At 42.7% G+C, this 72,089-nt stretch overlaps 1 protein-coding gene and 1 pseudogene across 1 annotated transcript; both read left to right on the top strand.

Annotated features, from left to right (window-relative positions):
- Positions 1–26,813: 26,813 nt before the first annotated feature.
- Positions 26,814–26,931, top strand: LOC124614127 (annotated as a pseudogene).
- A 23,205-nt stretch (positions 26,932–50,136) lies between these two features.
- On the top strand, positions 50,137–53,066 carry LOC124613771 (protein DEK-like). The gene is given in 3 exon segments (XM_047142488.1): positions 50,137–50,500; positions 52,394–52,609; positions 52,612–53,066. Coding segments are annotated over 3 exon segments (1,035 nt in total).
- Positions 53,067–72,089: the final 19,023 nt, after the last annotated feature.

Below are 72,089 nucleotides of genomic sequence, written 5' to 3'. Positions count from 1 at the left end.
TTTGCCACACTACCTTTCACCTGCACCCATATGTTCTTAATAAGATTTAAATGTACGTAATATGGGGGAAGCCTGATTACATTATGCCCTTTATCATTAGCCAGTTTGTCGACCTGATAGTGTGGAGTTTTTGGCTTGTAAAGTGCTACAAGTTCCATTAACTCTGCCTTATTCACGCCAGGTTCAACTTTATCCAATGGATCATTTCTTTGCACTGCATTGTTGAAGCCTTATCTACCATTATAGAGTGGTATGGCGTCTTGTCCATTACTGTTGTCATATTTGGATTAATACTCTGTAGCAGAACATCAGAAAACCAGCCAACGAAAACTTTGGTATTGATTCCCTCTTGATATTTGCCTTGCTTCCTGGAACAGAGCAGCATGAAACCATGAGCAGAGCCAGCATGGAGGATGATTATTCTGCCACCCTTACCTATTGGTTCTTTCATCGTTCATTGTGTTGTGCGATCCGTCTACTCCTTTGTCAGTCTATGACACGCATTAACCCACGTCTCATCCAATCACACTATGTCTTCCAATGAAACATTCCTCACTGCACCCAGATATTTGCCTCTCCATGCCGCTATGTCGCTTCCCTCGACGTTAAGTGTACGAGACGAAAACTTTTCATGCTGGAAATCAAGTTCATGTAAACAGTTTCGAAGTGATGAGCTACTCCCACTGTACAGCTATGCTTCTTTGAAGCTGCAACGAAATTTATTTGAGGTAGGATATTCCTTGTGCTGATAACGAGCGTACACATGTCTCCGAGTTGCATTGTGCTGGAATGCGTCCATCTTTGTTACCCGTATGTCATTACATCTTTTCTGGCCTGGAGTTTCTAATAAAGAATGACCTGGTGTTGCTTCTTCACTCGCGCTTTCCTTTATTTCCTTCTCCTTGCCAATTCTCTGCACCATTGATAGATGAATGTTAAGTACAGCAGGTGTTCTGTTCATCACCCTTGTAACATCTAAAATCGGACCGCCATTATTGCACTCGTGTTCAAACAACTGCACACAGTGTACACAAATTCACGACCTTGGCCATGGATCAGAATTCCCTTTCCACAGCTCGTTATCTTCGCAGCTGGTGAATGCCTTCCGGGATGACCTCTTTTATTGGGAATCTCGTATTCAGACATGCTGCACTGTTATTATCAATGCAACACCAACAAAAAAACACTCATTCACAACACCTGAGCACAGCAGAACACTCCAAGGACAAAAAATAACACTTCACAGACAGAGGCAATGAATGCACAAACAAATGAAGCGTGGTACCATGTGGTATCCCCCCCCCCCCCCATTAACCATGGATCTTGCCATAGGTGGGGAGGCTTGCGTGCCTCAGCGATACAGATGGCCGTACCGTAGGTGCAACCACAACAGAGGGGTATCTGTTGAGAGGCCAGACAAACGTGTGGTTCCTGAGGAGGGGTGGCAGCATTTTCAGTAGTTGCAGGGGCAACAGTCTTGATGATTGATTTGGCCTTGTAACACTATCCAAATCGGCCTTGCTGTGCTGGTACTGCGAATGGCTGAAAGCAAAGGGAAACTACACCCGTAACTTTTCCCGAGGGCATGCAGCTTTACTGTATGGTTAAATGATGATGGCGTCCTCTTGGGTAAAATATTTCGTAGGTAAAATAGTCCCCCATTCGGATCTCCGGGCAGGGACGACTCAAGAGGACGTCGCTTTTAGGAGAAAGAAAACTGGCGTTCTACGGATCGGAGCGTGGAATGTCAGATCCCTTAATCGGGCAGGTAGGTTAGAGAGTTTAAATAGCGAAATAGATAGGTTAAAGTTAGATGTAGTGGGAATTAGTGAAGTTCGGTGGCAGCAGGAACAAGACTTTTGGTAAGGTGAATACAGGGTTATAAATACAATATCAAATAGGAGTAATGCAGGAGTAGGTTTAATAATGAATAAATAAATACGAGAGCGGGTAAGCTACTGCATACAGCGTAATGAACGCATTATTGAGGCCAAGATAGACACGAAGCCCATGCCTACTACAGTAGTACAAGTATATATTGCAACTAGCTCTGCAGATGATGAAGAAATTGATGAAATGTATGATGAGATAAAAGAAATTATTCAGGTAGTGAAGGGAGACGAAAATTTGATAGTCATGGGCGACTGGAATTCGAGAGTAGGAAAAGGGAGAGAAGGAAACATAGTAGGTGTATATGGATTGGGAGTAAGAAGTGAAAGAGGAAGCCGTCTGATAGAATTTTGCAGAGAGCATAACTTAATCATAGCTAACACTTGGTTCAAGAATCATAAAAGAAAGTTGTATACATGGAAGAAGCTTGGAATACTAGAAGGTATCAGATATAATGGTAAGACAGAGATTTAGGAAACAGATTTTAAAGTGTAAGACATTTCCAGGGGCAGGTTGGACTCTGACAACAATCTATTGGTTATGAACTGTAGATTAAAACTGAAGAAACTCCAAAAAGGTGGGAATTTAAGAAGATGGGACCTGGATAAACTGAAAGAACGAGAGGTTGTAAATAGTATCTGGGAGAGAATGAGGAAACAATTGACAGGAATGGGGGAAAGACATACAATAGAAGAAGAATGGGTAGCTCTGAGGGATGAAGTAGTGAAGGCAGCAGAGGATAAAGTAGGTAAAAAGACGAGGTCTAGTAGAAATCCTTGGGTAACAGAAGAAATATTGAATTTAATTGATGAAAGAAGAAAATATAAAATTGCAGTAAATGAAGCAGGCAAAAAGGAATACAAACGTCTCAAAAATGAGATCGACAGTAAGTGCAAAATGGCTAAGCATGGATTGCTAGAGGACAAATGTAAGGATGTAGAGGCTTATCTCACTAGGGGTAAAACAGATATTGCCTACAGGAAAATTAAAGAGACCTTTGGAGAAAAGAGAGACAGTTGCATGAATATCAAGAGCTCAGATGGAAACCCAGTGCTTAGCAAAGAAGGGAAAGCAGAAAGGTGGAAGGGGCATATAGAGGGTCTACACAAGGACGATGTACTTGAGGACAGTATTATGGAAATGGAAGAGGATGTAGATGAAGATGAAATGGGAAATACGAGACAGCGTGAAGAGTTTGGCAGAGCACTGAAAGAACTGAGTCGAGACAAGGCACCGGGAGTAGACAACATTCCATTAGAACTACTGACGGCCTGTGGAGAGCCAGTCCTGACCAAACACTACCTTCTGGTCAGCTAGATGTATGAGACAGGAGAAATACCCTCAGACTTCAAGAAGAACATAATATTTCCAATTCCAATTCCAATCCAATTAGATTAGGAAATGAGACACTTAAAGTAGTAAAGGCGTTTTACAATTTGGGGAGCAAAATAACTGACGATGGTCGAAGTAGAGAGGATATAAAACGTAGACTGGCAATGGCAAGGAAAGCGTTTCTGAAGAAGAGAAATTTGTTAACATCGAGTATAGATTTAAGTGTCAGGAAGTCGTTTCTGAAAGTATTTGTATGGAGTGTAGCCATGTATAGAAGTGAAAAGTGGACGATAAATAGTTTAGACAAGAAGAGAATAGAAGCTTTCGGAACGTGGTCTTATAGAAGAATGCTGAAGATGAGATGGGTAGATCACATAACTAATGATGAGGTATTGAATAGAATTGCCGAGAAGGTGAGTTTGTGGCACAACTTGAGTAGAAGAAGGGACCGGTTGGTAGGACATGTTCTGAAGCATCAGGGGATCACAAATTTAGCATTGGAGGGCAGCGTGGAGGGTAAAAATCGTAGAGGGAGACCAAGAGATGAATACACTAAGCAGATTGAGATGGGCGTAGGTTGCAGTAAGTACTGGGAGTTGAAGAAGCTTGCACAGGATAGAGTAGCATGGAGTGCTGCGTCAAACCAGTCTCAGCACTGTAGACCACAACAGCAATGACATAATGGTATAATAATCAAGCTTACGGAAAGTGACAGGTAATCATAATACCACTAAAGCTTAAAAATGAAAGTGGTGCCGTTAAATCAAATCTCTCTGTACATCTAGCACAATAGATTAAAATATGTGTGCATATTTGTTAGTGGCGTTAAACCAAATCTCTGTGTACATGTAGCACAATAGACTAAAACATGAGAATATATTTGTTAATCATAAAACAATTTAACACGACAGATTTACAAGAGAACCTATAAATACATTAAAAAGATCAGAACTAGACAGTATACAACCAAGAGCTCCGTTGAAACAAAGCTAGTCCTTTTTTTTTTAATAAAATCCTATAAAATAATTGTAGATGAGGAAACGCCTAGTGTATATGAGGACCAACCATAATTTAAAGTAAAATGTCACACAGTAAGATATGAAGTACAATAGTATGCATACTTACGGCCTAGGCACTATCGCGGACAATGATACGAATAGTTATCACAGCATCAAAAAACAGCTTGATGCAAAACCCAACAGCAGTCGACATATTAAAAGAAATGAGCTTGCAATGCGAACGCTAAGAATATTCACAATTACCTTGTGTCCTAGGTTATACGTCAAACCGAAATAAAAAGATATGATCTGGTTTCTTTTATATCACTTAACAGATTGCCATTACCACAGTGAAACATAACAACAAGGATCTCAAATCCTGTCCAAACAAAGTGGTTCGCCTAAGTTCTCAGCTGACATTGTCACAAAATTTCACTGGGAACGTAAGGCACAACCTTAACGACATGTCTATAGATGACAAGCCATCTGAACAGTAAGACATAGCAAGTTGAGTCGCGATATGGAACATGACTATGGGAAAAGTAAAAGGTAAATGAGTTTGCGAAGACGACCATATCATCAATGTTGAAACCCAGAAAGAGAGTAACTCCATGAACACCAAAACTAGTCTCTAGTAAGACCATAACATTCCCCCTGAGCTGTATGAAGAAGTAAGGACAACGCTGACAATCTGATAAACTAACCACCATCCTAATTATACTCATAAGGTGTAGTCAAGTCGTCCCGAACTGCTACAAGTGAACTAGGGAATATGTCAACTAACTGACAATAGATAACACTGTTTCCCATTATAAAGAGGCAGTGACGCACTTCATTGTTCTAAGTATAAAAGCGGCGTATAAGGTAACAAGAAACCGAAAACGTGGTCACTAACGAAAACATGCTGCCTACCAAGGAAGTAGGTCGCTATAAAGCGGAATACAAAAAGCTGTAGAAAAAAAACGAGATCTACAAACTCATTAATGTTCAAATGTGTGTGTATTTCTAAGGTACCAAACTGCTGAGGTCATCGATCCCTAGACTTACACACTACTACAACAAACTTATGCTAAGAAAACATACACACCGATGCCCGATGGAGTACATGAACCTCCGGCGGGAGGGGCCGCCCGCTCAGTGACTTGGTGCCTCTAACCGCGCGGTCACTCCGCGCTGCATACGAACTCACATGAAGGTGACAGATTTAATGCCTCAGCTGAATAATCAATGCGTTATATGTGTTATAGTAAGGTTTAAAAAGTACATTCGTACAACATTGTTAGACATGTCACTGTAATCGTAAAGAAGAGGAGGGGCATTAGGACCCTGATCAGTTTTGTTTGTGAGCTCATGGACCTTCATCATTTTTAACTGCTGACTCGTTCCTTCATCCTTTATTTGCTAGAAGACTGCGATCTTTTTAGCCAAGCTTAAAGAGACTAGCATTCCGTCTGAATTAAGCTGTCTAAAACCTACTTTTATGCTTGCGGGACCTCAGCTGTTCAATATAAAATGTCGAATTATAACTCCTTCAGCCAGCTGAAGGTGTTTTGTTTTGACATTTCGCCTCACTACAATATTTTGCACTGTTTTCCCCAAATCAATAAAACTACGATAGAGGAACGGTTATTTCCCCCTATAGTTCATCTGCAAGGGAAGCACTGGATTCTGCGGTGTGTAAAGGTAAATATCTATAAAGCTACAGCACTACAAGTTGGTATCGTGTCGCTTCAGAAATACGATGCCCGTGATAAACAGTTATCCGGTCGCTACGGCCTCGTCCCGGGCAGCAACGCTGGAGAATTTAATGCCACTTCAGACACAGCTCGGTCAGCAGTGCACCATCGGTTGAGGTTATGGCGCGTTGGTGGAGAGGCGGGAGGGGCAGGAGGCGGAGAGGGGTGGGACACGGAAGCCGTGCGGCTCGCAACGGCACGCCAGACCACGCACGGAGCCGCCATTGGCCACCGAGATGCGTCCTCCAGATAAATACGACTGCGGCTGCGTTTATAGCCTGTCGTGACTGCGCCTTGTTCGCGGCGGCTGCCGGCGTATGAATAGGCTTCTAAAAGCAGACCGTGTTTTATGGCGTATCTCTTACAAAATTACACGGCTCGCGCCTGCAGCGGACCTGCCAAAGGACTTTGTTACCCTCGTGCCATGCTGGAAAAGTGTAAATGGGTACAGTCGGCGAACACACAGAATCCACCAAAGACTACCTGACTCCGAGCTCGCACTAATTGGCTAGTAGATGGTGCTACTGACCACTACCACGCACAACCCCTATGACGTCCTACGCCTTTTTTCTGCCGTTTACCACAGTCCTCACATCTGCCAATGATTCGTTGATGTATAAAGCTTTAGGCTGAATGTTGATTCAGAGTTCACATTATACCATAGGACGCCCCATAACGGTCTCAGTAACACACTTCAAGAGCAAAGCAAGACTAAGACTTACAACCTCCAATGAGACCACGTCTTGTAAGGCACTGAAAAATAGTACAAATTGATGGTCTGAAACAAATTTAAGATTAAACCACAATTTTTTCTTTATTTACTATTAAAACAGTCTTGATCACAATTTCTTTATTACGGTGGCCGGTTTCGACCACTACTGTGGTCATCTGCCGACCAACGAGAAAGAACCTCCTTCTGCTGCAAAAGTAGTGATTCTCCAGCAGAAGGAGGTTCTTACTCATTGTTCTGAAGATAACCACAGTAGTGCCCTAAACCAGTCACCGTAATAAATAAATTGTGATCAAGACTGATTTTAATAGTAAATATTTGCAACACCTTGATCACTGTTACTCCTATAATGTATTCAGAAGTAATCACAATTTTTTCGTTTCGACGTCAATAAACCTTTCAACGTGTCTAATCGATACTCGACTTTACGCCGTAAGTCTGACAACACTGCTTGTATAATAACATTGCTTGCATAACTCCAGCAACAGCATCTATTATTCTTGTTCCTAATGTATCCAAATCAGGTACTTACGTAGCGTAAGCCTTGTCCATTACGTACCCCACAAAAAAGAAATCTAGAGGCGTTATTCCTAGTTTACAAATGATGGATTACAGCAATCAGTCGTCCTTCTTTGCAGGTTTTATTCGGCAAATCTAGATTTCTGCTAGTGCCTAACCATTATCAGTGCTAAAAAATACAAGACGTACATGTACTTCCTGAATTTTTTAGCATTTATAATGGCGAGGCACTAGCCGAAATCTAGATTTGCCGAGTAAAATCTGCAAAGAAGGACGACTGATTGCTGTGGTTTATCAATTGTAAATCGTGTCACAGTCGCTGATTGCACCCACCTTCCGAATGAAAGGTAACTTGGTCACGTCTAGTGATCTTTCATCCTAGGCAGTGGGTCTATCACGCTGAATCCACCTTTCAGGAAATATTTCATTAAAAGAACTCTGACATGCAATCTCCAATGTGGTGGTGCACCATCTTGTAAAATGACATGACGCCACAAGTCTCTAAGTTGTTCACCATTTTGTTGCAAAATCACAAAAAGTCACGAGTCTGTAAGCCGCACTTCCGCAATCTATTGTGGTATATCCAGACAAATCCAGATTTTTACCGATTTTTCGACGAAAAAGTGAAGTCCAATGCCTCCTACAATTGCGTAGGCTTCCGCGTGCAGAGTCAGTCGACATAAAAGTTTTCTGGGTATGGTACCGCGTCGTATTGTATAAAACTACTGAAACCGTGTCCGAAACGTTGGTTTTCTGCAGCAGTAGTTTTATACAATATGACGTGGTACCATACCCAGGAAACTTTTATGTCGTCCAGTGACTCTGTTGTACATTAAACAGTACCACACATTCATTTTAGGGAAATCTCTAACTTGACCTAAGGCAATAGAGCTTCCGAACCTCACATCCTCACATTGTGCTCCTTGGTTGTACATGATATGTGGAAAGTGGCCTCAACTTGAAAAAGAATTCGTTGAAGATACTCGCTGTTGGTGTCGATTCGTGTCTTTATCTCAGTCGCAAAAGTTGGTCACCTAGTTCCGTCACCTGGCTATAATGTGATTTGTTTGGTCCATACAAATATGCAGGTACAATCTGTTGTGGAGAATTTTTCGACTGCAGTCCAACAAATCTCTAATTCATGTGATACGCGTCGAATATATTTGAAAGGGCTCCCTAAGAACTTCTGTTGCACAGCTACATCACCCTTGGTCACTGACCGAAGACTGCCCTGTTCCCAGACGAACCAACGTACTGCGGGTCCCTACTTCATGCACCATGCTGCAATGCTCTATCTATAAGGACTTGTCTTCTAAAATTTCGCGGCACAGGAATTTGGGAATTTGTCCCATGATACAACAGAGCACACTGCGCCTTCTCCTCGCAAGACGCCATTTTACAACAGCGACTGCAGTGATCTTTACTCAGTTTCTAACTGCAACAAAGATGACTTGGTTATTTATTCTTTAATTTCTCACAAACCACAAATTCGTAGCGTCTATAGTTTTTCTAAATTAACTACTTGTAATCGGACAAAGACTTCAGGTCCAGCATGTACGTACTGGGTAATTCAGCTCAACTGCTCACCTGAGATATTCTGTAAATCGTTTTTGTCGTCGCAATTCAGCTTTTACAACAAATGAGTTACAGAGAACTCATCACTAAATGATGTAAGTCTCTTTTCTTAACTGTGCTTTTATAAGAACTGTTGGATTCAACATTTTTTTCCCAATTCAACCATTTATTCCTATTTTCGGAGCAGTGGCTATATTCAAAATTGTAGAATTATCAACTGAAGATCAACTGAGTGCTATATTATGCGGAATTTCGTGTTGTTATGCTGAACTGCTGCTTCAGGCTGCTGTGGCGCTCCAGCTTGCACTTACAAAAGCGGAATTAAAGAGGAATGTTAAACTTCTAACTGATTCTAATGGCACTGGGCTACATGTGCTTAGAACGACACACCATGTGGAAGCCAAAGGATATGGTATATGAGGATGATTCATAATAAAATTAGAACAATTCTGTTCTACTTTCGGACTTACCTTTGAAAGAAACGTGCACGTAAGAAATTGGTCTGTAAAACAAGGAACTGAGGTACAAAGATTATCGGACAATAACTTCTCTTCATGAGTTTCTTGTGAAGATACAAGCTAGAACTACAGAATTACTAAAGCAACTACAGCAAAAGGGGAACCACGAAAGCATGCAGTCATAATTCCATCCGAATAGTCCACGAAAGGTCCAAAGCTGCCTACCATTGCCGTATCATCCTCAGCTGACTGGCGTCATCAGATGCGCTCTCAAATGCTCAAATATGTGTGAAATCTTATGGTACTTAACTGCTAAGGTCATCAGTCCCTAAGCTTACACACTACTTAACCTAAATTATCCTAAGGACAAACACACACACACCCATATCCTAGGGAAGACTCGAACCTCCGCCGGGACCAGGCAAACAGTCCATGACTGCTGCGCCTAAGACCGCTCGGCTAATACCGCGCGGCCCAGCGCTCTCCCGACATTTTTCAGTTTTCATTAGTAATAGTCGCTACTACTCAGTCAAGTATCACCTAAGTTGACACCAGGAGGCTAAGTGCTCTCGTCTGAGTAAGACAGTTCAGACACAAAGCATGGCGGCCCGGATAATCATCCTGGTGCCAACTACGCTCGACTTTGCTTAGCTTCGGTGATCCGCGGCTGGAAGTAGTCATAAACACTTCTTCAAAATTCCGTTTACATTATCAAGTGTTCGAAATGCCCACCGTACGTTTACAGTCACCAGTGCAAAGACTTCCAGACAGAGTGGGGGGGTGATTGGATATCATTGCGCATGCTGCAGGAATATTAAATTTAAAATCCTCTTTGGGAGTCTAACTTTTAGACAGACTTCATTTTTGAGTCCAGTAGCAGCATCAAATCAAGCGATAGTGGAGACCAATTGATAACGCCCTCACGCCCTCTCCAACGACACTGAAAGAGATGAGTGAGTGCCGTCCTACCCACCAGCGGGTAGGGAGTCATGCACCAGCCGTGCCTGTATCACAAATACTTATCAGCCAGAACACTATGACAACCGACCTACTATCGATAAACGACCAGGAGATAACAGCGTGACCTGGCGACGAATGAATGCTCATCAGATACACACACGGTGCATGCAGTATTAGTGGGCGTGTTATCTTTGTATAATGGAGAAGGCAAGCGATCTGTTTGAGTTTGACCGAAGATAATGATGTGTGTGAGGAGTGCTATCGTGAAACCACATCGAGATATCGTGGGGTTGGGCGGCTACCGCTCCCTATAGATGTCTGATGCCGTAGGCTGGACAGAATGGTAAAACAAGACAGGCGGCGAACTGTGGCGAAAATAGCATCACACTTTAAGGCTGGGCAGAGTACAAGTGTATCCGAGAATGCAGTGCACCGAACACTCCTGACGATGGGCCTCCACAGCCGACGACCCATGTATGTACCATTGTTAACACCACGACTGAACAGCTGAGGTCCCGCAACCATAAAAGTAGGTTTTAGACAGCTTAATACAGAGGGAATGCAAGTCTCTTCACGCTTGGCTAAAAAGATCACAGTCTTCTAGTACACAAAGGAGAAAGTCACGAGTTAGCAGTTAAAAGTGATGAAGGTCCACGCGCTGACTAGCAAAACTGATCAGGGTCCAAATGTACCTCCTCTTCTTTACGATTACAGTGACATGTCTAAGAATCTTGGTATGAATGTACTTTTTAAGCTTACTAAAACGCACTGATTATTTAGCTGAGGCATAAAGTAAGCCACCTTCATGTGAACTTGTAGATCTTGTTGTATTCTACAACTCTTTGTATCCCGCTTTATAGCAATCTACGTCCTTGGTAGGCAGCATGCTTTCATTAGTGACCACATTTCCGGTGTCTTCTTACCTTATACGCTGCTTTTATACTTAGAACAATGAAGCGCTTCACTGCCTCTTTATAATGGGAAATGGTGTTATCTATTGTCAGCTAGTTGACACATTCCCCAGTTCACTTGTGGCAGTTCGGCACGACTTGACTACACCGAACGAGTATCATTAGGATGCGGTTAGTTTACCAGCATGTCAGCGTTGTCATTACTTCTCCATACAGCTCCGGAGGAATGTTACGATGATATTACTAGAGACGAGTTTCGATGTTCATGGAGTTAGAAGATGTTACTCACTTTGTGGGTTTCACCAATGATGAAAGGGTCGTCATAGCACACTCATTTACCCTTTATTTTTTCCATACCCACATTCCTTATCGCGACTCTACTTGCTATGTCTTACTCGTCAGATGGATTGTTATCTATAGATAGGTCGTTAAGGTGGTGCCTTACCCTCCCAGTGAAACTACACTCCTGGAAATGGAAAAAAGAACACATTGACACCGGTGTGTCAGACCCACCATACTTGCTCCGGACACAGCGAGAGGGCTGTACAAGCAATGATCACACGCACGGTACAGCGGACACACCAGGAACCGCGATGTTGGCCGTCGAATGGCGCTAGCTGCGCAGCATTTGTGCACCGCCGCCGTCAGTGTCAGCCAGTTTGCCGTGGCATACGGAGCTCCATCGCAGTCTTTAACACTGGTAGCATGCCACGACAGCGTGGACGTGAACCGTATGTGCAGTTGACGGACTTTGAGCGAGGGCGTATAGTGGGCATGCGGGAGGCCAGGTGGACGTACCGCCGAATTGCTCAACACGTGGGGCGTGAGGTCTCCACAGTACATCGATGTTGTCGCCAGTGGTCGGCGGAAGGTGCACGTGCCCGTCGACCTGGGACCGGACCGCAGCGACGCACGGATGCACGCCAAGACCGTAGGATCCTACGCAGTGCCGTAGGGGACCGCACCGCCACTTCCCAGCACATTAGGGACACTGTTGCTCCTGGGGTATCGGCGAGGACCATTCGCAACCGTCTCCATGAAGCTGGGCTACGGTCCCGCACACCGTTAGGCCGTCTTCCGCTCACGCCCCAACATCGTGCAGCCCGCCTCCAGTGGTGTCGCGACAGGCGTGAATGGAGGGACGGATGGAGACGTGTCGTCTTCAGCGATGAGAGTCGCTTCTGCCTTGGTGCCAATGATGGTCGTATGCGTGTTTGGCGCCGTGCAGGTGAGCGCCACAATCAGGACTGCATACGACCGAGGCACACAGGGCCAACACCCGACATCATGGTGTGGGGAGCGATCTCCTACACTGGCCGTACACCACTGGTGATCGTCGAGGGGACACTGAATAGTGCACGGTACATCCAAACCGTCATCGAACCCATCGTTCTACCATTCCTAGACCGGCAAGGGAACTTGCTGTTCCAACAGGACAATGCACGTCCGCATGTATCCCGTGCCACCCAACGTGCTCTAGAAGGTGTAAGTCAACTACCCTGGCCAGCAAGATCTCCGGATCTGTCCCCCATTGAGCATGTTTGGGACTGGATGAAGCGTCGTCTCACGCGGTCTGCACGTCCAGCACGAACGCTGGTCCAACTGAGGCGCCAGGTGGAAATGGCATGGCTAGCCGTTCCACAGGACTACATCCAGCATCTCTACGATCGTCTCCATGGGAGAATAGCAGCCTGCATTGCTGCGAAAGGTGGATATACACTGTACTAGTGCCGACATTGTGCATGCTCTGTTGCCTGGGCCTATGTGCCTGTGGTTCTGTCAGTGTGATCATGTGATGTATCTGACCCCAGGAATGTGTCAATAAAGTTTCCCCTTCCTGGGACAATGAATTCAAGGTGTTCTTATTTCAATTTCCAGGAGTGTATATGACATTGTCGGCTGAGAGCTTAGAGGACTCACCTTGTTCAAACAGGATTTGAGATCCCTGTTGGTTTGTTCTGTGGTAATGCCGAACTGTTAAGTGATATATAGGAAACCAGATCATATCTTTTTATTTCGATTTGCTGTATATCCTACGTCATAAGGTAATTGTGAATATTCTTCGCGTTCGCTTTGCATGCTATTTCCTCTTAATATGTCGACTGCTGTTGGGTTTTGCACCAATCTGTATTTTGATGCTGGTATATCACTCTCCGTGATTGTGCCTAGGCTGTAAATATGCATACTATGGTACTTCATAGCTTACTGTGTGACATTTTACTTTAAATGAAAATTGATCCTCATATACACTAGGCGTTTCCTCATCTATAATAATTTCATACGATTTTATTAAGAAAAAGGACAAGCTTTGTTTCAACGGAGCTCTTGATTCGTAGTTTCTACGACTGACCATCGGCCCTGGACATTGGTGCAGCGATAGAGCGTTTCGTGGTCTGATGAACCCCAATACCTTCATCATGCCGAAGGGAGGGTGCGAAACCGTCGCCATCCAGGGATACAGCTCCTTGACACCTATACTGCGCGACAGAGACATGCTGGCGGCGTCTCCGTTACGCTCTGGGGAACATTCAAGTGGGCATCCGTGGATCCAGTGGGGCTCGAGTAAGGTACCATGATGACCAAGCAGTATCGTACATAGGTTGCAAGCCGCGAATACCGCTTCAAGACGTTCACGTTTCCCGACGACAACAGCATTTATCCGCAAGACACTATCCTGTCTCATAAATCCAGAAGAGTGATAGATTTGTTGGAGCAACACAGTGGCAAGTTGTCCCCGCAGGTCCCAAGATCTGAACCCTATCGAACACATCTGGGACGTGGTTAAACGAGGTGTCAGAGCTCATTGTCACCTTCCCCGGAGATTAAGAGAATTAGGTGACCTGCGTGTGCAGACGTGGTGCCAACTCCCTCCAGCGACCTACCTAGGCCTCATTGAACCCTGTCACGACGTATCGTCTCTATTATCAGTGCCAAAGGTGGAGACACCGGATATTACGTAGGTGGTCGTAATTTTCTGGCTGTTCAGTGTACAACTACATCAGTGTTATTCATAACGATGTAGACACTTTCAAAAGATTGTAAAAAATATTTGCATTAAGGTAAGGTAATATTTGATTATATGTATGGATACAGCTACCCAAGACGTTTTTGTTACACTAATCTCAATCAACATGACCGTGAGAAAGCAATTTTGCTTCGTTCATGGTGCAGTAGCAAGAGGGCAGAGGGCAGTGATATTTATATTAAGAAGATGGTGCTCTACTGCACTTCCACAATTATGTTCGTGAGTTCTTGGATACTGAGCTATTATGTTGACTGTTCGATCGTGCATCAGCTGGCAAACTCCATAGCTTGCATGGCCCCCACGCTCTCCGGAGTTAACACCACGTGATTTTTACATTCGGTATTCCATCAAAGACACTGTTTATACACCTCCGTTTCTCCACAATATCTCTGACATAGGAGGACGTATCGGAACAGCTGCGACTGACATTGATGGGGATACTCCATGGTGAGTGTGGGCCGAATTTGACTATGGAGTGGACCGTGCTGTCTGACTAACGGTTCACACAACTAACATTTGTTAACCTGGCAAGAAAAGTCTTGAGTTGCTTCTTCTTCAGTAGCGCTGAAGCACCTTAGCTTCTTCAATGACCTTCCTCCAAACTTCTCGGCTATCTGTAGCTCTTTTCCACCTCCGGACTCCCATATTGGTGAGACCCACTATTACGTCGTCAAACCATCTTCTAGGTCCGCCTTTACGCCTAGCTGAATGTATCACACCTTTCATCATTTCCTTTGGAATTCTATTCTCTGCCATTCTCTCCAAGTATCCTATCCACCGTATTCTCTGTGATTTTGCAACTTTTACTATGTCCCTACCTTGTTTTAACTCTTGTAATTTGGCATTGTAGCGTATTCTCCGGCGTTCTTCCTCCCTCTTTGGCCCATAGATTTTCCGAAGTATTTTCCGCTCAAAGATTCTTAGTGCATTTTTATCATGTTCTGTCAACGTCCATATCTCTGACCAGTATGTGATAACCGGTTTTTTTTGTTTTTTTTTCTTTATTGTCATTTTGAAACCTGTATACAGGCAGGCCTGCAGCAGCATACTACGCTGCTCTTTGGCCGCAGAGAAACAACATGATACAATGAAGACAATTAGAGAAAAAAAGATGGTGCTCCCTGCCGCCGTTGGATAAGCAGCTGAGCAGCAAGTCGTATACTCCTAGCTCACTCATTTGTTACATAGTTTAAATCTTAATTTCTTTGCGTGTTTTTGGTACTTGCATTGTTTAATTCATAAATTTCGGGCGTATTATAGTATTTGAGAGCTGTAGCATCGCGTTTTAGTACCTGAATAGTGTAAATTCGCGTAGTCGTTTGTCTACTGTTTTTGTTTTGAACGGCCAGTGTTGGTTGGTCACAGTCAGTGTGCTCCCTGCCGCCGTTGGATAAGCAGCTGAGCAGCAAGTCGTATACTCCTAGCTCACTCATTTGTTACGTAGTTTAGTTCTTAATTTCTTTGCGTGTTTTTGGTACATGCATAGTTTAATTTATAAATTTCGGGCGTATTATAGTATTTGAGAGTGTAGCATCGCGTTTTAGTACCTGAATAGTGTAATTTCGCTTAGTCTCCTTCCTCCGCCGAGCAGTGTCAGCAGTGCGCAAGTAGCAGCATTACTGCATTTACTAGGCAATCTTGTATTTTAATAACCGTTTAAATATTGTCGATTTGTTTGCGCTCTCTGTAGATTAGTTCAGACGTTCTTTGCAAAACAGTTTTTAGCATGGATAGGGACTGCAACTGCTGTGTTCGGATGCAGGCTGAGTTGGCATCCCTTCGCTCCCAGCTTCAGGCAGTGTTGGCTTCGGTCACACAGCTTGAGGCTGTTGCCAATGGGCATCACTGTGGGGGTCCGGATGGGGGTTTGTCGGGGACGGCCAGCTCGTCCCACGCATCCCCTGATCGGACTACGACTGTGGTTGCCCGGGATACTGCCCGCATTGAGGCTGATCCCTCACCTGTGGTAGAGTGGGAGGTCGTTTCAAGGTGTGGCAGGGGGCGAAAGACATTCCGGAGGGCTGAACGGAAAGCCTCTCCAGTTTGTCTGAGGAACCGGTTTCAGGCCCTGTCTGAGGCTGATACTGATCTTCGGCCTGACACGGCTGCTTGTCCTGTTCCAGAGGTTGCCCCTCAGTCTGCAAGATCCGGGCAGTTGCAGAGGGTGGGCTTGCTGGTAGTTGGGAGCTCCAACGTCAGGCGCGTAATGGGGCCCCTTAGGGAAATGGCAGCAAGAGAGGGGAAGAAAACCAATGTGCACTCCGTGTGCATACCGGGGGGAGTCATTCCAGATGTGGAAAGGGTCCTTCCGGATGCCATGAAGGGTACAGGGTGCACCCATCTGCAGGTGGTCGCTCATGTCGGCACCTATGATGTGTGTCACTATGGATCGGAGGAAATCCTCTCTGGCTTCCGGCGGCTATCTGATTTGGTGAAGACAGCCAGTCTCGCTAGCGGGATGAAAGCAGAGCTCACCATCTGCAGCATCGTCGACAGGACTGACTGCGGACCTTTGGTACAGAGCCGAGTTGAGGGTCTGAATCAGAGGCTGAGACGGTTCTGCGACCGTGTGGGCTGCAGATTCCTCGACTTGCGCCATAGGGTGGTGGGGTTTCGGGTTCCGCTGGATAGGTCAGGAGTCCACTACACGCAACAAGCGGCTACACGGGTAGCAGGGGTTGTGTGGCGTGGGCTGGGCGGTTTTTTAGGTTAGATGGCCTTGGGCAAGTACAGAAAGGGCAACAGCCTCAACGGGTGCGGGGCAAAGTCAGGACATGCGGGGACCAAGCAGCAATCGGTATTGTAATCGTCAACTGTCGAAGCTGCTTTGGTAAAGTACCGGAACTTCAAGCGCTGATAGAAAGCACCGAAGCTGAAATCGTTATAGGTACAGAAAGCTGGCTTAAGCCAGAGATAAATTCTGCCGAAATTTTTACAAATGTACAGACGGTGTTTAGAAAGTATAGATTGCATGCAACCGGTGGTGGAGTGTTCGTCGCTGTTAGTAGTAGTTTATCCTGTAGTGAAGTAGAAGTGGATAGTTCCTGTGAATTATTATGGGTGGAGGTTACACTAAACAACCGAACTAGGTTAATAATTGTCTCCTTTTACCGACCTCCCGACTCAGCAGCGTTAGTGGCAGAACAACTGAGAGAAAATTTGGAATACATTTCACATAAATTTTCTCAGCATGTTATAGTCTTAGGTGGAGATTTCAATTTACCAGATATAGACTGGGACACTCAGATGTTTAGGACGGGTGGTAGAGACAGAGCATCGAGTGACATTATACTGAGTGCACTATCCGAAAATTACCTCGAGCAATTAAACAGAGAACCGACTCGTGGAGATAACATCTGGGACCTACTGATAACAAACAGACCCGAACTTTTCGACTCTGTATGTACAGAACAGGGAATCAATGATCATAAGGCCGTTGCAGCATCCCTGAATATGGAAGTTAATAGGAATATAGAAAAAGGAAGGAAGGTTTATCTGTTTAGCAAGAGTAATAGAAGGCAGATTTCAGACTACCTAACAGATCAAAACGAAAATTTCTGTTCCGACACTGACAGTGTTGAGTGTTTATGGAAAAAGTTCAAGGCAATCGTTAAATGCGTTTTAGACAGGTACGTGCCGAGTAAAACTGTGAGGGACGGGAAAAACCCACCGTGGTACAACAACAAAGTTAGGAAACTACTGCGAAAGTGAAGAGAGCTCCACTCCAAGTTTAAACGCAGCCAAAACCTCTCAGACAAACAGAAGCTAAACGATGTCAAAGTTAGCGTAAGGAGGGCTATGCGTGAAGCGTTCATTGAATTCGAAAGTAAAATTCTATGTACCGACTTGACAGAAAATCCTAGGAAGTTCTGGTCTTACGTTAAATCAGTAAATGGCTCGAAACAGCATATCCAGACACTACGGAATGATGATGGCATTGAAACAGAGGATGACACGCGTAAAGCTGAAATACTAAACACCTTTTTCCAAAGCTGTTTCACAGAGGAAGACCGCACTGCAGTTCCTTCTCTAAATCCTCGCACAAACGAAAAAATGGCTGACATCGAAATAAGTGTCCAAGGAATAGAAAAGCAACTGGAATCACTCAATAAAGTCCACTGGACCTGACGGGATACCAATTCGATTCTACACAGAGTACGCGAAAGAACTTGCCCCCCTTCTAACAGCCGTGTACCGCAAGTCTCTAGAGGAACGGAAGGTTCCAAATGATTGGAAAAGAGCACAGATAGTCCCAGTCTTCAAGAAGGGTCGTCGAGCAGATGCGCAAAACTATAGACCTATATCTCTTACGTCGATCTCTTGTAGAATTTTAGAACATGTTTTTTGCTCGCGTATCATGTCATTTCTGGAAACCCAGAATCTACTATGTAGGAATCAACATGGATTCCGGAAACAGCGATCGTGTGAGACCCGACTCGCCTTATTTGTTCATGAGACCCAGAAAATATTAGATACAGGCTCCCAGATAGATGCTATTTTTCTTGACTTCCGGAAGGCGTTCGATACAGTTCCGCACTGTCGCCTGATAAACAAAAGAAGAGCCTACGGAATATCAGACCAGCTGTGTGGCTGGATTGAAGAGTTTTTAGCAAACAGAACACAGCATGTTGTTATCAATGGAGAGACGTCTACAGACGTTAAAGTAACCTCTGGCGTGCCACAGGGGAGTGTTATGGGACCATTGCTTTTCACAATATATATAAATGACTTAGTAGATAGTGTCGGAAGTTCCATGCGGCTTTTCGCGGATGATGCTGTAGTATACAGAGAAGTTGCAGCATTAGAAAATTGTAGCGAAATGCAGGAAGATCTGCAGCGGATAGGCACTTGGTGCAGGGAGTGGCAACTGACCCTTAACATAGACAAATGTAATGTACTGCGAATACATAGAAAGAAGGATCCTTTATTGTATGATTATATGATAGCGGAACAAACACTGGTAGCAGTTACTTCTGTAAAATATCTGGGAGTATGCGTGCAGAACGATTTGAAGTGGAATGATCATATAAAATTAATTGTTGGTAAGGCGGATACCAGGTTGAGATTCATTGGGAGAGTGCTTAGAAAATGTAGTCCATCAACAAAGGAGGTGGCTTACAAAACACTCGTTCGACCTATACTTGAGTATTGCTCATCAGTGTGGGATCCGTACCAGATCGGTCTGACGGAGGAGATAGAGAAGATCCAAAGAAGAGCGGCGCGTTTCGTCACAGGGTTATTTGGTAACCGTGATAGCGTTACGGAGATGTTTAATAAACTCAAGTGGCAGACTCTGCAAGAGAGGCGCTCTGCATCGCGGTGTAGCTTGCTCGCCAGGTTTCGAGAGGGTGCGTTTCTGGATGAGGTATCGAATATATTGCTTCCCCCTACTTATACCTCCCGAGGAGATCACGAATGTAAAATTAGAGAGATTAGAGCGCGCACAGAGGCTTTCAGACAGTCGTTCTTCCCGCGAACCATACGCGACTGGAATAGGAAAGGGAGGTAATGACAGTGGCACGTAAAGTGCCCTCCGCCACACACCTTTGGGTGGCTTGCGGAGTATCAATGTAGATGTAGATGTAGATAAACGGAGACAAACACTTTTTAAAATGCAAGGTGCTGTTCACGGGCGTAGGGTCCAAGATAAAATTGTTCAGACACTTGGACACAGACAGAAACGAAAATTGTCACACGTGAACGTAGGTGCAGAAAACGAATAACACTGAACCACTTAAACGATGGCACACACAGAACATGAGGGGTTGATCTCCGGCGCGCGAATGTTCACTAACCGTGTACGAGTCTGGGGACCTGCCAAAAGAGGAGGAGGGGGATGGGAGAGGGGAGAGCAGAGGCCATAGGCAGGGGAGACAGGGGGAAGGGAGGAAGGAGGAGGGGAAGCCCGGGGGAAGAGGGATGGAGGGAGGGGATGGGGGAAAGGGAAAGGGAAGAGAGGGGGGATGCCTAAAGGAAAGGATGCAGGAAGTGGTGGGGGGAGGATCAAAGCTGATAGGAGGGGTAGATGGAGGGGAGGAGGACATCATCAGGGAGGGGGAGCCGGCGGAAGCCACCTTGGGAGAGGGTAAGGAGGGTGGAGTGATGGAGACAGGGTGGGACGCGGGAACACAGGCGCGGCAGTGGGCGGGGGTGGGAGAAGATGGGTGAGACATGCGGATGAGGAGGATCGAGTTTGTGGGAGGTGTGCAGGATCCGTATCCTTTCAAGGATAAGGAGGAGGTGGGGGAAGGGGATGAGATCGTACAGGATCCGCGTGGGGGAGAGGAGACGGATGCAACAGGCAACGCGGAGAGCATGGCGTTCAAGGACTTGGAGGGATTTATAAAAGGTAGGGGCGGCGGAGATCCAGGCCGGATGGGCGTAACAAAGCATAGGGCGGATGAGGGATTTATAGGTGTGGAGGATGGTGGAGGGGTCCAGACCCCACGTACGGCCAGAAAGGAGCTTGAGGAGACGGAGTCGGGAGCGTGCCTTGGCTTGGATTGTCTGGAGATGGGGAGTCCAGGAGAGGCGACGGTCGAGGGTGACGCCAAGGTACTTAAGGGTGGGAGTGAGGGCGATAGGACGGCCATAGATGGTGAGATAGAAATCAAGGAGGCGGAAGGAAGGGGTGGTTTTGGCTACAATCATCGCCTGGGTGTTGGAGGGATTGACCTTGAGCAACCACTGGTTGCACCAAGCGGTGAACTGGTGAAGATGGGATTGGAGAAAGTGTTGGGAGCGCTGCAGGGTGGGGGCAAGGGCAAGGAAGGCGGTGTCATCGGAAAACTGGAGAAGGTGGGCGGGGGGTGACGGTGGCGGCATGTCCGCCGTGTACAAAAGGTACAGAAGGGGGGAGAGGATGGAGCCTTGGGGCACACCGGCGGAGGGGAAAAAGGTGTAGGAATCTGTGTTATGGATGGTGACATAGGAAGGACGGCGGGAGAGAAAGGAGCCGGTCAGACGGACGTAGTTACTGGGAAGGGCGAAGGTTTGGAGCTTGAAGAGGAGGCCGGAATGCCATATGCGGTCATAGGCTCGTTCGAGGTCCAGGGAGAGGGAGATTGTGGAGCGACGGGAATTAAGCTGGTCGGATAGGAAGTGAGTGACGTGAAGGAGAAGGTCGTTGGAAGAGAAGGACGGCCGAAAGCCACTCTGGGTAACGGGAAGGAGGTGGTGTTGGCGGAGATGCTGGTGGATGCGTCGGGTGAGGATAAATTCCAGGACCTTGCTGAAGACCGAGGTAAGGCTGATGGGACGGTAGGAGGAGACGGTGGACGGCGGTTTGCCAGGCTTAAGGAACATTAGGATACGGGAGGTTTTCCACAGGTCGGGGTAGTAACCGGTGGACAGGACTACATTGTAGAGCCTGGCCAGGGTGGAGAGGAAAGAGACAGGAGCTTCACGAAGGTGACGGTAGGTGACACGATCGTGACCAGGAGCAGTGTTGCGTTTTGTGCGGAGTGTAGCAATGAGATCCTGTGTAGTGATAGGGGCATTGAGTTCCGTGTGTGCAATGTTGTCCAAGTACTGGAAACCAGGTGCGAGGGGAGGGACGGAGGTGTCAGTTCGATCGCGGATATCTGGGAAGAGGGAGTAATAGAACTGGGGATCGTCGGGGATGGAAAATACATCGGAGAGGTAGGAGGCAAAGTGATTGGCCTTACTAAGGGTGTCAGGGAAGGGGTGATCATTATGGAGAAGAGGATTGTAGGGGGAGGTTTTAGTTCCGGTAAGGCGACGGAAGGCTGACCAGAACTTGGACGAGTTGATAGGTAGGGTAGCATTTAAATGGGTGCATGTCTATCGCCAGTCCCGGCGTTTCTTAGCCGCGAGCAAATTACGAATGTGTCGCTGGAGTTGCCGGTGGCGTCGTAGTGTGTCCAGGTTACGCGTGCAGAGGAAGGCATGGTAGAGACGGCGGGATTCACGGAGGAGGACGGCCTGTGGGGGTAAGGGAGGACGGTGGGGGTGGATGGCGACAGTAGGGACGTGGGCCTCCACGGCCTCAGGCAAGGTCTGCTGGAGAAAGGAAGCGGCATGGGTGACATCGTCAGGGTGGTGGTAGGTGAAGGAGTGACTATCGACCTGGGTGGAGAGGGTATCCCGGTAGGCATTCCAGTTGGCACGGGAATAGTCATGGACGTACTTAGGGGGAGGGTCATTATGAGAATCGGGGCGGGGGCGACGACCGTCTGAAACAGTGAGGAGGACAGGGAGATGGTCGCTACCAATAGGCTCCAGGACATCCACCGTTATGCGGCGAAGGAGGTTGGGGGAGGAGAGGATAACATCGGGAGTGGAGTTGGACTCGGGACGGGTGTGCTGGGGGATGGGGATGAGGTCGCCTTGAAGGGAGGAGAGGAACCGATGCCACCGCTGTAACTGGGCGGCGGAACGACTATGGATGTTTGTGATAAACGGGCGGACTAGGGATTTATATATTAGCTGTTCTGTTATTCTTGTACCGAGTATATTTCTGAAAAGTTGCATATTTGCGAAGTAAGCTCTGTTTCCTGCTTGTATTCTTCCCCTTATAGCCTTTCCAGTATAGTTATCGTTTGTTATGAGGCCTACCAAGTAGTTAAAACAGGACACTCCTTTGAAGTATTTCCCAGTGATGTTTAAGTTTTTTGGGGTTCTTCTGTCTTCAGATTGTGTCTTTACCATATATTTTGTTGTAATTTACTATGAGCCCAATTTTTACGGCTTCTGTTTTCATTGCCCCATTTGTTTCTTGGAGTGTATTGATATTTCTTCCTACTATAGCAATGTCATCAGCGTGTCACGTATCTGGCTAGTTTTCATAAATATGGTGCGTCAATTGTTTATTTTATTTACCACATTAGGGAGGGCTGTATTGAATAGGACAGTGGAGAGACTGTCACTTTGCTGCGCGCTTTTATTAAACTCACAGCTTTCACTTGTTCTGCTAAGGACCTTTAGTTTTGCTCTTGTCTCTCTCATTGCCATTCTGCTTAGTTTTATCGGTTTAGCTCATATACCAACTTCTTCCAGTACTCTGCGTAGTTCTTTACGGTTTGTGCTGTCAAAGACTGTTTTGAAGTCGATGAATAGGAAATGCAGACCTATATCATATTCATAGAACGTTTCCATAGTTTGTCTCATCACAAAAATTTGATCAGTTGTTCCTATGTCTGGTTGAAAGCTACGCTGATATTCCCATAGTATACCTTCTGCGCACCTCTGTATCCTTTTGTTTAATGTACTTGCCAAGATCTTATAAGCTGTGCTTAGGAGTGTTACACCTCTATAGTTTTCACATGATGTTCTGTCCCCTTCCTTATAAATGATAATATTTATTCCAGTTTTCCAATTATCTTGCATAGCTTCTGTTTCCCATACATCTGATATTAATGTGCACAGTTCCTTTATTACAGCCTTACCCCCAGTTTTTATTAATTCAGCAATTATGCTGTCTTCCACAGGGGCTCGATTGTTTTTTGACTTCTGCACAGCCTGGGAAAACTGTTATAGTGTTGGCTTTCTTGCTTCATTGGTGTAGTTGTTTTCTTCCGGCTCCACTATTTCCTCCTGTGCAGCTGTCTCTTCATCTTATAGGAGTGTGCTTAGTGTATCTTTGAAATACTCTGCCCATCATCCCACTATCTGTTCTTCCTCTTGGTGTTTCCTTAAATATAACCATAGAGTGCCTAACCTCAATACAAACATTTTATACTGTAACATGCAAGTGCCTAGATCATTTTGAATATCTATTTAATTCAAGTTATATTTCCTCTAGTAGAGACGGAAGCACTTCAGTAAGAAATTCTGCCTCTTACACGTTAAAGTGACCTCAGTGAAGTAAGTCCGACCACGTAGTCTCCAATAACCAAAAAATGGTTCAAATGGCTATGAGCATTATGGGACTTAACATCTGAGGTCATCAGTCCCCTAGAACTTAGAACTACTTCAACCCAACGAACCTAAGGACATCACACACATCCATGCACGAGGCAGGATTCGGACGTGCGACCGTAGCGGTCACGAGGTTCCAGGCTGAAGCGCCTAGAGCCGTTCAGCCACAGTGGCTGGCCTCCAATAACCCCTAGCTAACATTCACACTATAATGTCTCTGATGTTCAGTCTGCCTGATTCAATCGGTAGTAATGCATATTTTTTAGATTCAACAGTCTATTTTTTGTAAAGGGAGCTCCTTCGATAAGGAGAATTCTTGAAGAGAGAACACGCTGTCATAATGTCGCATCAGAAGGGAGTGACAGAATTCCTTTCGACTTCTGCAGTCCCGTTTGTTCATGTATTGCGGAAGTGACACGTTCTACTGACAGAAGGTACTTGAGCACAAAACACGAAAAACACTGAACTTACGTATTCTAGGTGCAATCCATATTTCCTGGAGCTAATATGTGGATTATGAGCAACACCTGCCATATCTCATTCGTTAGCTCCGCACTTTGCAGACCTTCTCTTCATCCCCAGTGTCCTCATTGCTCTCCTAATAAGAATTTATTACCTTCGCTGTACTGCCCTGGTGGTAATTGTTTGTCGGTAAATGTTTATGCATGAAACTCAGTCGTTCTCCTCGTATTCCTTTGGATACTTCGTAATGAAGTGCATATCTAGTTTATTCGGATTTAAGACGGACATTTATTTTTCAAACAAGGCACGACTCGACTCATATAACCACACAGGTGGAATGAATGCCAGATTACCTCTACGGTAGGCAGGCGGGCGCAATACACTTTCTCCTGCTTATCCGACGAGATCTACTTGGATTTTGTCATGTGGGTTGAAATTACGGATTTCTTTGTTAGACAGCGGTCTGTTTGATGTTAAAAACAGATAAATTCTATATTGTAAATATTGTAATTTTTCCAAAACTGAAATCGACTTTTTAAGACTGAAGCGTCCTTGAATTCGTCTCTTTTATAATTAAGATACTAGCAGCAGACATTACCACCGTTACATTTGATAAAGTGAAAATAATACCAATGCCTCAGTTCTTAATATAGCTAATGAAGGAACTCTGTACCATTTAGAGAGGATTTTCTCACAATAAGTTATTCAATTACGAAATATTTGAAGTCAAAAGTTGACATACCATAACAAAGTCACCAAATCTGTTAATAAGAAACGCCACTGGGACGTATGGCCAAGACCGGCAGCTGGATGCTATTGTCGAATGCCAGGCGCTACAGACCCCAAACCACCGCCACTGAAGTGGCGTCAAGAGCGAGCTCATTGGAGAACAGAGTGGAGGGCTGTTGAGTTTACTGATGAAAGTTGAGAAGCTGGTCCTACCTCGTTGGCAGTGAGGACCGTGTGTTCCTTAGAAGGAGGCCAGTTACCGCAACCAGCCTGCCTGTGTGCTGATTGCATTGGTCCTAAACCAGGAGTTATGTACTGGGGGTGCGATTTCGTACGTCAGCAGAACTCTAATGGTTATTCCACGAATCCTGACTACTAAATTGTATCTCAAGCTGGTGATTTGGCCTGTCGTGCTGCTTTTCATGAACAGCATTCCATGGGGGGGGGGGTTTCCAACAGGATAACGCTCACACACACGCCGCTGTTGCAACCCAACATGCTCTATAGAGTGTCGACATAATACCTTGGCTTCCTCGATCACCAGATCTGTCTCCAGTCGAGTACATCCAAGACTCAGAGCAATCCTTGAGGTAACCTATTTGTAACAGTTTGTTTGTGTCACTGGGTACCAACCGCTTCTCAAATTGCTACTACAGATACAGTACAATGCGCTAGAGCCATCCACTGAACACCTCTCGGTAGTGCCACATGGCCGTTAGGAGCCCGGTCTTCTTGCAACCGTGCATCCTCGTTACCACCTCTGCAAGGAGTCACGTACAGTGGCTACATTTCTGCCAAGTCTTTCTGCAATATCACAGCTTCTCGTAGACCTACTACGCGGCTTCGTTCATACTCAGTGAGGTGTCGATAATGGTATCCTTCTCAACCTAAAGGTATTTTTGACAGACATCAGCTCATCACGTCCAATGTCACAGGTAATTATCGGTCACGAGCGTGGCAGCGTGTGCTTAAAGCAAACCTGATTTGCATCCTCATAGCCGGCCGAAGTGGCCGTGCGGTTAAAGGCGCTGCAGTCTGGAACCGCAAGACCGCTACGGTCGCAGGTTCGAATCCTGCCTCGGGCATGGATGTTTGTGATGTCCTTAGGTTAGTTAGGTTTAACTAGTTCTAAGTTCTAGGGGACTAATGACCTCAGCAGTTGAGTCCCATAGTGCTCAGAGCCATTTTTTTGCATCCTCATAGTGCCCATACTAGCGATTGGCGTGAAATTTAAATAGGCGTCACCGTTCAGATGTAAAAGCACGCTTTCGTTTATGCTGCACAGTTCCTTCTTGGCGCAGCTATTTTCTTCCTTCAGTGTAGTTCCTTTATTACCGGAAGATACACAGTCTAGTCATGCCTTGTATTGACTGATGACTTTGGAGCGATTATTTGCCTCCATTTTAACCATTGCTCTTGGAGCGTGTTACAATTTTAACCATTTTATAGCTCACTCTGTAATTTCATGTTACTCATGTTATACTACTGGACGTTCTAGTTCCCTTCCACAGCCCACCCACGTTTGTATTCATACTACTTACGTCTAATATTGTTTTATGACTACGGAACGGTTACTTGTCTCCATTTAATATGTCGGCTTAATGGATTTGTCAACGGCCTTGCCACAGTGGTAACACCAGTTCCCGTCAAATCACCGAAGATAAGCGCTGTCGGGCTGGGCTAGCACTTGGATGGGTGACCATCCGGTCTGTCCAGCGCTGTTGGCAAGCGAGGTGCACTCAGCCCTTGTGAGGCAAACTGAAGAGCTAGTTGATTGAGAAGTATCGGCTCCGGTCTCGAAAACTGACAACAGCTGGGAGGTCGGTGTGCTGACCACATGCCCCTCCGGATCCGCATGCAGTGATGCCTGCGGGCCGAGGATGACACGGCGGCCCGTCGGTACCGTTGGGCCCTCATAGTCTATTCGGACGGAGTTTTAGTTTTTCTTAATGGACTTTGTTGCAACTGCAACCCTTTTATAAGTCACTCTTCATATTACTAAGGTTTTATCGCAGGAAGTTTTTGAGTGGTACTTTTAATTTTACCTGAACGGCTCTGGCTGCGCTGCCTGTAATTGCTCTCTACGTACTTGTTATATTATTCACTGTCTTCTTCCTCCTTCAAGTTGTAACAGTCCCAAGACTTTGTCGTGTTTCTTCCCTCTCCATCCTTGCACCATCTAGCGGCATATTTCCATACTTCTGGTTGTTCTCTCGGGCACACCGCGCATCGGCAGTTACAGTGACAGCTTGTTAACTTGGCTCTTATATCACACATATTAACGTCTCCACAATGTAGTTTTTGCCAGCAGCTGTTGAATTTCATCAATAGTGCATCTTTATATTTTTCTATCCCAACACGTGTTTATTCCGTAGAATTTTCCTCAGGAGACTTCCTTCAAATTCTATTTTAGGTCAACACCCACGGCTGGCAGTGCTCATGTACGTATACTGTCTGTGCCTGCTACCCAGTCGAAATTTTGATGTCCATCCCGTACCCATTCAATTTCGACCGTTCTGTCAATTCGAACGCCGTCTGAACGTTTGATTCAGTGTATTATTAACGAACAAATAAAGTTAGGTATGTCAGTATTTGTTCCCCTGTCTTTCAGGTTAATTGGCTTGTTTTACCATTATTATAACTTTTGATTAATATTACACTTTCTCATGGAAGTGTACACCTGAGGATGAGATTAAATCATCGCGAAATATCTTTTATCTGATACTGTAATGTAGGAACTACAAACAGATAACGCGGCTACAAAAAGGTTTCTAGAATATTCCAAATTTAAAAGTTTTTAAATATTTCTGTCATGTAACGAAGCTGTGGATGCCAAACCGTAAGACCATAAATTAATAAGACATGGAACAAATTCCCTATTGTACACAAAACAGGTCGGGATACTTGCCGAAGCAATTAAACAATTGAGACGCATGTCAAACTTAGAACAACTCTAATCCTCCAAGATTTGCGATGATTTACAGTAGCTCGAAATTTTGCGCAAACTTCAGAGCGAGATGCTGCTAATAGTTCCCACAATGAAACTCTAACAGAAAATCCTAAGACATCCTAGCCGTAAGTATAGCGTATCAGAGGCAAGACCCTATCAATACCTTCACTGCACAGTAGCAATGGTAATGTTATAAATGACAATGCTACTAAAGCTGAGTTACAAACATCATTTACCTACATTTCTTCACCAAAGAAATAAATATTTCAGAATTCAAATCTAGAACACCTGCCAGGACAAGTAACTTAGAACTGTTCACCATCATTGTAGTGAAGGAGCTCAACTCACTTAGTTAAGGAAAGTCTTTCGGTCAACACTGCATAGCAGTTAGGTTCCTTTTAGAGTATGCTGGTACTTTGTATTATAGCTCCACACGTAGCAATCATATGCAAACAACTGCTAGACGAAAGATCCGTTTCTGAAGACTGGAAAGTAGTACAGGACACACCAGAACTTGAGTACTGTTGGAAAGGAAACAGAAATAACCCAGTAAACGACAGACCAATGTCACCGACGTCTACTTACACTAGGCGTTTGGAACATATACTATATTCGAACATTATGAATTACATACGTTTGAGTAGGCTTCCGCAGCCAGAGTCAGTTGACATACAAGTTTTCTCGGTATGGTACCGCGTCATATTGACGTTCGTTTCTCCCAGCAGTAGTTTTATACAATATGACGCAGTACCATATCCACAAAACGTTTATGTCGATTATGAATTACATCGAAGAAACCGATCTATTGATACATAGTAAGGATTTCGAAAATATCGTCAAATAAAACTAGCTCTTTATTCACACCAAGCAATGAACGCCATCCACAGGGGATGTCAATCTGATTCCATATTTCTAGATTCCAGAAGGCGTTTAACACTGTTCCTCAAAAGCGACTTCCAATCAGATTGCATGCCTGTGGAATATCGTCTCTGTTGTACAATTGGATTCATGATTTCCTTTTGATAGGCCACAGTCCGTAGTAACTGACAGAAAGTCGTTGAGTAAAATGGAAGAGACATTTGGCGTGCCCCAGGGAATTGTACACCATTTGCCGTTACAAATATATATAAACGATTTTGGAGACAATCTTAGCAGCCCTCTTAGAGTGTTTGCAGATGATGCTGACATTTACTATCTAGTGAAGTCATTCTAAAGTCAAATCCAGTAGCAAAATGATTTAGACAAGGTATCTATATGACAGAAAATTGGAATTTAGCTCTAAATTTTGAAAAGAGAGATGTCATACACATGACCACTAAAAGGAAGCCGTTAAGTCGTACAAATGTAAAGGCTATCAATTCAGCTAAATACCTAGCAATTACAATAATGAATTTAAATCAGAACGATCACACAGTAAATGTTGTTGGGAAGGTGAACCGAAGACTGCGTTTTATTGGCAAAACACTTTGATTATGCAACAGGCCCACTAGAGAGACTACCTGGACCGAAATATCTGCTAACCATTACCAGGACAATGGTAAAATGAAAACCATTTTGCTGTAACAGGAGTTATCACACAGGATGTTGGAATATAATCCAGAACCAAAATATGGGAACCTAATTACGCCAAAAGCGTGTTTCAGGAGAAATTCTGTAGTCCTATACTTCAACAGGGGTCAGATTAATCTCATGGCATGAACAACAAATATCCATGGGAACTTTAAGAAACATCTGCATGCGATGGATATCAAGTAGGAGGCCCCTAAGTGTAACCTTTGTGGTGAGGGAGGTGAAACCGCACCACGCTTAATCTTCTAATGCGAAGCGTCAGAGGTCTAATGACATAGATTATTCTTGTAATTAACTAACGAACTGGTAAATGGTGCCCTACTGCTCTTTAATGATAGTGGTTAGATTGAGTACAACTACAGGGAGTGATATCGCCCAATAAACTCAATTTCGGTGACGGAGAAAGTGAGCCAACATCACTGCTGCTGTCCCTCTAGTAACTTCCTCGTTACTAGAGGGAGAAAACCATCATAACGACCAGGACAGCGGTGTACTGACCACACGCCAATCGTATCCACATCCTCATCTGAGGATGACGTGGCGGCAGGATGGTCCCGATGGGCCACTTGTGGCCTGAAGACATAGTCCTTTCGTAGAGGGAGCTGTAGAGGGTGAAACCTGGAGGAGAAGACAGAGACTGGAATACATCCAGCAAATAATTCAGGACTCAATAAGCGCTACCCAGAGATGAAGAGGTTGGCAAAGGAAAGAAATTACATCGCGTCCTACAACTACGGAATGAATTCGTGCAATTGAATTTCTGACAGCGTTCAGTTTTAACGTCTGCGGAAGAAATTTTTCGCCAGAGTGAAACACTGATACTTCTAGGGACTTGACGGTTTGTTTCCTTTTACGTTGATCAAGAAATGATGTAGCTGGTCGCACGTGTAACTAAATTCTCATGAATTCTTCAATAGGAAGCAGAGATTCAGCTGAGATCTGGATTTCCCTGTCACTAGATTTCGTATATTTCTCCTCAAGACGATGGGCCTGTCAAAGTCTTCAGCTAACTAGAGAGCATGTCTGAGTTTTGCATTTCTCATATGACTGACTAACTCGGTTGCGTAGTCGCTTGTTGGCGAGATAATTATTAACAGGTCGGCTGCCGTTATATTGCTTTGTGCTGCAAACCTGATGCCCATAATGTGTTTCAGTTGATCGGAAAACCACGACGCAGGTTCTCTATAAGTTATTGAACCTCTCAGTGAATTTACATACTTCGTAATTTATGTCAGAGTTCTTAAGAGAGGCATCAGGCATTACGAAGTGGTTTACTGTCAAAATTCTTAGAGGATAACTTCTAAGAAGAATCAAGCAATATCCTGATTCCTCGTAAATATATTCTAAGAAGAATCTCAGATCTCAGCTGAATCTCTGCTTCCTATTGAAGAATTCATGAGAATTTAGTTACACGTGCAACCAGCTACATCATTTCTTGATCAACGTAAAAGGAAACAAACCGTCAAGTCCCTTGAAGTATCAGTGTTTCACTCTGGCGAAAATATATTCTAAGAAGAATCAAGCAATATCCTGATTCCTCGTAAATATATTCCGCGAAAATATCATTGGCTTAATAGCAGAGAGCTTCAGCCTCGAGCGGAGGATTTCCAACAATTGTTCCGTAGCTTTTTTTGCGACTGAAACAGAGAATGGTGAAATTAACAGTGCTACAGAAAGAACTCTACGCCACGCACCATAAGATCGTTTGCAGATTGTGGATGGAGACGTTTAAAGGTCCTGGATGGTAATATGATTTCCGAATGTCTTGAACTGTGGTTTAAGGTGACTGGTTCATTTCCATTGCATAAAGGAATGTGTATGGCAAGGACAAGCTAACTGGACATTGATGTGCGCTATCTTGCAGTGCAGTGGGAGAAAGAGTTTTGACTCTTTTCTGTGTTGTTTGGGTGCAATGTGCTGGGGGCAAAGAATCAATCTCGTCGCAGTCTGAGAAGTCATCGATTCGGTTGTATAGTTACGCTCATAATTCAGCCATCAATACGTTTTACTACATAAAGCGTTACCTTGCTTAGAGAGCATGTTATATCGCATCTTATAAGACTAATACTTCAGGTACTATAATGTATATTACATGGTTCAAATGCATACATCTCACGTGCGTTACGGTAAACCTCAATAGCGATCTGTTGGACGACCCCGGTTGTGAACGTAAATTTGGGTAGCTACAAATATATAATTTTATATTACCTCTCCAGTTCCCATCTACTCCCTGCTATTATAGCTAGGTACACGTGGTGGCCAGTGTCCAAGGCCCGTGCTAAGCGACACCACGGTGTAGCATTTTTTAATAAATTAGGAGATGTGGGAGACTGGCCAAGTAATTGCTTGCCGCGTCTGTCTGTAGAGAGATGCTCGTAAGTCGCCCTCTCCGTGTTTTGCTTCCGCTCTAGGGTTAACCAACTTAGACTGCCGCCTGAGTCTTTCTTGTAATTAGCATCGACCACAGAGCAGAAGTCTTTTAGGCCGTCTGCCTCTTCCTGTCTCTATTATTGCGTACTCGTCCCACAAATATCACTGTTCCTTCCAAAAACCTTTTAACTTTTACCTGTAGCCCAGTAGCCAGTTATTCGGTATAATTTCGTCTTACTTGAAGGTTCCCACTTTAAAATGGTATCTCCACAATAAGAACATCCTTCTCTGGTCGTTTGTCGCAGTTGAAGAAGCTGTACAGGGGAAAACTCTACGTGAAGACAGTACAGGGTGTTTGTAAATTAGTTATACAGAAGAAATCTTTAATTGTTAAAATGGTAAGTTACTAAACTATTTGGAGAAGACAGATTGGGAATTGTCATCAAGATAACGCTTACATACTGATGAGTCAAAACGTAATGATCACCTGCTGAAGAGCTTGTTTGTCCGTCATTGGAACGAAATACATTAATGATAATGCGTGTCAGGTGTCCGACAGTTTGTTGGTAGGTTTGTGGAGGTCTGTGGCGTTAGATCTCTACGCACAGGTCATGTAATTCGCGTAAATAACGGGTCGCTTATTTGCGTACACAGTGGTGGCGCGTTGAAGCGACCCACACGGGTAGCATAGGGTTTACATCAGGCGAATTTGGTAGCTGAGACAGCAACCTGTGCTCACTATTATGCTCGTCAAACCACGGTAGCACGGTTCTGGCTCCGAGACACGGACAGCAGTACTGCTGGAACATGTCAGGTAAGACAAGAAGCATGAAGAGATGTAAGTGGTTCGCACGTGTCAGCGTTTCTTTGATTACTATCAAAGGTCCAAGGCAAACGCAAAAGGATGTCTCCGATAACATAGTACTGCTCACCTCAGGCTGCGTCTATGGCATGGTGCACGTTTCGTGCCGCACGTTTCGATGACGGCGTTTGTGGTGATAACCACTGTGGTGTCACCTCCAGACACCACACTTGCTAGGTGGTAGCCTTCAAATCGGCCGCGGTCCGGTAGTATACGTCGGACCCGCGTGTCGCCACTATCAGTGATTGCAGACCGAGCGCCGCCACACGGCAGGTCTAGAGAGACTTCCTAGCTCTCGCCCAGTTGTACAGCCGACTTTGCTAGCGATGGTTCACTGCCTACTTACGTTCTCATTTGCCGAGACGATAGTTTAGCATAGCCTTCAGCTACGTCATTTGCTACGACCTAGCAAGGCGCCATTATCAGTTAGTATTGGTATTGTGAATCATGTTCCGTCAAAACCGACGTTCATCATTAATGGATTAAAGTTAAGTATTCCACCAGCTACGTCCGTTTTCCTAAATTCTAATTTCCTTGTCCTGTTCCAAACCTCACACCAGCCTGCGTTAGCTAAAACGCGTGCATTTCGGTCTCCTTTAGTAAAACGGTGTTGGCTCTCTTGCCAACGACGACAACAACCACTATCTAGTATAGGCGACACGTATCAATCGATCGACGATCGAATCTCGATGGTTCGATGCACAGTTGAAAAAACTCCAGAAATTCAATTAATAAATCAGTTTGGCTTGCTGTCTAAAGTGGAGGAAGGGCCTCATCCAGATGTAGTTGAAAGTAGGTTGAAGTAGAATGTTAGCTTAAAGAAAAAAAGACAGGTCGGGATCAAACCAGAATAGGAAAAGAAGAATTCTGTTTATAGGCAGCAGTCATGGGAGGGGTGAGGGCCAGCAGCTTCAGGAGAAATCAGGTGCAGGTTACCAGATTTGTGAAACCGAGTGCTAGCCTTAGCCAGGTGACAGGAAACGTAGGTCAGCTATGTAGGGATTTTGAGAAGGAAGATCAGGTAATTACAGTTGATGGATCAGGAAAAGCCTGGCTATGTATCCAAGATACAGTATTAGGAGAGACCTGGATAAAATAGGAGCAGAAACTCAGCACACAAATGTGGGGTTTGTGGAGGCGTTTCAGCGCCATGATCAGCCCTGGTTAAACACTGCTGTAAGGCATGTTAACACTGAGCTGAACAGGATGCTCCAGACACCGGCAAAATCTCACGTAAGTTTTGTTCCAGCAAATGCTATTCGAAGGTGGGGATACACTACACATGGCCTGCACGTGAATAGGATGGGGAAATGTAAGTTAGCTTCTCTGTTAGCAGGAACTGTGAGGGGGTCCACAGTCACACAAGGGGTGATCCCTGTGGTTAATGGGTCCAGGCAGACAGGGTTCTTAGGTTAAAGCCAAAGTCCAGACAGAAGACAATCAAGATAAATAGAGTAAAATAAACTTCACGTACAGTTAATTGGGGTAAAGTTAAGGTCAGTATCAACATACTTCATCAAAATATCAGGGGAATAAAAAATAAAGTAGATGAGCTATCAATATGTTTAAATGATCTCAAAAATATGAGTGAGATTGATATAATCTGTCTTTCTGAACACCATGTAACTGTGGGCATGGATAGTGTCAGTATAAGTGGGTATAATTTAGCATCTTACACTTGTAGATCTAGGATGGATAAAGGAGTTGCCATTTTCATTAAACAAGGGTATAAGTGGAAAACTCTAGAAGTAAGCAAATATTTTGTTGATCAGCACTTTGCTCAACCTATCTTTGGCACAGAAAGGGATAAAATATGCTGCTCTAAATATTTTAGACATATTACCTGATGAAATAAGGTGTCTGACAGCAGTAATAGAATCAAAAATAAATTGATATCATATCTCCTTGACAACTCCTTCTATACCACCGATGAATTCTTGAATAGGAATAAATAATCTATAAATATAGTATATGCATTTTGTGCCATTTAAGAGAATGGGATAAATAATAGAAATATTTATCTCTAACTCTGTATTGTAATTCAAAATTTTTGTTTCATATGTGCATTTCTTGTGTACTTGACACTTCCACATCATAACGGCTACCATACCGTGCGACTGATCAGTGGAACATGCAACCAACTAACTAACTAACTGACACAGCAGTCGCGTGATTGACGATGCCGTTAGTGTCAACGAGTGAATACCTAGCTGCTGTGGAGCTCCATGTTCAACTACGAACTATGAACGGTATACTCTGAAACACTTGTGCCTGCAACAGCATTGTGCTCTATCGGCAGAGATATCACACGTGACCATCTGCCCAACTCTACAGATCTTTTCCGTATTCTAGATACTCGCTCACAGACCTTGCGTAATAATAACATGCCCATTGTCAAAGGTACTTTTGTCAATGGATTTCCCCATTTGCAGCCCATTTCATAGCTAGGGTGATTCCAAGTCTGTATGCTCCACTTGCATTCTTTCTTTACCGCATCACACGCCCGCAACGGCACCAGGCGGCATCCAGTGTCGCTGTGGACAGTGATCCTGTTGTGGCTGATTAGTGTACATCAGCTTTCACCCACAGACTTTGCCAGGAAAACAAAGAGAAACTCACACACATTTCATCACAGAAGCAAGAACACATATCTCACACACATCACCGCCATCTGTAGCAAACGAAAGAAGAAGGCAACTGTCACAAGGAATGGAAGCAGCAATCTAGAGTGGGAGAGAAAGGGGAAGGTATAGGAGTATATGGGTGGAGAGAGAGAGGTGCACAGTATGGTGGAGTGTTCAGGGACTAGACTGGCGACAGGTGCAGTCTTGGGAGGCTGTGCAGCAGGGAAATGAAGATCAGGGCAAGATGAGTGGGTGTGTTTGCAGATTACAGCACACAAACAGGTTGAGAGACGAGGATAGGGATGAGGTGACGGACAGAGGGGGTGGGAACGGTTTGGTGGACACTATGTTATATAGACTCAGGCCCGGATAGGGTGGAGCCCCTCCACACCCACACTGACATGATGACCTAGAGAAAAGGTCTACTGCCATCTCTGCTTATTGGTTAGTTTTCACTAAGTGAGGTCTCGCAGTATGTTGGTGATGTCATGTTTGCTTATGTGTGGTTGTGATTAACCATTAATAAGCGCTCACCTCTAGCTGGAATGGGTAGAAAGTTGAAGGAACTATAGCGGAGTGAAGGGCAGAGGGAAAAAAATTACAAGGCAATAGCCAAGAGAAAAGAAATCTCTGCAAATTTTGGGTCGCGTTGTAAGCGCAGTGGCGGATTTCTTGCTGCCTGCGACAGGTCATGCTACGGTAGGTTTTAGTAGTGCGTCTAATGCAGGCAGATTCCTTTGGCGTTGTGAAGTGTTGTTACTCGGCGACTGTAGATGGGTACCGGCTTTGGCTTCTTTACCAGCATTAACATGCCTGTAACAATTCGGTCCATCATTAGTTCGTGTACGATAGGTCAAATATCGGATTCAGAGTGTGGGGTGGTGTTGGCGGTTTGTTTGTGAGTTTGTTTGCATGCTCGTCGGCTTCCCTGCTGTAGCCTGTTGGTTTGCTGTGATGTCAGCTGGCATATCTAGTCAGTACTGTTGATGTGCAGTCGCTTACCAATGTTGTCACTTGTGAGTGTGTGATACCTCGTCATAGGTGGTTCTGCCCCAGACAGCAATGTCTTTGGCTGCTTATGCTTCCACATATAGTTGTGATCATTGTTTCACAGAGTAAGGATGAAAGGATTGTTCGAATGTCTCAAGTCCAAATATAGTTGTGTGGCGAGTATTCTGAATACTTCCTTGAGGTTTTCAATGAGGCATTCATTTTGAAGATCCGTGGTGCGAGTGCAGCGTGGAGTGTTGCTATTCATGTGCAGCATTTCGTTCTGTACGACCTGCAGGCGGCGCAGGCATGTAGGAGCTGAATATCCCCATACGGAAGCTGTGTCCATTTTCAGGGCCCTAATCAGTGTCATGTATATGGACTTCGACACACTCCTGTCTAGTATGCTTTCCTGTTTAACATAGAATAGAGTTATTTGGGCCTCGTCTGTTCTCCTGGAAACACGTTCTGTGCGGTCCCCCAATGTAAGTTTCCGGTCCAGCCAGACACCGAAGTATCTGACTTTCTCTTGGAAACATATTGAGCATGCACGTAGTGTTACTTGTCTACAGTGTTGATGTTTGTTCAGTTGCTTTGGTCTACGTGTGAACACAACCGCTTCACACGTTATAACACTTACTGCCCAACACATAGTACTGTATCGTGAAAAACCAAATACAGCATTATACTGCGCTGTTTGTTATACCGGCATAATGTGTATTACCAAATATGGTATTACGATGCAGCAAATGCAACCCTCTGGGAGGATTTGAGTAAATTGACCGTGAGTTGCCTAATGAGTTTGGATTAGCCAACCTAAATTTAATATAACAGTAGAAACCAGAAAGCTAAAGATCGAAACTGGGAAAATACCGTAAGTAACCAAGTTTACTTAAATGAAATTTAATATTGTCGCCAGCCTAATTAGGCATAGTAATATGAAGATTATTTTTAAAGAATCTGTATTGAATTTAGGTAAAGGAAAGCTACCATTACTTCCTTCCCAGTGAAGTGCAATGAAACTCTACTACAATCAGATAAGTGGTACAGTGTGCAAGCTCTCACAGGAACACTTGACACTTTATCTCTTCTCAGCAGTAATGATTTGTCATATATAAGTTGTTGCGTCATCAAATGTTGTGAAAGACACTACTAAACCAAAATTGGACATAGTCCTGTTTCAATAGTTACTTTCCATATACTATGAAGATATAATAAGTCACTTGCAATAGGATTTTACACTCTCTATGAAGCAATCTCATTTCTATTTTTATGAATAAAAGCAGTTACAGTAACTTTATCTTTCATACGCAAAGACTTAGGTGGGGCCCTCAAACAGCCTTTCCAAATTTTACTACACAAAGCACACAAAACCTTAGAAGTGCTTCATAACGCAGTTCGTAAATTCATTGTTCAAGAATGTTTCTTCTTATTTAGCAACACTCAAGTGTGGATTCTCAACTGACCATTACACTAAAGTAAACTAAACACACTTTTCTGAGTTGATTTGTAAGATGCAAATTTAGGTATTACTCTTCCTAAAATTTCACTCACCTTGCAGGACTTTTAAAACAGTTAATGGCCGTGATCTTTTATACAGGTTCTTAAGTACGACTTTAAATGCATCTTATTCTAACTAACCTCAAAATAACGTGCTTGCTTTTATCATTAGCACAACTAGTAATTTTCACTGACATAATTAAATACAGTTAATGTTTGAAGCACAAATACTTTGAATTAAAACAAATCAAACATTATGAAGGTTTTCATAAATGCAATACTAACAACCTCCCTAGATTTTAATTAAACCCACAGTATTTCTATATATCTTGTTGCATTCAGAATTAAGCAACACCGTCGATCACTTATTTTCAATCGTTTCTCACATAGAGGATACACAGATGTTAGTGATTAAGTGGAATGGATTCAAAGAAGTATGATGAGAGGAGCCAATTCAAGGGTCAGATTCACAATTTAACATAATTTCCCTTGTTATCGCAAATTAAACAACTCTTAGATGATCTGGTTCATACTTTGACATAAATCTGACCTCTTACAAATGCCGAAGTGATTGTGCAGTATCGGTGGTGACTTCATAACGGCTGCTATTCTCTTCTCTGGAAGTAATTGGCTCTATTATATCCTTCTTGGCGACGATACTTCCAACATTTGACACTTTTCCATTAATAGAGCACCATTTTATAGCTGTACACATCGGAGGCCTTTCCATATTAATCCAGGTACTGGATGCCACCCTCGGCACTTGCGCTGTTCACTCGCTTGCTGCTCAGGCCAGATCAGACTCTCTAGTAGCTAGCTGCAGACTGACTGTGCTCTCTCACTTGGCCCCCAGACTGAACGCCACATCCACCTTTTAGCCCGCACCAACCACATTTGGCGAGCACCAACCCACCTCCATTGCAAAGGGGAAATACTGTGGCTTTTCATTTTATACACTGCAAGTTCCTAGGTATGAACCGGCTTGTACATAGTTGTAAACAAATATTTTTTTAAAAATCTCAATATGTAGATACATAAAGATGACAACACAAAAGCCACATATTTATATAACATTTTCCTCCAATGAATACAAAGAATTTATTTTAGTAAAGAGAAAACATTTTACACAACTTTGCACTTCATTACAATAGGTCAAAGACATTATACAGTGAAAAATACTTACTTGATATCGACCAGAATTAATCAAAACCAATTTTTTACAGTGTAACCACGTTATTGCAACGTGTCAACTTTTACTTTAAGGCCATCATTCCCACCAAGGCTCGGCAGTCTTGAGTGCCAACTGTAATCACGAATTTATGTTTGATAGATTAGATGGGTAGATCACATAACTAATGAGGAGGTATTGAAAAGATTTGGGGAGAAGCGTAGTTTGTGGCACAACTTGACTAGAAGAAGGGATCGGTTTGTAGGACATGTTCTTCCCTGGGGTACTATAATATTGATACCTCGCTGTGGCAGTTGTTTGCAATGCACTTCAATGTTGAAACATCTGTCCACGAGATATGTATGTGAGACGTACCAGTTGTCAGGGTAAACAGCATAGCATTGTTTGTGTATGAGGTTCTAACATTCTGCGTGGTGTCCGTTTGTTCTAAGGGGTGTCTCCCTACCACTTTCGCGCAACGACGCTCTGAGTGTGTTTTTTAAGGAATTGACTAGTTTGAACCTGGGACCTGTTGCTGGTAAGGAGACGCCATACCACACATGACATCTAGAGTTCAGTAGAGTTCAGTGAGGCTAGCGATGATATAATCAAATACTTGATGATTTCAGTGACAGCTCCACTGCACTCCCTGTAAAAGGATCTTAATACTAACTAAATTTAGTGGAAGGGGTTCAAGGCTTTCCTATTTTTAGTTGGCTGGTAAAATAACGTCGAAAAAGCAGTCAAGTTTGCCATTGGAAATTTTATTCTACTCACAAAACTTTGTTTATAAATTGCACTATTGATAAAAGGAAATATTTTATTACAGGATGATAAAAACCATTTGCGTTCAACAAAAATGTGAACGAATATTCCCTGAATGGGTTTCCAAGTTCTACAATGGATCGAAAGATGACCTATGCCATATCACATCTACAATCTAAATTTAAGTTAAGTTTCATAAAAGAGAATACTATCAAAAATGGTCTACAGTGACCCTCAATTATCTTTAATCTCTTATTTAACTTGTCGTAAATTACAGTGGCTGATGTGGCTTCTCAATAATTATATAACAGAAAAATCATCGTGTTTCAGGTTTGTAACTTCTAATAGCAAACGTGAATACGACGAAGTTTAATTGACGATCGACACTAGTATTACGTAAAAAGGGGGTGTAACAGATGAGACTTCTGCAGTTCTGAGTGATGCCTTATGCGCTCTTATGCGGCATCATGTGCGTTAATTACTTTGGCGTTGATTAGGAAGCATAAGGGGGCGGCGGGCGGCGCATCTCCACACACCTCGCCGTCTTGGAAGCAACTCTTTCTAACTTCTCCTTACTACAATTTACCGAAGTTGGTTTAAGAAAAGCTATCTGGCTGCGTTTTCAACTGACCAATCAGGGTCTCAATGTTAACTTTCAGCTCCGTCTACAAAAATTCTTCCTATCCAATGAGAAACGTTATACTTTTCGTGGTGGGGCATTTTAATGTTCGCTACGTAACAGAGACGCATATAGTCTCACGCTAAAGCTTGCAGCTGGTGTGGCCCTTTTAGTGTTATCGTAAGATCCATACTATTCTTCTCGAGGGCTCTATCTTTTAACATGGGCTGGGGGTGGTCTTGGTGGTCGGCTGGCGACGTGGATGTCCGTCCCTTATCGTAGGGCCTCCTTGCCTACACGACTCTGCTCTCGGCTTCTGTTCTCGTTTCTCCACTCGGAAGAACTGGTAAGGTATGACATGCATTTAGGTGTTCTTGTGTTAGTGTGTGGTATTCCATTTGCTCAATCGTTGATCGCATTACTTTCGTTAATTTAATGTCAGGATTTATTCATGGCTATGTGACATACTGCCAGATTTGCTATCACGTCAGGGTTTTCATGGAAGGTGTTGGATTTGCCTGACACCTTACATATCACCACCCCTCGATCTTAATTTTTGCACTGAAGTTAGGCAATGATTGAATCGTCTAAGTCAGTCAAAAATTAATCCTTTATCTAAATTTTGTTGCCTACTGTTTAACCATGGTATCTTAGTTCTATGGTAGTTTGTATTACTAATTTATATTTTTATATTCTTCTACAATATTCTCAAAAATATGATTATATTGTCAAGAGAAGACTATTGTTATGTTATTATCACTACTAATTTTTTATTATTTTCTTTCTTTATTTAAGTGTGAAGTTTGTTTTTATGAAGTTTGTTATCGAAAGTGAGGAGTCTTTCACATAGATTACCTTAGAAATATTTATTTTATAAATGTAGTAACTATGTAAAACCTATTCCTAACACATCTTCTAAATATTATGTACAAGTATAATGTTTTTGTTTCTAGACACTCATTTCAACATTTTTACACTAACAAATAAGAGTTATTTCCAAGAATTGCTTTGACAAAGAAATATACATACATAAGTGTTGAGATATTATCCTAACACATGGTACAAATGTTAATAAGGGAAAACACCCAACAAGATAATTTTCTATTCTTTGTTTTTATAAGGAGAAAATAAGTAAAATATAGTTATTCTTTTATTTTTGTGAGGAGAAAATAAGTAGCACATAGTTTTAGTGTTTATTATGCCTTACTTTTGTTCTTTATACACTGTCCATTTCAGAACTAATTACTTATTTATATCGATAGTCTATTTTTACTTAAGCCCATTGTTTATTTTATAGTTTATTAGCTGTCTGGTGTGCTTTACTTATTTAGTTTTTCACTCTTGTCTTTTGCACAATTCCTACATCACACGATTTCACACATTTTCATTATCCTATGAATGTTTATGCATGAGGTTGAGGAATATTTTTGCACGAAGTTGATGGACTTGGGCGAGATGGATGTGGGTAAGTATTTGATTTACAGCTTCGTTCGTCGTTCCTTGTTGGCTTTGCAATGGTGTATTGCAGTTGTGGAGGTCCCATAATGGAATGGAGCTGTGAGTGTGGAATCTCGTGGTTTACTGGCTTTGTATGCGTGAAAGTCATCGTTATATGTTGCTAAAAGCGGTTGTCTTTCGTTGTAATACTTAACAGACGACTAATTTACAATAGGATAGGGATTTGGGAAGGTATGTCGTCTATTCTTCACCCATCTTTTTTCTTGGTCTCAATCTTGCGAATCTTCTGTTCTTCCTGCTTTTTCTCTGATTCTTACTTGATTCTTGGTTCTTCTCTGGGCAGGATATGGGAATATTGATCGATAACTCGTCGCTTTGAAGTTCTCCTCCCAGTAACAAATTGTTTGGACGTGTCATTTCTACTTTGTGGAACTTTTCTTCAGTTTCGTGCATCAGTGTGCTGTTTAATAGCAGTAGTGTGACTTTTACACATATTTTTTGCCCAAGCGGTCTTCTCGTCAGGCCATTTTTTGCTTGCTCCGTTGAGTCGGGGCATCCAGGGACCCTTCTGGCCTTCCGTGTCATGTCTTGCCCATCAGGGTTCGCCTTAGCTGTAGATTTACTGCCGACTTCAGATACAAATGCCCTTTGTTGGTCTCGCTGTCCTTTCCCTTCTCTCGATGCTTCTGCCTTGCAGGAATCGTGTGTTGCTAATTATGTCCTTTTCTTTTTTAATACTTCTCTCGTTCCAATTTGTGGGTCGTTGCATCTGGTTCTTGCTGTAGTTTTTACAATGGTTCTTACAAAAAGCTTTGCTTATAATCATCTAACATATGTCTAGTATCTACATTGTTTTACACCTTTTTAAAAAGCTTTACAAATTTTGGCGCCCTTTCCATGTTACAATTCTAAGATATTTTGAGTCTTAACTTCTACAAGAATCCTCATATTCCTTTTTTATTTTTGTGTAGTGTCGTGGTGTATAGCATTTTAGTATTTCATGCTGTTAGACTATCTATGCTTTATCCCTTCACCATAAGCTATGCTACTATTGGTGTTATTTTTGTTTTTGTTTTTATTGAAGCAACTGTCTTTTTCCCACCTTCCTCTCTCTTCATTCTTCTTTCTCCTGACGATCTTATCTGCAATATAAACTTAAAATATTGTGCTCATTATTTGCTTGAACTTCTTGAAATTTTTCGTCAATTTCTTTATGGACTTCTAACATGAGTTGAGGCGATTTCCCCTTTTGTGCATACCATCCCAAATCTTCATCCTCTTTATCTTGCATGATTCTTAATTGTTTGTTAATAACTGGTATTTCTTCTAAATTTAGCTTTTGCTCAAAGAGAAGTGTGACATACCCGAATGTTACACTACCTATCCCCATATCTATTACTGCTCATCTCTCATTCAAAAAATCTGCACCTATAATCAAATCTAAAATTAGTTTAAATATAATCACCAAGTTGGCTTCGATCTTTTGACCTTGGCACGAAAGAGTTAACCTTGTTTGTCTCATAACTTCCGCAGCATTTTTTCTAATAGGACCTCTAACTTTAATCTTACATGTTTTCAGAACTGGCAATTCCTCATTGGCATTACACTGCATGAATAAATTTTCTGAGATCGCGGTTAGTTCATTTCCGCCATCAATTACAATATTGACTGGGATATGTTTTACCATGGCCTTCACAATGGTTGAATTTGAAAGGATTGGTTCTGTTCTTCTTCTTCTTGTATCAACGAATCCTCCACTGAATCATACATGAGTCTTTTCAGGACTTTCCCCTGTGAATTCCTACTTTCTGTACGATAAGCTTCGCCTGCTACTTCTCTCTCTTTTATTTCCTCCTCTCTATTTCTTCCTTCATTTATGCTTTCTTCAACATCCTCTACTTGTTCCTCATCCTCGTCTATCTTCTCCTTCTTCGTCGCTACTTCCACATAATCGCATCTAAATCCTCTAATTATCGCTTCATAACTTCCTTCATTATATATGTTGGGTTGTGTGCCCACTAGTAACTTATTTTCAACTTCCGTAGACTGCGCATTATCCTCATTGAATTCGCTTTCCCTGGTTTCCATCTCAAATAGCTCTGCAATACTCATTACTTCGTCCTTTCCTCCTACATTTGTTGTGCATGCCTCTGGTAATTCATCTTCCGTGTCAGTAATCTCCCAATTAATTTCGTCTCAACACGATATTGTTATTTTCCTGTCTTCGTTTACATCTGGTCCCAGCGGTTTTGTTTCTTCCTTCTTCTCTCCTCGTGATAAGGTATTTACTTCTCTGTTCAAGGTGCTGCAATTATCCTGGGTCGTGCGTCATTCTCTTTGGCATGGGCGCTTAGCTGTGAATTCGAATGTTTTTCCGGGTTTGGTGGTCTTACCTCCAACTCTTCTATCTGTATTCTCTTTTCTTGCTCAGCCTTTTGATATTGGTTTCTTTGTTGATAATTTGTCGGTCTATTGGTTCTCCAATACCCGTTCCCGTTGTCATTATTCCCTCTGTAATAGTTGTTGCCATTCCTGGGTGAATTGTAGTTATTGCCATATTCTCTTCTAAATCCATAACCCGTCCTTTGTTGAAATCTATTGTCGTTTCTTGGTGCGAAGTTATCACGTGGTTCGTAATTATTGTTTCTTCGTACTGTGTTTTGTGGATTCCACTGCTTTTTGTTTTCGTTTTCACGTGCGCTTCGTCTTTTCTTACGTCATCTTTCGAAAATATAAACTCTAGTTCCCTTAGAATTCCTTTAAATGCTTCGACGTCATTGCCTCCGCGACCTGCTAATGACTGCTGGTATTTCAATGGTAACTTCATCGCGCATAATTTAATCAACTCTCCATCACTGTATGGTACATCTAAACATTGATTTTTCTTCGCCATTACTTCGAAAAATTTCACGGGACTCTTTTCTCCTGAATTTTCAAAATATGGTTTCTGTAATAATTCGTACTTCACTCTGTTCTGTGCTTCGCTGGACCAATATTGTGAGAGAAAATTCTCTCAGAAATCTTCGTACGATCGGCATGTCGCTGCAACATTCTGCATGGTTTCTGCGACTGTTCCTGACATGTGTGCACATATAAAGTCTAATTTGTGTGCTAGCATCCAGTGTTCTGGTAATCCTACTCGGAATTGATCAATAAAAGTTCGTGGATGTAATGAGTTTCCTTCTCGAAAGTGTTGAAATTTTCTGACTATGAGGAAATTATCGTAGTCATATTTCGTCATGGTTCCATATGATATTCGCGATTCTTCGCCACTTTTGTTTCTGATCATTTCTCCCGTCGTCCTTTCCGGTTGTAGTAGATCCATTGGATATTGTGCACTGTAACTTTCGCCTACCCTTGCGTAATATCGTTGAAGTGGTAGGCAATAATTTTCTTCCATCGGTTGTGAACGTGTAGCTGAATGCATTGCACTGTACTCTTCGCGACCTGGCTTTCCATTGTCACATATTGGTTCGGAATCTTGTCTGGCTAACCTTGCCGCTTCATTGCACGATCCAAACTGTCTTGAAACATACATTTGTGGTTCCGCATGTGTTTGTGGTGCCGTTTGCTCATCAAGAGTTTCGAAACGTGTTTTTTGCCGTGCAGGCTGTCTGATTACTTTCCGCCTGTGTCTGGAATCCCAAATGCATGATATATTCGTTAATTGCTTGTTTTTCCGGTGCTGTTACAGATACGGATGTGGTTGCAGACTCAGTGCTTTTTCGATCCTGTTCACTACGCTCTTCAATGGTTTGCAGCAACTCTGTTCGCAATTTCTGAAATTGTTGCACCGTTTGCGCTTCTATTTTGACTATGCGATTATCATGTGTTTTCAGCGCTGCTTTTGTGATACGTTTGTATAACAAACTGTTTTCAACAATTTGACGCGCTGTGCCTCCTGCTTGTCTAGTAATGACGTTTATCTCTTTCTCTAGTTTCTTGACTTCTCCCTTTGTGTTGTTACTTAATGTTTTGATCTCGTCCTGAGTGCCATTACCCAATGTTTATACTTCCACTTGCAACTTGTCAATGTCTGTTCTCAACTGATTGTGACCTGTTACTAAGTTTCCTATCACTTCCAGAGATTCTTTTGCCTCGTCTTCAATATGACGTAGATGTAACTGAAATTTTTTATTTTGTTCTTTAATCTCACGCATTTGTCTCTTGGTTTCTGCATTCTGAATTTGAATTTGGTTAGCAATTTCTTTATTTTGCCTTTTCATGGTTTCCGTCATTTGTTGTATTAATTCTGCCAGATTGGTGGGTCCTATTGCGTTTTCTTCCAACGTCCTAGGCTCTGTATTTTCGCCCAAGTGTTGGTTTGCAACCGATTGCATTGAACTGTGCGGTGACACGTTTCTCCTCGAATTCCTGGTACTTTGTTGTGAGGGAGCTCTGATTATTTGTACTATGGGTTCCACTTATTGAAGACGCAAGTTAGAATCCTGATCGGCTGTCTCTCTACTTTCCTGCTGCTCTGTCGTATGCTGACCTCGGTTTTCTGTGCCTTGGCGTACATTGTCCTCGGTATGGTGCGTTATCTGTCCTATTTCTCGCGATAATGCGTCGTGTTGTGTGCTGTCCTCTATTCTCTGTCCGTTTTCATGCCGGGTCTCTACCTCAATTCGGTCAAGGTCTCGATCTGCCATGGCTAATCTTTCCGATTCCCTTATTTTCTGTTTTAAAAGCAATTCACGCGCCCTACTTCACGTTAACATGCACTCATACGATCTCACGCATTTCATAAACTTCTTGCGCACACGACTTGGCACTTATTGTACCCAAGACTGACAATCCATTCACTTACTTGTTGGGTCAGAACCTACTTGCAACGATGTATCCGCCACCTGTACGCTTGCATTGGAGAGAAAACTTAATTCTAACAATATTAAAATTCCTAACTTAATTATGCTATTGCCTCTGATAGAATGTCTCGCTTTCTGTTGAATAGTCGCTTACTATCTATCGCTGCAGCTACTGTTTTCGACTATTTATAACTTTCAGAAAAAAAATTTACGAAAATTTTTCAACTGGATATTTTGCTGACCTTGTTAGGCATGTGGTATTTTACCATCCTGGCAGGGTCGCTATTCTGTAACATTGTGCGTAGTGTCTGTTCTTTCTAAGTCGTGTCTCCCTACCATTGGTAAGGAGACGCCAGACCACACATGACATGTAGAGTTCAGAAGAGTTCAGTGAGACTAGCGCTGATATAATCAAATACTTACTGATTTCAACGTCAGCTCCACTGCACTCCCTGTAAAAGAATCTTAATACTAACTAAATTTAGTGGAAGGGGTTCAAGGCTTTCCTATTTTTAATCAGCTGGTAAAATAACATCGAAAAAGCAGTTAAGTTTACCACTGGAAATTTTGTTCTACTCACAAAACATTGTTAATAAATTGTACTATTAATAAAAGGGAATATTTTAATACAGGATGATAAAAACCATTTGCGTTCAACAAAAATGTGAACAAATGTTCCCTGAATGGGTTTCCAAGTTCTTCAATGGATCGAAGGATGGCCTATGCCACATCACACCTATAATCTAGGTTTACATTAAGTTTCACAAAAGAGAAAACTATCAAAAATGGTCTACTATGACCCTCAATTCTCTTGAATTACTTATTTAACTTGTTGTAAATTACAGTGGCTGATGTGGCTTCTCAATAATTATCTAACAGAAAAACCATCACATTTCAGATCTGTAAGTTCTAACAGCAAATGTGAATACCGTGAAGTTTAAGTGACGATCGACACTAGTATTACTTAAAAATGGATGTAACAGATGAGATTTCCCCAGTTCTGAGTGAAGCGTTATGAGCTCATATGTGGCATCGCGTGTGTTCATTATTTTTCATTGGTTAGGCAGCGTCAGGGGGCGGCGGGCGGCGCAGCTCCACACACCTCGCCATCTCGGAAGCAACTCTTTCTGACTTCTCCTCACTACAATGTACCAAAGTTGGTTTAAGAAGAGGCATCTGGCTGTGTTTTCAACTGACCAGTCAGGGTCTCAATGTTAACCGTAAGCTCCACCTACAAAAATTCTGTCAATCCAATGAGAAATGTTATAATTTTCGTGGTGGGGCAATGTTTTTAATGTTTGCTGCGTAACAGAGACGTGTATAGTCTCACGCTAAAACTTGCAGCTGGTGTGGCCCTTTTAGTGTTATTGTAGCATTTATAGTGTTCTTGCGGAGGGCTCTATCTTTTAACATAGGCTGGGGGTGGTCTTGGTGGTCAGCTGGCAACGTGGGTGTCCGTCCCTTATCGTAGGGCCTCCTAGCCTACACGACTCTGCTCTCAGCTTCTGTTTTCGTTTCTCCCCTCAGAAGGTATGACATGCATTCAGGCGTTCTTGTGTTAGTCTGTGGTATTCCATTTGCTCACTCGTTGATCATATTACTTTGGTTAATTTAATGTCAGGATTTATTCGGAGCTATGTGACATACTGCCAGATTTGCTATCATGTCAGGGTTTTCATGGAAGGTGTTGGATTTGCCTGAGACCTTACAAAGTCATTGTGCCAGATATAGTTAAAATCCTTTTCCATGTCATCGAACATGGTTCATCATGCTATGTTCATGTTGCAGCCGTGTGTTATATTTCCAATTACACAGAAGAGCAGTTCTGTTGTTGAGTGTCGATTCCTGAAGCCGAATTGCTGTGCTCTTAGGGTCTCATCGGCGATGCAGTGCCCAGTGACGCGATTTAGTACTACCTTCTCAACTAACTTGTAGAGCCAGCGCACACACATGCCCGAGGGAGGTTTCGAACCTCCGCGAACCGTGGCAACGCGCATTAGACCGCACGAGTACTCCACGTGGCCCTCAATTATTTGCTGGATGTATTCCAATCTCTGTCTTCATCTGCAGTTTTGCCCTTTACAGCTCCCTCTAGTACCATGGAAGTCATTCCCGCAAGCCTTAACAGATGCCCTATTATCCTTATCAGTGTTTTCCGCATATTCCTTTCCTCTTCGATAATGCGCAGAACCTACTTTTCAACATCCGCCTGTAGCATCACATCTCAAATGCTTCGATTGTCTTCTGTTCCGGTTTTCCCACAGACCATGTTTCGCCATCAGACAATGCTGCACTCCAAACTTAAATTCTCAAAAATTTCTTCCTCAAATTAAGATCTAAATTTGATGGTAGTAGACTTCTCTTGGCTAGGAATGCCCTTTTTGCCGCTGCTACTCTGCTTTTGATGTCCTCCTTGCTCTTCCGTCATTGGTTATTTTACTGCCTAGATAGTAGAATTCCTTAACTTCATCTACTTCGTGACCATGAATCCTGATGTTAAGTTTCTCACTGTTCTCATTTCTACTTGTTCTATATTAGTGCAACGTGCCACAAGGGAGCAGAAGCGACCGGACGTTCGCGGCAGGTAAGGATTTTTTCTGCTCGCCTGTCCACACTACGCACGGCCGAACTGGCCGGGACAAGGGGAGAGGGGCTGTGACCGCCAAGCAGCGAGCATACTTCTGTAATGTGTGGTTCTCAATGAAGTCTACAAATACTGTCCACTTTTACCAGTCACGTATGTACTTGATTTTTACCGCCCTTCCTTTGCAACAAGTGATATGCATTTGTTTGGACTGTGGACGCAGCGAGGCAGCAGAGAATTCACCACGCGTTTTGCGGCTGCCAACATTTTGGTCCTCCAGGCGCGGATATAACTTGGCGAAGATTTTACAGTACAAAAGTTATGTGCTTCGATTTGTACTTAAAGCAAATCACTAGTATCCGGTTTTCTGTGAATCTCCGAGATTTCCGTACGCTCCGCAAGTCTCTCGAGCATCAGCAGTGATAGACGTCCGTTCTAGAGCTCTCCACGGTACAAACGCCGCGAGAATCGTGTTGTGAAGTACACCTCAAGCCAGCAGACGTCGTAACACAGCCGAGCAGTTCCGACAGCGCGACCCGAGTGCGCCGCCGTCTCCGCCAGCAGCTGCAACCCAGTCAGCGCTCTACCGGTACCGTAGTCCTGCTCTGTGAGCAGTCTGGCTCCGTTACCTCAATCTATTATCCTTTGAGCTAATCTCCTGAGACATGGATCCTGTGGAGAAACGAAATTTAGTTAAGAAAAGAGCAGTTGTCAAGTCACGAGTAACTGGACTCTCCACATTTATAAGTAGCTTTCAAGAAGGATCCAATCTCAACGACATCAGAGTAAGGCAGTCTCAGCTAAATACAAGCAAGGATGAATACAACGACATCCAAACTCAGTTGGAGATTAACGATGTAGAAGACTCTCATCATGAAGACAGGGAGTCGTTTGAAGACTTGTGCTTAGATATGGAATCAAGGATAGCGACACTGCTCCAATCAAATGCTGTGTTACAAACTAACTTTCTGATATCATGCACTGCACGTGAAATAAAGCTCCCAGCAATTTCATTACCAGAATCCTATGGTAAAATAGCAGAATTCATGCACTTCTCCGATACCCTAAGGCACTAGTTATTAGCAATGAAACCTTAACTGATGTCAAGCGATATTATTATTTATTGTCATGTATGTCTGGTGAACCTCGTAAGCTGGTTGAAAACTTGCCAGTTACAGAAAGTAACTTTAAGACTGCATGGGATTTGTTCGTTCAAAGGTATAACAATCAAAAGTTAATTGTTGATTTGCATGTAAAAGAACTTCTGTCTCCGCCCACCGTCAAAGTTGAATCTGCTAAGGACTTACGGATGTTAATTAATCAGCTCATGAGAAATCTGAACGCGATTGAGGTAATGCAGGTCGGCATTAAATTCCATGAAATACTGCTCTCGCACATTTTGTAGGATTATATTAGTGTGACTCTGAGGAAAAAATGGGAATCTAAAACAGCTGACACCACGTTTCCGCATCTGAAAGACGTCGTGGCATTTCTAGAAACCAGCTGTCAGACGTTTGAACTCATTCATCCAGACAAAATGCTGCCCCAATCCCAGCAGCCGGCATGCAAGCATACTGAGGCAAGAGGGTACAGTTCTCGACGTACATTTCTAGCGACTGCTCCTGACTGTGCATTCTGCAACTCAACGCATAAGCAGATTAGGTGTCCTAAGTTCAATGAGAGCGACACTGCTAGCAGAATAGACTTCGTGAACAGATAAAAACTTTGTTTCAACCACAACACATTATCGCACAAGGAACAAGCCAGTAACAGTGACAGTGGAAACCTAGAAACGGATGTACAACAACAGTAAACATAGTGCACAGTGAAAGGAGACCACCAACGCGCAGAAGTATTATTATCTACCGCACTTGTAAACATCGCCGACGAATAAGGGAAGTTGTACAAATGCAGGGCACTTCTTGACACTGCCTCACAAATGAACTTTATGTCTAGGAGCTTAGCAGATCGGATGGGACTACAGCTCAGTCGGCATTCGATACCAATAAGTGGCATCAGCGACGTTCAAACGGCAGAATCGTCGCGCGTTTGCAGTGTGTACATTTCCTCTAGAGTTGCTGACTACGGCACACATGCTGTTTGTGCATTACTGCCGCGTATAACAGGGCCAGTGCTAACAACATCCCTTGAAACCTCCACCTGGCAGCTTCCTAAGCACATAAGATAAGCAGACCCATCATCTACATCTACATCTACATCTATACTCCGCGAGCCACCTTACGGTGTGTGGCGGAGGGTACTTATTGTACCACTATCTGATCCCCCCTTCCCTGTTCCATTCACGAATTGTGCGTGGGAAGAACGACTGCTTGTAAGTCTCCGTATTTGCTCTAATTTCTCGGATCTTTTCGTTGTGATCATTACGCGAGATATATGTGGGCGGTAGTAATATGTTGCCCATCTCTTCCCGGAATGTGCTCTCTCGTAATTTCGATAATAAAGCTCTCCGTATTGCGTAACGCCTTTCTTGAAGTGTCCGCCACTGGAGCTTGTTCAGCATCTCCGTAACGCTCTCGCGCTGACTAAATGTCCCCATGACGAATCGCGCTGCTTTTCGCTGGATCATGTCTATCTCTTCTATTAATCCAACCTGGTAAGGGTCCCATACTGATGAGCAATACTCAAGAATCGGTGAGTCTGATCTTCTGCTTGGAGCATCGACATTTTTTGATGCACTGCAGCCTGATCAACTGAAAAGGGATAACCACCCACCCTTACAGGAAACATCATTTGGTAGGATTGTGTCAGGAAAGATACCTCCTCATTCAGTTAAGTCCAATGCTCGAAGAGTACTGCCATGCCTTGCACGCAATACCAGCCTTAACATTCAGGTCGAAAGGCTCTGGCAGCAAGAAAAAATGAAGTCTGTTTCTGTGCACAGAACAGAAGAAAGTTAATAAGAGGATGGTGGCGAGGATGACGAGGACGTTGGTGGAGAAAACGACAAGTCGGGGGATGAAACAGTTCTATTGCTGGATCAAACCCTGGAAATATCAGGTGCAAGACAGAGAAAGAAGGTGGAAAGATTCACAGAATTCAGTGAGCTTAAAGAAACGGAGGCAACTGAAATACCAAAAGGCAAAGAACCTCCCCTGGGTCAAATACCAAGAACTGACGCATTTTGAACAAATTCAAGGCTGATGCTCTAAAGCAGCTTCACGGAGTTCTGTTCAATAGAGTTGGGAAGGTCACTCCTGTGAGAAACAACATACGTAAATTCTGTTGGTTTGACAGTGACAAATGGTCAGACCAGTATGAAAAGAAGAAACACATTCTGAGAAACATGGAAGTGAGTGTCTTGAAAACAATTTGTTGTATTTTAGACGTTGAGGAAAATGGAAAATATGATGAACTTGTACAGAGCATTTTAACATTTTTGTTAGAGCCCAAAAGCTCTGGAGCGCCTATTCCTGACAGCAGACCAAAGCGATCTACAGCCCAAAAGGCCAACAGCAAGAGATATGCAGACTCGGAAAACGAAACAGAGAAGCGAGCACCACGTTTAAAGAGGGCTAAAGCGCATAGAAAGAGCTTAAGGGAAGATTTATTGGATGGTGGAGACAATATGGATTAAGATAAAAACGACATTCCGAAATCAGAAAATAAAGCAACAAACAAAGAAAATGAAATAAATAAGGAAGATCTGGAAGATGAACCTGATGAAGAGCGATGATTCAGAATCCAAGTCAAAATGAAAGGAAGGTCGCAGAAGCCAATCTAAAAAAAGACATCCAAGAAGGCTAATGTTAATAAGATTCCAAACAAAGTGTCTGAGAAGAAATCTTCAGCTAAAAAACGGAAATCCCCTCGTAAGAACGATGACGGGTCTTAATTTGAAGACGAACCCCTCTCAAAAAAGACAAAGGCATCATCTACAGATGAAGAAATGAAGTCATATCTCAAAGAATTTTTAGATGGAGCTAACCTCCTAACAATGAAGACTGTTTGTAAACAAGTATATGTTCATTATCCACATTTTGACCTGGCACACAAGAAGGATTTCATTAAAGTAACAGTAATGCTGCTGCAAGTTTTAGTGATTATCGTACCTGCACTTCACATGCATCTTGCAGAATACAATGCAATTTTAAATAAAAATGACCACATCAAGAGAATGTTATTTGACTTGGTTATTTCATTTTGTTTATAAAGTAGCAAGAAATAATCTGTTGCAGTTGCAAAACCAAAAAACTTTATTAGAAATACCATGGGAATGAGTCCATATGTCTACTGAAGTGTGCATGTTTGTTTCAACGGGTCAACATTCTACATTAACAGAACTGTATATTTTGAAGGTGAATTGGAATCAATACTATAAATGTTCACTTTCGTTTGATTAAAATTCAGTTCCAATCATGTTCAGTTAACCGCTACTGAAAATACTTGATGCTGTATTTTACTGATCCTTCTCGCAGTTATTTAAATATAATTGACTCTTATAGGTTCCTAAGAGGACACACTACAGCACCAGGTTGAAAATAATGTGCCTACTACATGCTAGAGTTGGGCAACACGATTCTTTTTCCCGATTCGATTCCTACGATTCAATCTCACATTGCGAATCGATTCCTACGATTCGTTCACGGTTATTTCGCGATTCATTCTAGTCTGCGATGGCACGATTCTTACTGAACGCAAAAAGTTCTACATCTTACTCACAGATGGCAGGACAGGTCTAAACTTGTCAATGGGGTTAGAATCGAACTGAGAAGATATGCCAGAAATAGTTTATTTATGAGTAAACATGCATATGACGTTACAAGTGTGATTCTCGATTTATATGTGTAATGCCTTAATTGTTGAAAGGTCACGTTTGATTTGATTGCATCTATTGTTTTATTTCAGTATGCCAGGAAAGAGGAGTCGATTTGTGCGGAAGGTGGTGCAAAATTACGTGGTATGCCAGTTTGGTTGTGTGGCTTGAACGCGCCTAACCACTGACGTCTGTTTTATAATAAAATCTAGCAGTGAGGCAGACGTGGTTTGGCTCATATCATTCTAAGTTTTTCTGTGCTAAGATGTCTTTCCAATTCCACATCACCCTTGTAATTCATAACGCAGCTGACAGCCCTCCCACACAGCAAATTTAGCTTAACTTTTATTTCTTCTAAATACAAAGCATAGGTATTTGGCTTTTAATTTGTCGGAGAACTTGCCGCTGTCACTACTATTTACGTGAAAAGACGACATACTTCTAAACAACAGGATTCAATCGTATACGTCGACATTACTTCACTAAAATTTAATATGAATCTGAACAGGATAACATTCGAAAACTCGAACTGGAAATTATTAATAAAAAAGCTTTTGTTTAAAGACGGTATTACACGGCGATCCGCCAAGAAAGGTATTGGTTAGAGTGCCTACATTCTCTCTATATAGGCTCTGTAATATTGGTCTAGAGCGACAGCCATTTAGTGCCGGGACTGGTGGAACTAACAGAATTGGCAAATTAGCAGTGAAGTAATGTCGCTGTATACGATTGTATCCTACACTTTAGAAGTATGTCGTCTTCTCACATAAATAGTAGTGGCAGAAGCAAGTTCTCAGACAAATTAAAAGCAAAATACCTATGCCTTGTATTTTGGCGAAACAAAAGTTGAGCTAAATTTGCAGTGTGTGAGGGCTGACAGTTGCTTTATTGTGAAATATAAGGTGCTGTGGAATTGGAAAGAGCACAGAAAAACGTAGGATGACACGAATCCGCGTATGCGCACTATATAGGGATAGTAAATGGGAAATGCCTTTACGCTCGTTCCCGTCAGCCACCGCCAAATGTCAGCTTGGTGTTCACGAGTAATATTACGACCCACGAACTTCGTTGGTTCGTTCCGAGCTTCCTTCGTTCACACGCAACCTCCACTTGACTGTCATCTGGCGGTCGTAATCATTCGGCACGACCCGGCATGATTCGGGAAGTTGCCTTCGAAGCATAGCGTACTAAGAATCGATGAATCGTTGGTACTTGGAATTGTCACGACTCGGAAACACGCTATCGTTCTTACGATTCTTTTGAACGACGATTCGTCCGTATCACGATTCGATTCTTACGATTCTTTATTTAGAGTCGTTCAAATGAACGACTCATTCACGAATCGCCACAACTCTACTACATGCAGTGCTTCGTGCCGCTGCCGCTGGGATGAGTTGATACAGCAATAATATCGTGCTTAGGGTCGTCGTAGATTTCCGTTCATTACAGCATGAAACTAATTGAAAAAACACACATTAGCATACATATATAAGCTAGTCCTGTCAATAGGTTGTAGTGAAGAGCTAAACTGCGATTTTCCGATATCAGTAATTTCTGTGAATGCTACTTTTCAGTATCTGTTATTCTTAACTGTGATTTGTCGCAGTTAAGAGTCGCAGTTAAGGAACATAGGTCGTGTATGCCTCCGCCACTGCTATTTCTGCGATTTCTGCTACTTCCGCGATTTCTGCGATATCTGTGACTTCTGCTACTTCTGCGATTTCTGTGACTCCTGCGATTTCTGCGACTTACCACCGTATGAAAAAGTTACATCTGTCAACGCATTGAAAATTGTATCTCAACAAACCTGTCATTGGCAAGTATGTTTTACGTTTTTTCTTCCGTTGGCTTTAATTTTGTATTAAAGAAACAACTGTGAAAATACTAATAGTATAATTTATATGTAAGTAGCCGTACAGTACCGTAATAGTTCGTGTTTAGAAAATGAATTCTAACATATTGTTATGTTCTCAGGTACCTGAACTACATTTCAGTCGCTCAGTAAAGTGATAACTCAAAATATCGTTGTCTAGAGATCTGAAGAAATTGCCACTGCGTCTTTAGACCGTTTTCATCAGCGGAGAGGTTAGTTTCTAAGCGTTTCGATGGACTTAATTACTTCAGTGAGATCGTTCTTGCAAATGTGATATTCATTATAGCAACTCATTATAGCAACTCTGTCAATTATATTGTTAGTAATTAGAGACAGCAAAAATTGTTTAATAATCCTTGTGTTTTTGCAGACGCAGTTCTGACTCTGATTACTGGTTGCTGTACGTATCTATCCACATTAAGGCTGTTGAGAGAGACTCGTGAAGATTCAAGACAGCTCTTAGAGGATTTGCTGTTTAAAAGTGAAATAATTGTGAAATAAGTGTGTGAATGATGAAACTGTGTTTTATTGAAGTTGTTGTGCGATTTTAAAGGAATAATAAATGTTAAATACAGTGAGTGAATAATAAAAATCTCATTTTCCACATGTTAAGCCGTCCAATACCCGTAATTTTCCGCCACTTACTTTTTAAAGCACAAAACACTTGTTGGAGAGTGACATGCCGCCACCCGCCCCCCCTTTCTCCACAATCTTGGTGTGACACTGACCTGTAACATTTCCCGAAGTCTACAATATGCATTTTGAGGCTGTTGATATGAAAGTGGGAAGTACAGATCTTCCAGTTAAATCAGGAATAGCTTAAGTGCATTACTAGAAAGTAACACAGGAAAAACTTACTTATGTCGGTGGTAGTAGTGTCGGCAAAAGTTATTGTGTGTGAAGTTGCCATTTAGAACACCAGGTGTAAAACTTTTCTCCCGAGTCTTAAACTGTGTCGGAACAAAAGTGAGGCATTCATATGACTGTTTTCATTTCACTACACTTATACAGATGTCTGAGTTCTGCTGTGTTAACATTGCAAAGTCCTGTAGGCATGTGGAGTATTAACCAAAACTGTCATATTGGAAGCAGAATCAAACACATTTGTTACGTTACTTGATATTTTCAGGAGAAAAAGGCAATGTTGCTTCTTATTAATATAATACATTCAGAGCCACAGCAGCATATGACCAACCATAACTGATGCTGAATGTGCATGTCGTCATATAATATGAAGGGCTTATTTCAATAGTGGTACAAGTCCATTACCTCCACTTTTCTGTCTATAATGCTTCTGAAATTAATGATCCAAACAAACATAAATAAAGGTTCATCTCTAGCAAGAAGCCACATGCTTGAATATTTCTGGTATCTCAACCGCAGATTTTTCAGCGCTCATTTAACTTTACGACTCTGTATCTCAAAATGAACAAAAATGGACTTGTACCACTATCGAAATAAGCCCTTCATATGCACACACAGCACATCGATTTCGCGAGGCACAAGGCTCTCACAACGAAGTACGTACGTCGGTCAACAGATGGCACTAGGAATAGTATGTTAACTGCGCTTTTTAGTTGCTACTTGCGACTCTTAGTAGCGATTTGTTACAGAAATCGCAGTTTGACTCGGTAGCGAATATCGTAGTATGAACTTTGCTCAACAGATTGGCAGTGCTAACTGCGCTTTTTAGTTGCTACTTGCGACTCTTAGTTGCGACTTGTCACGGAAATCGGAAATCGCAGTTTGACTCGATAGCGTGTCGCAATGATGAGCGTAGTGCGAACTTTGGCCTACAGATGGCACTGTTAACTGCGCTTTTTAGTTGCTACTTGCGACTCTTAGTTGCGACTTGTCACAGAAATCGCAGTTGGACTCGACAGCGTGTCGCAGAGATGCGCGTAGTACGAACTTTGGCCAACAGATGGCACTGTTAACTGCGCTTTTTAGTTGGTACTTGCGACTTCTAGCCGCGACTTGTCACTGAAATCGCAGAAAGGAGTATGGAATTCGGCCCACAGAAGGCTCACGGCGTTGAATGTGAAATGCTACTTCCGACTGCTAACTGTGACTGAAATCGCAGTTAGATTTTGTAAAGTTGTTATTGTGATATGTGTGACTTCTCAATCACTGTGATTTCTAACAGATACGCGATTTCCTGCCCACCACTAATAGGTTGCCACTGAATTGCCGCGTCTGTTTGGATAGCCACTGAATTGCTATTTATTTATTTAATGGGGTAATAATAATTAGTAGAAGGTAGCAATTTTATTTAAGCACTGTTTTTACTCTTTTGACTGTTGCGAGTCAGCGATTGTGTAATGCTGCTCGCTTTGGAGAATATATATTTTATAAGAATTATTTGGTCCAGGAAACACTTTTGCCATCACGGTTGCAATTTAGACGGTATTCGCGTAATTGCACTGATTAGAAGTTATCGTTTCCGAAAGACGCAGGTTCGACTAAAGCTGTGTGCACTTTTGCGTGTATAATGAAAATATTCGTAACACGTCACGTAACAAAAAGAAATATGCGAATCACAACCGTGATCAAACGAAGAAAATATATGATAACACCAATGTTCTTCGCTGTCATTCAGGACAGGCTCAGATTAGACCTTGCAATATTTAGTAATAGGAAATCACAAGACGTTACACTTTAGCGATATTTGTTTTGAATAACTTGTATTTACTTTCTCTCTCTCTCTCCTTTTTACAGCCTTTATACCTTCACATCAATAAAGGAACTTTTCCTTCTCTGCCGACCAGAACAAGAATAAAATTCAGACTCAACAAAATGTCTTACATCGAATTATTACATGCTTAACGCTTAACAACCATATATAGTTTCGTAGTACAAACAATGCTAATTTATTCCGTGCACTAGAAAGTCTTTGATACACTGAGCACAAAAATGAAAATAATAAAATTATAATTGCATTTTTAATATCATGAATACTTCTTTAAATCATGATCGTTGTAGCACTACAAAGGGCAGTTTTAGATTACTCTTATTGGCGGAAGCATTTTCATTTTACTGATAAGTTTTAGAAGCTTATTAGTAACGTAATATTCCAGAGAAGCTATAACCAGTCAGTTTCTTCAGACCTTGAGGTTCCATACTTAATGTGGATGTATAAACAATCTTACTTGGCAACACACCAAGAGGCATAGTGGAAACCTAACAGCAAGAGAACTTCACACAGTATTTGAAGGCAGTCAGTCGCATGGTGCAACAGAAAGATTATTACAAGGCAATTGAAGAATTACAACATGGCCGACCAATCTCCAAGAAAGGAAAACTGAACTCACTTTATCCCTTTCTGGACGAGGAACAGTTGTCAGGGGTGGGCGACAAATTGGAACAAAAGTTTCTTACATTCATCAGCAACCCATGATTCTTCCTCCTAAGCGTCGTTTCACTAAACTAACAGTCTTGAGCGAGAGCATCTTCGTTTGTTGCATGCAGGATCTCAGCTGCTGTTAGCAAGCCTTCTGACAACCTATATGAATTCTCGTACCTTATTCCATGCCGTTTGCCAGCCGGGGTGGCCAAGCGGTTCTAGGCGCTACAGTCTGGAACCGCGCGACCAATACGGTCAAAGGTTCGAATCCTGCCTCGGCCATGGATGTGTGTGATGTCCTTAGGTTAGTTAGGTTTAATTAGTTCTAAGTTCTAGGGGACTGATGACCTCAGAAGTTAAGTCCCATAATGCTCAGAATCAACCATGCCGTTTTCTTTTTGTTGAATCCTGAACAAATACGCCAAAGCCAGGCTTGCTTTCAGAGCCATCATCCTGGTTGTCAAGATGGCAGCTCATCCAGCAGTGGAAGCAGCACATCTGGAAAGGCTGGTCAATGGGACTACCTACCACAACTACAACAGAGAACTGACTGGTTATCAACAAAGGACAATCTACAACTAGGTACGTCGGTTCTACTGAAGGAAGACAATTTGTCACCCCTCGGGTGGCGGTCTGTGGTCATTGTTGGCACACACCCTGGTCTGGATGTTATGGTACGAGTTGTTTCAGTGCGCAGTGCATCGGGAAGATATCGGCGACCACGGTCGAAGATCTGTGTTGTTCCACAGGAAACACAGACTCTATTGCACACCACTATCAAATGAATAACAGAAGTGTTTCTTTTGTTTACAGTGGACAATATATTCAATCATTTTATTTCCTTGTTCGTCTGTGTAATTTGTGCTGCATGTGATTATTTGTATTTGGTGTAATTTAAATAAATTAGGTGGGCAGAATGTTCTGTATTGGTGCAACGTGCCACAAGGGTGCAGCAGCGACCGGACGCTCGCTGCATGTAAGGATTTTTTTCTGCCCGCCCGTCCACACAGTGCACGCCTGAACTGGCCGGGACAAGGGGACTAGTCTAGAAATACAGTCCACTTTCCCTAATCACGTATGTACTTAATTTCTACCACCGTTCCTCTGAAACGAGTGATACGCATTCGTTTGGACTGTGGAAGGAGCGAGGCACCACAAAATTCACCGCGCGTTGTGCGGCTGTCTACACTGCTACTCCTCATTACCTTCGTCCTTCGTCTTTCTTCGATTTACTCTCAATCCATACTCCGTACTCATCACACTGCTTATTCCGTTCAGCAGATCATGTAATTCTTCTTCACTTTCACTCAGGATAGCAATGTTGTCAGCGAATCATATCATTCATATCCTTTCACCTTGAATCTTAATTCCACTCCTAAACCTTTCTTTCAATTCCATCATTGCTTCATCGATGAACAGTAGGGGTGAAAGACTACATCCCTGTCTTTTACTCTTTTTTATCGGAACACTCCGATCTTTGTCGTCCACTCTTATTATTCCCTCTTAACTCTTGTACATGCTGTATGTTACCCGTCTTTCCTTATAGCTTACCCCATATTTCTTAGAATTTTACATGGTCGAACGTTTTCTCCAGGTCGACAAATCCTATGAATGTGTCTTGATTTTTTTTCTTTAGTCCTGCTTCCATTATCAACCGCGACGTCAGAATTGCCTCTCTGGTGCCTTCACCTTTTCTAAAGCCTCACTTTTCTTTTCTTTTCTTCTGTATATCATTCTTGTCAGCAGCTTAATGAATGAGCTATTAACCTGATTGTGCGATAATTCCCACACTTGTCAGCTCTTGCAGTGTTCGGAACTATGTGGATGATATTTTTCCGAAAGTCATCTGACTAAATACAAATAATCACATGCAGCACAAATTACACAGACATACAAGGAAATAAAATGATTGAAGATATTGTCCACTGTAAACAAAAGAAACACTTCAGTTAGTCATTTGATAGTGATGTGCAATAGAGTCTGTGTTTCCTGTGGAACAACACAGACCTTCGACCGTGGCCGCTGATAAGTTCCCGATGCATTGCGCACTGAAACAACTCGTACCATAACATCCAGACCAGGGTGTGTGCCAACAATGATCCCAGACCGCCACACGAGGGGTGACAAATTGTCTTTCTTCAGTAGAATATCATCGAGACTTGTACTCTTTACACACCAACGTGAACAGTCGTTTTGTAGCCATTTCCCCCCAATGATCATAGAACTTCTGATGGAATGCTGTCTATCCCTTCTGCCTTCTTTGATCTTAAGCCTTCCTAAGCTCTTTAAAATTTTTATTCTAATAGTGAATCCCCTACCTCTTCTAAATCGACTCCTATTTCTTCTTCTATCACATCAGACAAAACTTCCCTGTCATAGAGGTTTTCAATGTATTCTTTCCACCTATCCACTCTCTCCTCTACATTTAAGACTGGAATTCCGGTTGCACCCTTAATGTTACCACCCCTGCTTTTAGTGTCACCGAAGGTTGTTTTGACTTTCCTGTATGCTCAGTCAGTCTTACCAACAATAACTTCTTTTTAGATTTCTTCACGTTTTTCACGCAGTCATGTCGCCTTACATTCCCTGCACTTTCTGTTTATTTCATTCCTCAGCGACTTGTATTTCTGTATTCCTGAGTTTCCCCTTTCGTCGATCAACTGAAGTAATTCTTCTGATACCCATGGTTCCTTCGAATTACCTTCGTTGTACCTATGTTTTCCTTTCCTAATTCTGTGATGGCCTTTTTAGAGATGTCCATTCCTCTTCAATTGTACTGCCTACTGAGCTATTCCTTATTGCTGTTTCTATAGCCTTAGAGAACTTCAAGCATATCTTGTCATTCCTTAATACTTCTGTATCCCACTTCTCTGCCTATTAAATCTTCCTGATCAGTGCCTTAAACTTCTGCCTACTCTTCATCACTACTGTATTGTGATCTGAGTCCATATCTGTCCCTTACAATCCAGTATTTCATTTCGAAATCTCTATCTGACCAAGATGTAATCTAACTGGAATCTTCCCTTATCATTCAGCCTTTTCCTAGTATACCTCCTCCTCTTGCGATGCTTGAACAGAGTATTCGCTGTTACTAGCTGAAATTTATTACAGAACTCAATTAGTCCTTCTCATTCCTTGTCCCTAGCCCATAATCTCGGGTAACCGTTTCTTCTACTTCTTCCCCTACAAATGCACTCTTGTCCCCCATGACCATTAGATTTTTCTTCGCCCTTTGCTTATTGTATTATCCTTTCAATATCCTCATAAACTTTCTCTATCTCTTCATCCTCAGCTTTCGACGTCGGCACGCATATCTGAACTATCGTTAATGGTCTTGGATTGCTGTCGATTCTGATAAGAATAACCCTATTACTAAACTGTAGACAGTAACACTCTCTGCCCTACCATCCCATTCATAACGACTCCTACTCAGTGGAGGACCGATGCCGAGAACATCAACGGCACACTAGACTGCAACAGCCCAGTAAGTCGGCAATGACAGTGGTTCAAAAATGGTTCAAATGGCTCTGAGCACTATGGGACTTAACATCTAAGGTCATCAGTCCCCAAGTACTTAGAAGTACTTAAACCTAACTAACCCAAGGACATCACACACATCCGTGCCCTAGGCAGGATTCGAACCTGTGACCGTAGCGGTCGCGCGGTTCCAGACTGTAGCGCCTAGAACCGCTCGGCAATCACTGTGCATTGCCTGTCGGAACTCCACAGCATGGATTATGGCCAAACCAAAATCCTGACACAGACTTCCAAATACTGGGACCGTGTCATCGAAGAAGGCATAGAGATTAAAGCAAGGGAGCCACAACTAAATCGCGACAGCGGTTACATCCTTAGCATGGCGTTGGAACCAGCGATCACCCAGATTAAGAAGAATAAGGATATTTCCCAGAGTGTACCGACTTCGGGGGAGGAGAGAAGAATAGCGAGAGCGGTGCTGGCAGACCCTCCTGAACGAGAAGACCTAGGACGCAGCGCCCAGACGGCGGGAGAACGGACGCTGCACCTGGACCGCGCGCGGGGCGCGGACCGCACCGACTCATAGGAAGCGCCTGAGGGAGGAGCGGGAGGGGATTGTCCTATATATACCTGGCGCCGGCCCACCGCCGGTCAGTACATCAGCGCACCTGATGATAGCAACGTGGTCGATTGCCGAAATATTGTGTCCGATGCACACTCCTATCAGGCTGTTCACCCGAGATTTATTTCGTTATAAAATACGCCTGGAGAAAGTGAAGAATCACGATTTTATTGTACCTGCAAGAGAAAGGGGGGGGAGGGTCCCTACAACCAATCTGCGCGAAGTGCAATAAGCGGCGCAAAAGAGTGCAGGAGGAAGAGGTAGAGAATGGCCTGCAGTGTGCGGATTTAGCAGAGGTGAATGGGCTGCTGGCACTGAAAAATCCTACCAGCCACTGACATCATGCAAGTTATGTTCAGCTGAATGTTGTGCTACAGGAGCTGAGCGGAAAAGGAGCAGGGAAAGATGGGGGAGGGGTGCATTTGCAGAGGACAGCTCAAAAATAGGGTGGGAGATTGGAATAGTTTGACAGTGTTAACAGAGAACTGTTGGGTGGGTTATGTGGGGATAGTGTTTTCCCCTCTTCTCCAGCCTCCTGTCTCAACCTCGCAGTGCCGCGCATTTTGGCAGTTTAGTACATGCATACTCCACCAGACAGCGCTCCTCTCACCCCCTACCATAGCCTGCTATCCCTTTCCCTAGCTGGCCCCCTTCAGATTATTGCTTCCATTTCAGGCGACAGTTGCATTCTGGTCTGAGCTGCCAGAGATGGGGGTCACCTTTTTTCTGAGGTGTGCTTCCTTGTGTGAATGAATGTGTGTGTCTTTTTCTGGTAAACACTGTGGCCGAAACCTGAAAAGTGTCCTTTAATCGTGCTTGTCAGCAACTTAACATGTCACTTTTACCATAAGTAAATATTTGTCTTTTTCTGACATTGTTGATATTCCCAACTGGAGATTAAATTATTTCATTAAAAAAAAAGTTTGAGACCACTAAATACGCTTGTATTCCCGCTTGAGGCCGCTAGGTCACAACTTTCCCGCCTGGTGGCACGCATGAATGAGTTATTCCAACACTCATCATGCAGTCATATAACAGCGCAAAACAAGCACATTGATATTTATGGTTTCATGAATCCAAATCCGCTACTGCAGTTCAGAGACAATTCTGGACTAAATATCGCAAGCCACCACCTCAAAGACAAACTATGATTAACTGTACAATTGTTTCACTAAAACTGGTGTGTATTACGTAGAACGCCAGGTCAATGTAGCGCAGCATTCTCTGACCCAGCAGTTGAAAAAGTTTGGCAGTCTTACAGTCGTAGTCCTGGAGATGTCTGCTTAGAACTGAATGTGACTAATGTTTGACTAGTGTTACAGCGTGGAAGATACTACGAAAACGCCTGTGACTCAGGCCCTACACATTGGGACTGTTGCAAACCTAAAGAGTAAATGCCGAAGAAAAACGAGCTGAGGTCTGCGTAGAAATGTTTCATAAAATACAGACTGAAGATGGCTTTTTTGAGTAACATTGTATTCGGAGACGAAGCCACTTTCCATTCCTCCGGTAAAGTGGTTCGGGATAATGTTCGGATCTGTGATGAGCAGAGACCATTCCACGTAATCGGACATGTGATGGACTCGCCTACAGTATATGCTTTTGCGCTGCAAGCTTTCAAAGGATTTACTGTCCTTTCTTTATTGCAGGTGGCACATCGTACCTGGATATGCTTGAACATTATCTAGTGGCTCAGTTACGACAGGATATGGGCACAGGATTGATTTAGTAGGAAGATGGTGCCACCAATGTGAAGTTGTGATGTATCTCCGTAGCAATGTGTCGACTTCGATTGAACATGGTAGAATAATATCCTGACCAGTACGATCACCTGATTTATGTGCAATGGACTTAATGACAAGTGTTTGTCCTTCTACTTCAGATAAACGTCGACGTACTGTGACGATGGATAACACGAACAGTTACCACCAAAGTTGCTTCATAGGATTCGGCAGGAAATTGATTATTGGAGGGACATTTGTCTGCTACAAGATGTAGCCACATTGAAAGTTTGTAAATTAACCTTATCCTTTACACAATTAAAGGTTATTTTTGTATAACTTAATTTTTAAACACCCTGTATATCAAACAACGAACTGAGGCCGTTGGGTACAAGTGCTAATCTGTAATAATGAGTTTGACGCAGAAGAGAAAGTCGTGGACGGAGCATCGAACCGGTGGGAAGAGTGAAAAGAAAAAAGATCTAGACTGGTCCATACGTAAGCGCCACCTGGTCACATTCTGACAGCCTCATCAAACACGTACGTCATAAGTCACTAGCTTTTAGTCTTGATTACGAAACGCGTAGGTGCTTGAAGCGAATGACTTTGTGCCATATAAAAGCTGTTTTCCGCACAACGGAAGAGTAAATAAGGCTTGCGGGAGAAGGCGGATCAGACAGAGGGAGGTGGCGCAATAGGGCAGAAGCCGACAGTAGAAAAAACACTCTGCTTCGTCCCAATGGAAAGAAAATATTTGCGGACCTCTCGTGGCTAACACAATGCAGTGGCGACTTAATTGCGTTGGGCCACTCTGGTTTGAGGGAGCCAGTTATATAATAAATCAAGTTTAATGCACGAACCCTATTGTCCTGGTCGCGTCCTTCAGTTTTAAGTGATAATTCTTCGTAAAGTGTGTTTACACTTATATAATCACAGCAGTAATTAATCGATGGAACCGACATAATTATATAAAATGATATAAGGTACAGTTTCGTACAAAAGTTCCGGGCATATACTCATGATAAATATCTTGTACCGATCTAGACGTTACTATACTAACAATGCTCCTTCGAATAACTAACATAACACTTTGAGTATCAGAAAATAGTTGTATCCCTTCAGCGATTTAGGTGAATGGCAGCAGCTACCATGGTGGCTTTGTAGCTCTTCACAGCACTAGACATTCGAAATACAGTAGTTTGATGGTAATAGTTGTTGTAATGATATTGCTCGTAATGGCATTCCTACCGGTCACAATCATTACCTCTGCCTAGATTTTCTCTTATATCTTTTATTCAGTAAAAGAATTCCTACAGCCAAGCTGGCAAATATACTTCATTTATTTTCGACAAACGGTTTCGACAGTCTTTGCTGTCATCTTCAGGTCTTCAAAAATTGTTCTTACAACATAGTCTATCGAAATCGGCTATCGAGTATTTATCCGATCTCAGGTGTAGAGAGCTTTTACCATGTAAAACAGATCGCGCCTTCCCATTTCTCAACCTGAAAAAAATTCTGATATTTATTCAGTTTCCCAATATCAATATTTTTTCAAAATATTTCGACAAAGACCATCAAAGCAATCCTTTCCTTTTTTCTTTTTTTTCACAACTTTTACCCACGTGGAATAATCACAACAAAGTAAAAATAGTCATATAGCGTAGACTAACCTCAATATTTCCTTTTTACTTTTGTCTTCCACTACAAGATCTGTGCTCGAAAGACTTTTTTTCTCAGAAACTTTTCCCTCAACATAAGTCCTATGTTTGACATTGTAAGTAGGCGGTTTATGTTTTCTTATTGGCAACGTTACGCAGCGCTCTGTATGAAAATCACTGGATGTGCTGTGTGCAGTCTGTGTCTAGTTTGCATTGTTGTCTGCCATTGTAGTGATGGGCAGCGGCAGCTGGATGTGAACAGCGCGTAGCGTTGCGCAGTTGGAGGTGAGCCGCCAGCAGTGGTGGATGTGGGGAGAGAGATGGCGTAGTTTTGAAATTTGTCATGAACTGCTATATATATTATGACTATTAAGGTAAATACATTGTTTGTTCTCTATTAAAATCTTTCATTTGCTAACTATGCCTATTAGTAGTTAGTGCCTTCCGTAGTTTGAATCTTTTATTTAGCTGGCAGTAGTGGCACTCGCGGTACTGCAGTAGTTCATGTAACGAAGATTTTTGTGAGGTAAGTGATTTGTGAAACGTATAGGTTAATGTTAGTCAGGGCCATTCTTTTGTAGGGATTTTTGAAAGTCAGATTGCGTTGCGCTAAAAATATTGTGTGTCGGTTTAAGCACAGTCATGTAGAAATTGTTCAACGGGGACGTTTCATATGTCGACCCTTAGCCGAGGATACCTCACTGGAATCTTGTGATTTTTTCTTGTAGTTTGTGTAATTAGTGTAGCTTTTGTTTATTGCTAGCGCATAATTGTAGAGAGAATCTCCTTTGTAGTTGCAGTCTTTCATTGTTGTTGTGGCATGCATGTTTATTTGCACCAAGTATTTCCAAGCTGCACTTGCAATTAACTAGATATTATTTTCGGTGCTATGTTAATGTGTTCTCTTATTTTTGCTCTTCAAATTGTGTTTTTCTGTGTTATCTTGTGAAATATTGTGACAATAATGGCGTGTGAAAAACGTAACACTAGGCTCCAAAGTAAACTGAGAAATAATAGTGACGACGAGCGTAGCTTGCCAGCACCACTGTGTAATGAATTAACAGACGTTCAAAGTAGTAATTTGGTAACTGTGCATAGGGAAATGGAGCGGGCTGCAAACAATGGCGTAGACAGTGAAACAGGTAGGGAACAGGGAAGCATTATCGATCGATCGCTCGGCAACAGCTCACCTCAGGAATCCGAAATGACAGGACACAATTTTGCAAATACTGTAGATTCAGGTTTTGCGTCCTGACCGTTTTCTCAAATGAGTCAAGACACATTTTCCGCTTGTCAAAATGTGAATGTTGCCGGTGCAAATTCACTGCCGAAAAGCACTGAGGAACATGTTTCAGACACCTGTGCATTGTTATTACAATTAATGCAACAAATGGGACAAAAGCTTGAAAAGTTAGACACAATGGAACAAAATCAGAGACAAACACAGCAACAGTTAGACACAATGGAACAAAATCAGAGACAAACACAGCAAAAGCTTCAAAAGTTAGACACAATGGAACAAAATCAGAGACAAACACAGCAAAAGCTTCAAAAGTTAGACACAATGGAACAAAATCAGAGACAAACACAGCAAAAGCTTCAAAAGTTAGACACAGTGGAACAAAATCTTAAAAAGTTAGACACAGTAGAACCAAATCTTAAAAAGTTAGACTCATTGAAACAAACTCTTGAACAAACACGTGAAGATTTAACTACTGAGTTACATAATACTGAATCGAAATGTCAAAAAGTCTGTAATGACGTAAAAACTCAAATTTGTGAGCATTTTCAACCTATTTTTTCGCGGTGTGAAAATGCATTACAGAATCACGAAGCAGCCATAAAAGAACTGCAACTATTGTTCATGAAAATCATGAGACCTTGCAAGCTAAATTTGACTCAGTTGCATCTACCGATTCGGTTACGCAACTTGCAAAAAATCAGGAGAACGTAAAGGACACAGTAGATACTCTGAAACTTGGTTTAGAAAAACACACTGAGGAAATAAATACACTATCGGAGAAAGTAGCCGAACTTTCGGATCAGTTCACTAATTTATCTACGAAGGTAGATGATAATCTGAATGACACATAACCGGTAGTCTTTAATGACACAGAAGAGTGCGAACAAATTAGAAAATTCAATCAAAATCAAATCAATATACAGTACAAAAGAGAAATCCGGGAAGTACAAGATCAGTTGGCACAAGTAACACAAAAATTACAAATTTCAGAGGACACTCGCGCTCCAACACGGGAAGAGGGACTTAGAAATACGGAAAAGACGCAAAATAATAACACAGGGCATTTCGGACGTTATGAAAGAAACTGGCAATGTCCACCAAATTTTGAGATGGAACCACCGACACGACCTAACAGTGACCGATATGCGACTCGCCGACATGATGATTTGGACTATAAGCTGTTCATTACTACACGTAAATTCAAAACATTTAAGAATTCTGGCAACGACATTCATCCACAAGCGTGGCTTCATCAATTCTCTCATTGTTTTCCTCCCAACTGGTCATTGGAGCACAGGTTAGAATTTATGTGTGGCTACTTGGAGAATGAACCAACTGTAAGAATGCGATTGGTCATTCACGATTGTCACAGTGAAGGAGATTTTTATCATGCCTTCCTCTCAGCATACTGGTATCAAGCTACACAAGACCGAGTAAAACATAGCATCATAATGATGAAACATTTCGAACAATCCGAATTTTCCAGTGTTGTGACATATTTTGAAGAAATGTTGCATAAGAATCAGTATCTTTCAAACCCATTCAGCCCCTCACAACTCATCCGCATTTGCTTACTCAAATTGCCTGAATATTTACGACATATTATTTTAGCATGACGTTGCAAAGATGACATTGAAGCTTTTCAGGGACTGTTACAAGAACTGGAAATTGACACTGACAATCGCGGAACCCGAAAACAGGAGCACAACAATTACAGATCACATTCGTCACAATTCCGCGATGAAAGAAATAATAACTGGACACGACAAGGCTATTCTCACAACACATATCGTGACCAAAACAGACACCACCCGTATGACAATCGTTGGCAGAGTAGTAATAATTACAGGGAAAGATCACCTCTCCGCGGTAATGACTATCACAGAGACTATCAGAGAAACAGACAATATGGGAACCAAAACAATTATTATTACGGGAGACAGAATAACTTTAGACGCAACGGTTCAGCGCGCAGTTACGATTCAGGGAGAAATTCTCCACCACGTGACCGACAAGAAAGAAACTATGGAATCTACCGACATGACGACAGACGATATGATCGTAACGACAGACCTGAATTGCATCAGAACTGGCGGGATTCAAACAGAGCAGGACCCTCTCGAGGAGGTGAATTTGTAGAAGTTAGGTCTCCAAATTCCAATAACGACGCGCGCCAACAAAGAGACAATAGGCAATGACTCATACCGCTGGCAGCCACGAAACGTACTTCTGAAACTGACGACGCAGCTGCCATAGGTAGTAAATACGTAAAAATGGAAGACATTAGGGACATTTTACTCCAGGAACACAACATAGATCATAACAACATTGCATATCCTGTGATTCACATTACTGTAAAAGACGTAAAATTTACGGCAGTACTTGACTCTGGCAGTCCCATTTCAGTAATTAGTGAAACAGCTTTTAGCAAATGCAACAAATCGAACGATTGCCCCACACTTACGTTACGTAAGATTAAATTACAAGGTGCAATCTTTGGAAAAAATGTAGATGTACGCCAACAAACCAATTTAGAATTCTTTTGTCAAAGCCACAGCTTCTCTATGAACTTTCTCATTGTTCCGTTATTGTCGACTGAAATTATATTGGGAGTAGACTTTTTGAATGAATACAAAGCAATCTTAAACTTTCACGATGCTGAAATAAGTTTAGAGAAAGAAGGTAAGTCAATAGCTTTGAAATTTGAAGATTGGCTCTCAAACCATGACGAGGAAATTAATCGGCTTTACCTTCTGTTAGACAACAGTTCGGAATTCTCTACGGAACTTGACACTAACAATCACTCTGCAACTACTGACAGGGATGATATCGACGGCATATTTGAAACTAATGAGTTAATTCAGCATAAAATTCAAACAATTGAGAATTGTAATGACACTGATAGGAAGGACCTTTTTGAGATTTTTACAAGCGCATTCCACAGTTTTTACTCATAAAACTGGAACAATCAAGGGATTTCAATACCAATTTCGTGTTCGTGAGCATACTAAATTTTGTGTTAGACCATATGTAATTCCAGCACATTATAGGGACCGTGTTAGAACAGAAATACAATCTATGCTTGACGAGGGCATTATTGAGCCTGCAGTAAGCTCATACAACAATCCATTACATGTTGTTGAGAAGAAAAATGGATCGATCAGGCTTGTCTTAGATTCGAGACAAATCAATACTATCATTATTCCTGAAACAGACAGGCCGCACACGTTGGAAGAACTTCTTCAAAATTTTAATGGTGTAAATGTGTTGTCTTCCATTGATCTCAGATCCAGCTTTTATCAGATCGAACTTCATCCAGAATGTAGAAAATACTCAGCTTTCCTTTGTTTCGGCGTTTGTTATCAGTTTCGGAAACTTCCCTTTGGTTTGAACATTTCTTCAGCAGCATTCATTCGTGGGCTAAATTCCATATTACCTGAGTTCTTAAAATGTCACATCAGCTTATATGTGGACGATATTCTAATAGCAGAAGCTTCACGGGAACTACATAATCGCATCATCAACAGTTTGTTACGTATTTTTGCAGAATCTGGAATTACAGTTAACTTGGAAAAGTCTGGATTCAGTAGGTCAAAGGTGAGGTTTTTGGGAGATATTATTTCCTCTGAAGGCATTCAGCCGGATCCTGAAAAGTTAGAAGCAATCAGAGCCATTCCAGTTCCATCCACAAAAAAACAAGTCCGCAGTTTTCTAGTCTCGTAAATTTTTACCGTCGTTTTCTGAATATGCAAATTCTTGTTACACCAAAACTTTGTTCTCTCACTGGTAAAAGTACTATTTGGAACTGGGACGAACAAGCACAGTTAGAATTCAATTCTTTGAAAGAATCGCTATTTAACGCGCCAATACTAGCTCATCCAGATCTGTCACAAGATTTCTGCCTTAG

The sequence above is a fragment of the Schistocerca americana genome, chromosome 4 (assembly GCF_021461395.2).
Source record: "Schistocerca americana isolate TAMUIC-IGC-003095 chromosome 4, iqSchAmer2.1, whole genome shotgun sequence".
In the NCBI taxonomy this organism is placed as follows: domain Eukaryota; kingdom Metazoa; phylum Arthropoda; class Insecta; order Orthoptera; family Acrididae; genus Schistocerca; species Schistocerca americana.
This window is presented reverse-complemented; position numbering and strand designations above follow the sequence as displayed.